Here is a 69971-nt window from a genome sequence, read left to right on the forward strand (position 1 = left end):
AGGATCATAGAATATCTCAAATTGGAAGGGAGCCAGAAGGATCATTGAGTCCAACTCCCTGCTCCATGCAGAACTACCTAAAATTAAATCGTATGACTAAGAGCATTGTCCAGCTGCTCAACAGCTGCACCTGGTTGCCCAGGGGCTGCATGAAGTTGCCCAGCGAGGGCAGTAGGTTGTCCAGGGCATGAACTAGGATGCCGTTTGAGGGTATTTTCTTGCCCAGGGGTGGCCCTGGGTTGCCCATTGAGCTGCTGCACCAGGTTGCCATAATGGCTGCAGGGAGTCACCTAGGCAGAATCCAGTCACTGAGCAACCTGCGCCCGTGGCAGCGTTCCCCTGGTCCTGTGCCTGACTGCACCGGGGATGCTGCAGTGCCTGACGGTGCTGCCACCGAGCCTGACAGCACAGCGGTGAGTATCAGTCCCCCGACTCCGGGCACCCCAGCCCCCTGGAACGTGCATCCCTCACCCAGGCAGCTAAGGGGGAGCATGTGCTCTAACTGGGAGGGGAGGACTGAAAAAGCCAGTATTTCTCCTAATCGCCCCCAGTATCTCTTATATCGTCCAGATGTACCCAAATGAGGTCGTCGGTAGCTCCAGGCATGTGTCTGTGTTCAGGGGTAGTAGAACATGTCACCCTGGGATGGTTTCTCCCCAGGGAGATGGGGCATTTATTTCAGCTGGAAATGCAGGGAAAAGTAACTCCAGTCCATTCCCAAGGGTTTTTCCTCCCTTTCTTAAATGTGTGTCTGCCAGTATCTGAAAGGGAGTAATTTATTGGCAAGGGTGGGAGCTGGGGAAGCCATCTCCCATTCTCTGAATGCTGTTTCTCAGGTATAAATAAGTGGTGTGGAGCAAAGGAAAGTGCACTCGTCTATCCCGAGCAGGGACAAAAGGGCTGAAACGACTGGTCTGTGGGAACCGGCACGCACAGTGGTTTTTGTTGGACCTGAGCACAGACATTTTGTCCTCAGTTCTGCCAAACTGGCTCGGAGGGTCGTGTTTGTGAGAGTTCTTTTGCTAAATGTGAGGGTGTGAGTTTCCCGCTGCCTATCCCACAGCCTCCTTGGCCAGGCTGGATCTGGGGCGAGATGCGGTGCCAGCACGGTGCCCAGGCAGGTACTGGGGCAGCCTGTGCCAGCACGGCCAGACTTGGGCAAGGCTTACAGCCTGAAAGTTCAAAGATTTCCCAGCTGCAGGCTGTGCACTTTTCCCCTCTGACTCATCCCTATTTTTCTGCAGTTTGCCCTAGCTAAAGGACCTGTTATTCTCCTGCGTTTGCTGTTTATTTAATAGCTGCGTTTTGAGACCCTGGCACTAGCTCGAGAGCAGAGCTGCCTGGCTCTGTGTCTCCCATCTACCACCCATTAAGCTTTCCAGCAGGAAAGCCTGAGTCCTTGGTCCTGCCCTTGTGCAGAAAGATGCATTCTTTGTTGCAGAGGTGACTAAAACGAAAGCAACTGTCTTTCCCAAGGATTTTTTGATTTTTAAAACAAGCCAGTCTCTGCCAGCTCACCTACACGTGCAAAGTGATCAGGGTAGCCCAGGAGGAACAATTACACCTCTAGTTACGTGATTGCTTCTGTGGATGCTTAGTTCCGGAGTGAAAGCAAGTTTATTTCATGCAAACATCCCATTTTTAAAGGAATAAAGTTGATTTCATGCTGTTACAAATAGGATTTAGTGCATGCTTCGTGTCAAGCCCCACTCCCATCCATGATCACAGGACGCCAGTGTCCTCATCTGTCACTGGGGCTCTGAGCCAGGCTGGGAGCAGTGGGGACGGGACGGTGCTAGGGGAAGGACACATCCCTGCAACGGCGCAGTGGGTGACAACAGCCATGGAGACTTATTCTGCCAGTGGGAGACACCTGTAACCGCACAAGAACTTCATGAGTACAACGTGCCCTCCTGAGCATTTGTCCTCGGGTTATGTGTGTTGGGTGCATTTGGTGGCCCTCTGCATTATATTTCTGGTAATAATTGATAGCCTCCGTCTGAAAAGGGCAATAGCACCCACAGTGCTGTCTGCAGTTATTGGTAGCAAAACTTCCCTGTGTGGCCATTCCTCCTAGGCTTACCGCAAGGCTGGTGTTTACGAGCCGCTCTGAAAAGACTTTGTGGGTGATCTCCTTTCCAAGTGCATTTATTTTACATCAGGTGAGCCAAAGACATTTTTCTTCCTTTGCAGGAAGACGTGGCTGTTCTTTTTAGGTTGAAATAGGAGGGTTTTTTCAAATTTGGATCTAGTCCTGTAAAACTCAGCTCACCTGCAGACTCCTCGCTTGAGCATTTAATGCAAGTGAAGGTAGAGATGATGAGGATGGAGTCCCTCACCCACAAATCGTGCTGGGTGGGTACCAGCTGTGTGTCCAGCGCTGTTGGGGCTGGTAATGGAACTTTTAAAGAGAAAATTGTATCTGGAGTACTCTAAGATCAGCAGTACACTAGCCGAAAGAAACAAATGAACAGCAGAGAATCAGCAACTCCAGTTTGACTGGACTGACAGATTTAAGGAAAATGGAGGCATAATATCTGTCGTCCTCCTTAGCAGCCGTGATTTGTTTCTCTCTGTATTTCAAGACCTGACGCTGGATACTAACAACAAAGACAAATCCTTATGTATACAAATGCTTGGGATGCTGACAGAAGGGATTTGTTTTCAAGAGTTTTAGGCCTGGACAGGCGCTGTGTGGGTGCTGTGCGCATCACTGCCTGTGTTATAAGTTGCGTGTGTTGCTGTAAGAAGTAACACAAGTGCAGGAGCTTTGTCAGTGAGGTTGTCTCCTCCTGTTGCCTCTGTGCAGGACACGTACCCAAATAGCAGCACTCAGGAATAGAGCTGGATGGCTCTCCCTTCCCAGCAACGTATGCCCATCGAAGAGCAAGCCCTGCCAAGTTCCCGCCTCCATCAGCACCATGGCTTCAAGCTATAAGAACTGTTTTCCTCAGCACCCCTTGCCCCAGAGCTTCAGCTTCCTCTGGATGCTCAATGCCTTCTATAAAGCAGGTGCCATCAACTCAGCTTTGGCTCCCTTTTCCAGAAGCTCCCAGGTGTTGGCTCCCAGCAAGACGCTTCCTTTGATTTCCAACAGAACAACCCCCTTTCACCCAGTACACTCCCGATGACTGGTACAGCTCCAACCTGACCAACTATGAACAGTCAGAGGCTTCCCGGCACGACGTGGAGCATCTGAGAGTTGAAACCTCCCGCGTGATACAGGGTAAATTTCAGCAAACAAAAAACCCCAAGAATAAAGCACCAAAACTCAGGGAGAACATGCCGCTGATACAGGATTTTGGAAGTCAGAACTGTGCCGTGAGCTGGAAGAGGTGGCTGGGGCAAGCAGTGCCCTCACAGACATGAAGAACTGACTGGAGAGAGCCCTGGCTGGGATGGAGACCCCTCTCCGGGTACGCCCTGTCCAGTGGGCTGCAGGCTGTAGCCTCCTGCTGGAGCATCTGCAGCCTTTCAAACGTCTGATGAAGTTTCATTACAGCTCTGTAACATCTAGAAAGTTTTTATTAAGAGGCCATTAATTAAGTTAGCGATAAACAAATCCCTTGCCATCTGCTGCATCCCCGATCAGCGCATGCTGAGCGCATCGGAACAGTATTTGCTTAACCAAATATTTTTATAAAGCGGTATATCCAAAATCACGGTTTGGGAGACAAAAGCCCATGCCTTACTACGAGGCTCTGGCAAGGTCAGCGTCAAGCCTGACACAGGTCCCTGCATTCAGCGGCGGTTGCACCACGGACACGTGTGCTCCCTCATGTTGATTTAATGCTGATGTTGCAGCTCAGCTGCTCGTTGTCAGCTAAACCAGCTGCCCTGGGCACTTTTCTCCTGCGCTGTCATCTCTGTGACCACCTATAATTTCTTTTCTTACATTACTTGGTAGAGGGAGCATCCCTGTAGGGAGCCCTGCCCCAGCAGCCAGCAGTGATGGCGTGTCCCCAACAGGTCACTCAGGAGTGCGTGTGTCACCAGGAGAAGAGGATGGGCATCGACCTAGTCCATGACGATGTGGAGAAACGGCTCTTCACAGTAAGTTTGGCAACACAGATTGTGTATGAAGTTATTTTTACCTAAACCTCCCTAAACAGGTTTTTCAGCCCTGTTCCCTCACTGGCTCCTTAGTGCTGCTGAGGTATAAACTCTTCCCACCCCCAAACCCTGTTGGGCCGGGGGGCGGCGTTCCCCCACACAGTGGGAGTAAGACTTACCCTTACAGAGGAAGGACTAGGTGACAACCAGCTCTCTGTGTCTGTAGTATATCGGGGTCCTCTGTCCCTCTTCAAGGAGTCTGTGATCCTTTCCTGCCTTCCGGAGCCCTGCAGAACAGGTCCTGTATGTATCTATGTCACAGACACGTATCTATATGTATTACACACATATGCACACACAGGTATGGAGAAAGCAGCGAGTGCCTGACAGCTTGTTTGGTTTTCCCAACTCTATGAGTTGGTCTGATAAAAGATATTACCTCTCCCCCCAGCTCTGCTTTGCTCAGAGCAGCATGGCTGCAGCAGGGCCGCCGCCGTGTGTGCTTAGAATCACAGAGTCGTTTAGGTTGGAAAAGACTTTTAAGATCATCAAGTCCAACCATTAACCAAGCACTGCCAAGTCCACCACGAAACCATTTCCCTAAGTGCCACGTCTACGCAGCTTTTAAGTACCTCCAGGGATGGTGACTCAACCACCTCCCTGGGCAGCCTGTTCCAGGGCTTGACCACCCTTTTGATGAAGACATTTTTCCTACTATCCAGTCTAAACCTCCCCTGGCACAACTTGAGGCTGTTTCCTCTTGTTCTGTTGCTTGTTACTTGGAGGAGAGACTGACCCCCCCTGCCTACACACCCCCTGCCAGGCAGCTGTAGGGAGCCATCAGGGCCCCCCAGAGGTGCCGCCTCTCCAGGCTGAACCCCCCCAGCTCCCCCCTGAGCTCCCCATCAGCCTGGTGCTCCATACCCTTCAGCAATGTATTTTAGAGAAATCATAAAATGTGCACTCCTGCCTGTCTTTATATAGTCTGCTTTGAATTATGAATAAAAAGCAAACACGATGAGAGCTGGCACAGAAGATGAGATGCGAACGCGGGGTACAGCGAAGTACAATCGTGCAAAGGCATCGCGGAACTGGGAAGGACATTGAAGCCCCTGGGACTGTGAAGCCACTGCTCCGTTAGAAGATTTTTTTATTTTCTTATGAGTCAGGCCCTGAAAAATTAAAGGATTAATTTAAAGGTCATGAGATTTTAGGAAAATAATCAAAGCTGATATCTCCGTAATGGCATTTTGGATTTTAAGTGTCTGGGACATGTTTGGGCTGTGCTTTTTCAGCTGGCACCTGCAGACAGGAGGGCTTAAAAATTCCTGGGTTTGGAGCAGGAATCACCTGGCTCCAGCAGCTGGGGCTTTACGAGCGCAATAGGTTCGTGCCGCAGTCCGTGAGCTGAGAGCAGCACATGCCTTCCTCTGGTGGAGCTGGGGGTTTCTCAGAAATAGCTGGGGATTTACACCAAAGTGAAGTGCATCTCCTCTTGTCCGATATGGATGGGATTTCTCATGGGGAGGAAAAAATTTTGGGAGCCAAAAGGGCAAGTAGTCATTGGGGATGGGGATGTGAAGCGCTGCTGGTCCGGGGAACCACTATGCCTGTTCGTATTAGGTCAGGATCTGTCCCTGTCTCGATGTAGTGGAACTAAACACTTGACATTGATGTCAAGATGAAAAAACACTTGCCAATCCACCCCGAAAGTAAATTCAGAGGCCGCGGCCACAGCAGCTTCCCGGCCCCTCCCGGTCACTGCGGGCGGGCTCAGCTGCACAAGCGAGTGTGCTGGGGCTGGGGGGCACTTTCTCCACTCCCTGCCTGTTTGCTTTGGGCAGAAAGACAGGCAGGCACGTTCTTGCTGTGTGCAAGGCTGGAGGGACCCGAGGGGATGAGTGTGACCAGGAGGATCGAGCACGGACGCTGATGGGGTCACGCTTTGCCTTCGCCCAGGAAGTCGGCGTCATCGGGTCCTGCCAGGAGAGGATGCAGAGGTGCCTGGATGAGGCAGCAGCCCAGCTCATGTAAGGGGGAACTCCTTATCTCCTGCTGCAGGGCAGGTGTGCATTGACAGCAGTAATTGAAACCCCCAGGTGACCCCCGACATCTACCCACATGCCACAGGTGTAAAACCTGTGCAGGCTCCCTGGGAAGTGGGCAGTGATGCTCATGGGAGCACGTAGCTGTGGGAGTTGCAGGGAAGCGGGATAGGGAGGGTAGAGTTCCCACCCAAACATCCCCACCCATGGCTGTTGTTTGTGTGTTGAAGGTCCAACTGGGTGGCCCAGCATGAGCTGGAGAGGGACCTGGCCAACAAGCGGATGGCCCACCGCATCGACAGCAAGTGCCACCACCTGAGGAACACCTCCGATGGCATCGGCTGCTGCCCAGGGCTGGAGCAGGCTGACGCCACGTGAGCGCATGCCAGGCAGCCCGCGAGTGCTGGGCTGTCCCCGGGATGTGTGGTGCCTCTCCCCGGCAGAGAACTGGTTTTCCTCAGCCCACTATAAGGGCATCACATCCATCCCACCCAGAGACACCCACCTCGGAGGGGCCGTTTTTCACCATAAAGGGAGAACACCACTCTGCTTTCAGCTGGATGCTGAACATCCAACGGGTAAAAACGAGTCCCACCTAATTAAACATTATATCAGGGTTCAGAGATCAGCCTGGAAATGAATTCAGTCCAGCACCTCTGCACAGCTCATTAAGTTTATGCATATTTTCAAAGATGTGTCAGTGCTTGCCTGAGCGCTCTTCATTGACGTAAGGTCGGGGGGGGTTCACCCCTGCATGGAGAGGGCCTGGCAGGGAGCCGACATGACATAGAAGATAAAGAAATAGAGAGCATGGTCCCGGGACAGAGTTCAGCTGCTTTTGGGTGCCAGGAATTCGGCTTTGGCTCTGCAGTAAATGAATGGGGACCTAAACCAGCACTCGCAGAGATATGCCCCAAGTGGCAAAGGGCTGAGGGAATAAATCTGCTGCTCGCACAGGCACGTGCGGTTTATGGAGGGGCATAGATTGATTCAATTTTTCTAATGTTTTGATAATTATTCACAGCAGAGCTCAGACATATTTAGACAGGCAAATAAATTGCAAAGGATTGACGCTAAAATTCAGAGGGGGGTAAAATGTGCCGAGGATCAGCATGTTTTAAATGGAGCTTATGTGGTATTTAAGTCTTTTGTTGACCTTGTTCTGGACTACTGCACAGGCGTGAACTTCATCCTGTATGCACAGACAGGGAATCGAGTATCATCTAATGCTCGTTCAGTTTAGTGTGAAACTGAGCAAGTTATGAGCAAAGTGAATCGACTGCAATCTGCGCGCTGTTGTGAAGCTGGGAAGCACTTAAATGCCTCAAACACGTAAACATGAGGTCTGATTAAAATACCTGTTTTTCTGGGATAATTGTTTTTTTGTCTGAGCTTTCATAAGTATCACAGTTGTCTTCATGGACGTGGAATTTTTTGATAAGTATTCTTAAACAAATGGTGTCCAGATATCTCACTTTCCATGTGGTCAAATTAAGAACACAGGTTTGATCTATGTTTAATCCACGCTGCTCCCTGGCAGGGTCCGTGCCTGCCCACAGCCAGCAGCAGCACGGGCTCACCAGGGGCCTGTCCCTTCCCTCACCAGGATCTCGGTGCCAGAGTCACGGACCATGTTCACGGACAACAACCTCCTCCCCTCCCAGTGTGAACAGGCGGCCTCTGCCAAGCTGCAGGACATCAGGAACCTGCTGATGGTGATGGCCAACGAGATGTGGCAGCATTTCAGTGGGGTGAGCGTCACCTTCACCAACCGCATCTCTGAGACTGCTGAAGCCAAGAGCAAGACCAGACCCACTGGCCAAGGTAGCCTGAGCCCCTCCTGTTTGGTGTGACACTGTCACTTCCCCGTGATGCCACCTTCCATGCAGACCTGGCCCGAGGATGGTCACCAGAAGAAGTTGGTTACAGTATCATTTTCTGTTTGAAACTCAAAAGTATTGGGGACTTTCTTCTTGGAGCAGGATGATTTGGCACTGTAACTTCATCTCCGTGGATACTGTGTTTTGCTTGTGCCTCCTGCGCTAGCTGCCCAGAGAGGCTGTGCAGTCTCCTCTGGAGATGTTCAAAACCCACCTGGACGTGACTCTTTGCAGCCTGCTGGAGGAGAACCTGCTGCAGTAGGGTTTGGACTAAGTGGTCTCCAGAGGTCCCTTCCAGCCCCCACCAGTCTGGGATTCTGTGATCCTAGCTGACAGCCTGGCAGCACAGGGATTTCCAGCAGGAAGTGCCAATTCTGGCTGCATCTCCTGGTAGTTACTCCAGAAATGCTGGCTGCCCTGCAGAAGGTCTCTGCTGGGGTGCCTGCCGGGGGGGTGGCAGGCTTGCTTCCCCTCCAAGGACGTGCTTTCAGCCTCAGCGCTCTGCTTGCTGCGTGGTTATGCCTGTGTTTCCTGCATTGCTCTGCCAAGCAGAGGGAGCGCAGACCAGTGATGGGCACCGGGCTCAGGTTGGTGGGGCTCACGGGAAGCTCCCTGAAAAGTGCTGGACACAGTATTGATTAACTGAGCAGAGTTGCAGCACTGTGGGCTGATACCACATCCTTAAATGAGGATCCATTAAAAACTTCCCTCTAGTCGTTGCTATTGATGGATGATCAGTTCCTGCAAGCAGTGCTATTGGGAAGCTGATAATTCAATGGATCCATCACTACTCCGAAACCTCTTCTGATGTGACAGCAACAGCAAAGAGAGGCCTTTCCCTGAAGAGAAATCCCTGCTGGATCTGTGCCTGGATATGTGGCAGAGGGGCAGTGGTCTGAGCTCAGGGTCTGCTTATTGAACTCGTTTGTTTCTGCAGACAGGCAGGAGAAAAGGGAAATTAAGTGGTCACTTGAGAATATATTTTTTAATTTATGCATATGTTTCCTTTTCACACCAGACACTGCAGGAAATCTTCCAGATCAAGGTGAACATAGGAGCCATCTGAAAAGCCATTAAGGACAAAAGGTGTCCCTTAAAAGTGGCTCAGACCCGGCTGGATGAGCGCACATGGAGACCAGATGTGGAGCTGTGCCAGGATGCTGCCCAGCTCTGGTAAGACATTAATTAATCATGTGTTTTTTTTCTAAATAGTCCTTCCACAAGTGCGCACTGATATAATCAAAAGCAATGAGCAGGCATCCCAGCTTTTGGGTGCTGGGAGAGCTCTGCACCCGTGGAGGAGGCTGCACACCACGGCCAGGTGCAGCCTGATGCCCCACTATGAGGGGCTGGATTTTTCCCACTTGGGTAAACCTCATCTTCTTCCGTGCCTGCTTCCCAGCGGTGGGATGTGCTCAGTTCTGAGGAATAACCCCTTTACTCTCCACCAGGCTCATGCTGAGAGCCCTCGGCTCCTTCCTCTTGGGGAGCTACAAGAGGGGGGTTACCGTATGGAGAAGCAGTAGGGGCTGTCCTGTCCTCCCCAGGGACCCCAGGAATCCTTTCAAGGACACAGTGAGCTCTTTGGGATTGCACCCCAAGGGGCCGTGGAGAAGCAGGCTGCCCTGAGCACCCAGCAGCACCCCCCTTGAGGCCCCCCAACCTCCCACCTCCTCCTGGGAGCCCTCTGGGCATGACTCCAGGTGAAGCCTTCATAAAGCAATTTCAGCACCGCCCCAGAGCCTGCTCAGCATCTCACACCCCGTCGTTTTTTCTGATCCTCCACTTGTTTCACTTCCAGCCTCTCCCATCTGTCTTATGTTGCTGTATGTGCATCCGTGGGTGTGGGCAGGACCCCTGCACAGGGAAATCAAAGGCGAGGGAACCAACAAACCCGCAAAACTAAACAGGAACGGGAAACTGCCGCTGCCTGTCCCTCTTCTGGGTGGCATGAGCTGCTCTGGGAGATGAGCTGCTCTGGGAGATGAGCTGCACTGGGAGATGCGGCTGTGCGTTGGCAGAGCCTTAGAGCAAACCGAACCGTGCCTCCCTCCCCTCCAGAGGGGCTCTGCCCTCGGCTTCCCCACACGTCTGCCAGAAATGGGGGGTCCGAGTCAGCCCGAGACCGCTGGAGGGGGAGATCCTGTGCCCACAGGGCCCGTCAGCAACACGGTGCTATAAACCAGCCCTGTGATGGGACTGTCAGATGGGGGGTTCTTGCTGTTCCCCAGCCTCATCAAGGAGGTCCATGAAATCAAGGAGATGATCCCAAGCCTTCAGCAGCAGCTGAGACGTGCTGAGGGTGTGCTGCAAGTGCTGCTTCGTGCCAAGTTGGTCTTGGAGCCTGGCCGTCACAGCCAGCTGGCTCTCCATCGACCAGGGGACCTGCATGGGGATGCGCGAGACCTCTCCCAGCACCACGCGACTCTTGGGTTATGTCTAGGCTGGGCTCTGCTGGGCCCACGCTATCTGTTGCAGGGGATATTCCCAGCTTTGCTAGGATGCGTTTCCAGCTCTGCTAAGATGCTTGGCTTTGAAAATACATGTTTAGACTTCCACTTCCTGTTGAAAGCCCTGAGTAGAAATTAAATGATTGCTTTGTGTGTTACATGGTATACCAGGATTTTTTTTTCCTTTGGTTTCTCTCCTTCCACCGCTCTTTCACAGTGTGCCAGAAAGTAGCTGAAAATATCCTGTATGCAACTAAGAGTAAATCCACCCACAGGGGTTTATTCCTACCCTTCCAGTCTGTGATTTTAGGAGCAAAACTATCGTTCTTCCTCCTTTTGAGTCTGCCCGAGTCTGTGGAAAAATCACAAGGGGAGGTAAAGCTAGTTGTCAGAGTAATTAGCTGTTGACATCCATGATGTAATTTTAATGGTGCAGCAGAAGAAACACAAACTATCCTGTAAATCGCTGCAGTATGTTCTGTTCCTAAATAGAAAGCCCTATATTTTAAGCTGATTTCTAATGATCATTTTCTTGCTTTTGAAAAATTTTAGATGTCATCTAAAATGTCAGTGCTGGGGTCCTAAAATGAGGAAGTACTTTCAACTAGGTAATTGAAGAAAATGCTGTGGTTTTAATTTTGGTGAGTATGGATTGGTTCCTAATTTAACCTCTTGCGTGTAGCTTGGTGGTGGGAGCACCAAAGCGCTTTGAAGACGGAGGAATGAATCAGCACCTGCTCTCCTGCTGTGACACAGACCTGTTTTGCAAGGATCGGAATTTTCAGAGGGCTAAGCCTTCAATCTATCCCAGGTTCAGTGTGAAAGTCACTTTGCAAATTGGCTCCATACTCACGTGTCACTTAGACACTCTTGAATCTTCTAACCCCAGCAGAGCTGAGCTCAGCCTAAAGCCAAGAATCCCCAAGAAGCAGAGGCTCAAGTCGCTTCTCCTCCCTGGGGAATGCAGGGCATGGACCTCCTGGTCCAGTGTGGGGGCTCTCAGGAGCTGAGAGCATCTTTTCTTGTCCCACATCCCTGGATGACTCCATCTCACAGCACAGGTCCTGACAGACCTGCCTGCCCTCCCTGCTGTCCCCGGGACAGCCCCTGAGAGCTGTGACCTGTGCCCAGGTCCTGCCCCAACCTCAGCACCCTGGCAGGGTCTCCCTCGGCAGCAGCAGCCCTACACAGGAAGCAATTGTCTTTTTAACATTTTTTTTTTTTTTACTAGCACTTTTGTCTTGTGGAAACTAAAAATAGATTTCCTCTGCTTTGTGTGTATCTTGGAGCCAGAGTCTGTCAGAGACAGAAGCCACCCTTTCTAAAGAGAAGATACAACCGTAAGCAGGAAAAGACCGTCCAGCTCATCACACCTTCCCTTTCTCCACTAAACTCCCTCCCCAGAACATGCCGAGGGCATGCCGAGTTCACCGGGATTGCCGGTTTTCGTTAGCATCCTCGCTAGCCTTGTGCTGCTTTGTGCGCCTGCTCTGCCCGTGTTCCTTTACTTTGACTTGCCCAAATCCTGGTGATTTTGGCTGCCCTGCTGTTTTGCAGCCCGGCTCCAGACAGCTGGTTTCTCAGGCAGAGCTGCCCGTTTTCTTTTTTGAGAAATGGGCCCCGTGAGTTCGTCCCCAGCCCTTTTCTGAAAGGCTCATGGTTTGAAGTAACTTGTGCGAGGTCCTGGCATCACTGACAGCTTCACATTCATTTTACTTCCACCTTCATTTCTGAGCCACATCAAAAAATATAGCTGAGCTCCGTTTTACTCTGAGGGCTCTCCGGTAACAGTCAGCACCCGGAGCCTCCGATTTTCTCCGATTTTGCTTTCAGCACCCCCCAAACACTCATCTTTCCCACCAGCCCAACTCCTCTAAGGCTTTCTCCTAACTGACAGCATTTATGTGGTGTCACAGTTCTCTCTCTCTAAATTTTATCTTGCCGTCCTGCCCTCGCAGTGCTTCTTCACACAATATTGGCAGTGCGTTTCTTTCCTCCATTTGAGCCGTGACCAGAGGAATTTCAGTTGCAGCTTCTCTAATTTCTTTCACAAATACTTTCCGCTTTCCTGCAGCAGATTTCCCAGACATTAGAGAATTCCCAGGTCCCTTTGGGGCTTCATTCTCCCCACGCCAGTTTTCCATAAGTTGACAATATTGATGTTACTTCTTCTGGCAGCTGATACTCTGAAATCCCGCCCAGTTGTAGGATTTGATTGTCTAATCCTACATGTGCTTCAGTTTGAGTCTTTTTTTTCTTTTTTTTTTTTTTCTTTTTTTTTTTTTCCCCCCACTCTGACAGTGCGTCCTGTGCACATCTCACGGTGGCAGCCAGCCCTGCCACAAAGCTCCTGTAAAAATGGGTCTCCAGGGAGAGGGCTCTGGGTGACATTCCCATAGACACGTGGCTTGTGGCAGGGTCTCCTGCACAGGGATGGGTTTGCCTCCCATGGCTGAGCTGCTGGTGGGTAAAGCCGCTGGGTTCAGTCACTGTGGGGCTGCCTGTGGGGCTGCAGCCGAGCAGCCTCTGTCTTTGATCTATACCAAGTGCATTAAACAGCTGCCCTGCCTTCCCGCTTCTGATGTGCGAGATGCCTTTGCTTTCGTACCGTTACATGATTTGCTTTCATAGATCACTTCTAAATAGTATCCCCGGCTGCCTCGGCTGCCTTTCTGCACTGATGTGATGTTTCCTTTCTTTAAATGCCTTCAGTCTGAAGAACGACGTGGCTGCTTTTATTGCTGGCTTTATCAGCCAAGTTGCTGAGAAAGTTGGTTTGTGGAAATTCCTTTGCATCCCACAGCCATATTCCCACCCTCCTGCATCATTCCAATAAACCCTGCAGAGTCGGGTTTGTAAACTGATTGTTTACTGACTGGAGGAAAGAAAATAAATTAGTAAAACTAGGACAGCGTTGCTTCATGCAAGCTAAGCTTCATGTCAGTCCAGGACCCAGCTGAACTGTCAAGGCCAGTCTATCAAGAAGCTATTCCGAAAGGAGGCTTGGATGATATTTTTGTCTAAGAAAAGAAAAATTATTAGATGTCCTGGAGGAGTCTGATATGAATTTGGGTGAAGTGAAAGCTTGCCAAACCCCATGTTAACAGTATATTGCATAATTAATGCAGATTATTATGCTCAAGGGAGACAGAATTCCCAAAACAGCATCAGCAGTCAGAAAAAAACCCAAACTCATTGCTATTACGAAAAAAGAAAGGGGAAGAGAGGGAAGAAAACTTTGGCAAAATGCTAAGGAAAACTCGGGCAGTGTAGGATCGTCGAAGTGGCTGTGCTGGCTCCAACCAAAGTCCAGCAAGCCCCAGATTCAGCCCCTGACAGAGCCAACAGAGGATGCGTAGATAAAAGCACCAGAGCAGGGCAAGCACCCTGTGATAGTTTCCCAGTCCACTTTCCCAGCTTCCAGCAATTAGTATCTCAAGGACTTCCTGAGCTGACAGGGCTGTCCTTGGATTTAATAGCCCCCGATGGATTTGTTTCACATGGTCTTGTTCTAGCTGTTCTTCGAGCCTGTGCAGACTCACAGCATCTGCTGTGTCCCTCAGCAGGGAGCTGCAGGAGATGGAGCATCGTCACGCTCAGAGCATCGGTGGCCACTCTTGGGACACTGGAGGTGACTGAAAAAGGGGCCAGACCTGGGACTGCTGAAGGCAGAAGTGTAAAACCCAGTAGCTTGGGCAGAAAGGTAGCTCCAGGCTGGCGTAGGTCTGTATCCTCTGTAGGTTCACCGCAGGAGCTCGCAGCGGGTTGGCTCTTTTTCTATGCTGTCAGTATGCAGGAGATGAGCACAAATCACAATTTCTGAAAGTATCTGAATACATCTGGCACAGAGCCGTGTCCCAGCTGGGAAGCCTGGTTGAGTGGGTTTATTTTTTTTTTTTGGTTTTGGAGTCAGTGGATAAATTTTGGTTTCATTGAAGCCAGTGGGATTTTCTCCAGTGATTTCAGCCTGCCCCTATCAGTGATGACAACTGGCTTGGAGCTCAAAGTACAAAGTTGGACAAAGCTGGGTTTTGGGCATGAATGCAGACAGGACTAAAATATTTTGCAAATTCTTCTTGGTTTGGTGGAGAACAAATGTCAGGAAAAGTAAGTAAATGTGTCCAAGATATATTAGACCTCTTGTTTTAGAAGTCTGCTGAATTTAAATGTCTTCTCTTTTTTTCTGCTAGAGATGGCTTTTCAGATAGCCATTCTACCAGTTCTATCCAAAAAGGTAAAAACCACTCAGTGCCTTTTGATCCAAAAAGCGTTTTACACTGGAGAAAAGGCCCGTTCCTCTCTCAGCCCGGCCGTGGGGCTCAGCAGCCCGCAGCGGTGCCCCTGCTCAGGGCACAGTGTCTGCCTGCCCCCGGGTGCCTGGCTGAGACCCAGCGCACTCAGCGCACATCCCTCCGTGTGCTGGGGAAAGGGCAAGGTCCTGGCAGCCTGCTGAGCCGGCTCTCGCTGCCAGCTGGGGACGTGCGCTCAAGGTGGAGAGCTGGAAAACTTAGTGAGACAGTTACTCCGCTCTGTGTAGGTGTATTTATATATACATACATATATATGTATGTGCGTTGCTTGGGGGAGCACTATACGTTCTCCATGCAATGCAAATTAAACCATAGATTGCTCTCCTCCTTTCCCTAGTTGCACAGCTGTTTGACAACAGGATTTTTCCCCCCATTGTCCTGTTCCCAGCCCCAGATGAGCTGTGGGCTTGCTGATGGCAGTGCAGATGTCTGCCCCTTCCCCTCTGTGTTTCAAACCCTCTGTTGCTAATGGTCTTAATCACGAGGGCAGGGAACAGAAAGCAAGTCCCTAAAAATTGTGATGACCAAGCAAAATCTTGGGGTTAAACAAGAAGACATACAGAGAAAATCTTGTCTTTCTGTGTAGTTTGAAAATGCTTGTTTTAAGAGTGTCATTCACCGGGCCTGCGGAAGGGGATGGTGCCAAGTGTATGCTGGACCAGTGGCAGCAGAGCCCATGATGTGCTGGTTCAGGTGATGCCACAGACACTTAAACAAAGCTTAGATCATTTTCAGCAAAGTCTTCAAAGTCCATCACTACCTTGTCAGATTAGCATCTGAGCCCCTCAAAGTGACATAAACCCCACTTTCCCTCCTGAATTCTCATTATTTTATTCTAAAAATTCAAGCTTGAGCATCATAAAGAGTTTGAAGCGATCCCATGGAATAGTTTCAAAGTGAGAAATCCACATTTTCTTGCCCAGTGTTTATACAATCCACCAATCTTACAGTATTCCCAGCACAGCCTGTGGCGAATCTTGTTTGTACACAAAACATTTTTTAAATTTATTGTGGCGCCTGCTTTTATTTAGGCGGTGATGGCCACTGCTACCCACACTCACATGGAGTCTGAGCTGGGGCAACTGTGAGCCCCTTGATGGGGAGCACTGCAGTGCTCCAGCCTGTGCCGGCTCTGCTGGCGATGCTGTCTCTGCAGCAAAACCTCAAGGGCTCTGCTGTGAGCATCCTCGCTTTCTTGCCTCCTCTTGTCCTGGCCCGGACAGTCGCCATCCAGCACCTCTGGTTGATGGAGGGCACATGGAGGAGCTTTGCCTCCAGCACTTTCACGGGAACTCGCCATGCTCCCTGGGGCAGCATGGTCCCATCACCAGAGCTGCTGTCATAGCACGTGCTCAGCAGATGTTTTTCCAAAGCCCTTCTCCTTTTGGATCGTGCACCTTTCCAAGAAGAGAAGTGTCTGAGGAGCACGGGAGTGATGTGCTCTTCTCTCTGGGCTGCCTCCACCATTCCTAATCTGCGACTCTCAGCCAAAACAGGCTTCATTACCCGCAGGCTACTCTTTCCCTGATTTGAGTTTCAGATATTTCTTTTGTGCTTAAAAAGCTGCTTTTGGCACCATTTTCAGAACTGGAGCAGAGGTGGGTTTGCTCTCCCGCATTCATGGAGGAGCTCGGGTGCAGTATGTGACTCCCACACCTCCCAGCTGCCTTTCACCACTGTGCATCTTCCCGCTCTGCTTTGGGGGAGCAGGTTAGATTATTTATCCAGAGAGACAGCAGCTGAGATCTCAGACCTACACACCCGAATCAGAAGATAGTCTCTAACGGCAGGCTGAGTGGCAGTCCCTGGGGACAAGACCCTTCTCGCTCTGTGTTTGTGCTGCCTGGAGCGTGGTGGCTTCTGCTCTGAAAGCAGCACGGGCGGCCGACCCACAGAGGCAAGACAGCCTGAAATAGCCTCATTAGTGAGGAATGTCCTGATGGTTGTCCAGATGTTGTAGTCCTGTGGGGCTTGCAGTCACAGATGGCACTGGCTTCTGACGGCGGCACATGCAGCAGGCTGCTGTGGCAGGCAGCAGCAGCGGGGGCGGGGGGGCGGTGGTGGTAGCAGGGGAATGGGCGGGCATTTTTCAGAAGAAAGGGCAAATCACATCCTTTGGAACCAGGCTGGGCAAACCTGCACCAGGCAGAGCTGGCACTGCTGGAGCACAGTTTGGCTTGGTGGCATTGCAGTGGGGCATGCAGGCAGGTACTGAAACAGGCTGGAGCATGGTGTGAGGCCAGGGGCCTCGTCTGAGCCGCTGGCCCATCTCCCCCTCACCCCCCGAGTGCTCTGAACTCCCAGTTGCTGGCTAACGTGTGTTATGGGACTACTTACACGAGTGCGGAGGAGCCAGAGCCTGTGCTGCAGGGAACACGCCTGTGCTTGCCAGGAGGAAGGAGCCAAGCACGCTTCTCTCCCTCTTTTCTCCCAAGATTTACAATTTTGGTGGCTGGATGCCGAATTCCCTCGTCTCTGCAACAAAGCAGGACTAGTTTGGAGCTGGTGCATGAAGAGGGGAGAGGTGATGGGAGGTTGGTGCTAGTGCTCAGGACTCCCCGGAGTGTGCAGGGGAGGAGTGTGCACGTCTCCTGTGGGGACTAGGGCTGTGTGGGTGTGGGTGGCTCTAGGGTGTTCATTTCAGCAGGTTAGCTGTGGTTGAGGAATGAGCACGGGCTGCCTACGGAGTGCAGCCACCCCTTCCTCTCCGAGCTATCGAGTCCTCCAGCATTTTGGAAAATCTCATACTCTATTTAGCAAAAAGTTGCTCGGTTCCGCAGAATTTGGCTTTCAAGTGCTAAGATACTCCAGCTCGAGAGTCAGAATCACATCGCCATCGTAGGAGCAAATGGCAAAGGTGTCGCTCTCCTGGAGGCAGCCCCGCTGTGTAAATCAGATGACGCTCCCCTCGGCTCAGCACCCTTCAGCTCAGCACAGCCAGATGCTCGCTCCCCAGGTCCTGTCCCTCGGGTCCCTGCTTCTGGCACCCACCTGATGCAGCAGAGCTCCCTGTGCCCCGTCCCCTGGCAGCCCTGGAAGGGGAAACCCCCTGCCAGCCCTCCCCTTATCTGCTTTAGGACCCCCCGCCCCAGCTGCCAGCTGCGGGACACTGGCCACATCCTGCGTGGGGCACAGCCCAGCTCCCTGACGGCCGCCCTGACACGCAGTGCCCCCCAAGACACGCGTGGCCAAGCCAGGGGTCCTCGCTGAGGGGGGAGCGTCGTGGGTAAGAAGTAGGGGGGCAGGCAGGCCATGGGGTGGGTGTCGCCCCACATGTCCCCGCTGCGCGGCTGGAGGGCGAAGGCGGGAACGGCGGTGTGTGGGGATGGGGATGGGGATGGGGATGGGGATGGGGATGGGGATGGGGATGGGGATGGGGATGGGGATGGGGATGGGGATGGGGATGGGGATGGGACGGTGAGTGACTCTCGCTCGGGGGAGGCGGGCCGGGGCTGGGGCGCTGCCACATTTATAGGAGGAGCGGCCGGGCGCCGCCGCAGAGCCCTCCCTGTCCCGCAGACGCAAGCGGGGCGGTGGCCCCGGTTAAAGGGGAAACTTGTCAGCGCCGCCGCCCGCTCCCGCCGCCCGTTCCGCTCCAGCTCCGCTCCGCTCGGCTCCGCCGCGACGTGAGTACGGCCCGGGCGGCCCGCTCCGCCAGCCAGGCTGCGGGGGCACCGCGGGGCGCTCCCCGGGGAGGGCAACAGGCACCCCGAAGGGCCGGAGAGACCCTCCGGGGGTCCGCAGGGGAGAGGGACTGAGGGAGGCCCCCAGCTCCGGGGGTCCTCTAGGGAGTGGGGTCAGGGCAGCCCCCCTCCCCTCTTCTCCGAGAGTGCCGAGGGGGGAATAGGCTGGGGAGACCCCCCCCCTTCTCCGGGGAGAGGGTCCAAAAGAGCCTCAGCGGGGGGTGCCGAGGGGAGATGGGCCGAGGGCACCCGCCGGAGAAGAGAGGCCGAGGTAAACGCCCCGACCCCACCGTCCCCCGGGGGTCTCCAGGGCAGATGGGCCGGGGAAAGCCTGCCCTGGGGAGACGAGCAGGCAGAGTCACCCCCAGTGGTCCTTTGGGTAGGTGGGCAGGGGACCCCCCTCCCAGCTGAGAGGGGCCGGGGTAGCCCCTCGGGTGACATGCGCCGCGATGGACCCCTCCCCCGCCCCGGAGGTGCCCTCGGGGAGAGGGATCGGAGCCCCCCCTCGGAGGAGAGGAGCTGGGGGGCCGCCCTCGGGTAAGACCCCAGGGGAGCGGGGCGGGAGGTAGCCCCCTCGGTAAGAGGGCTTGGGGGAGCAGGCTCGGGGGAAGGGCTCGGAGGGGCCCCCGGGGGTCTCCGGGGGGGGGGGGGCCGGGCAGGGGCCGGGGGGGGGGAAGCCGGGAGCCGGGCGCTGCCCGAGCATCCCCCGGCGCGGGCGGGTCCAGGCGCTGCCGTGCGCCTCCTGCCGCCCCGGACCGGCCCCGCGCCCAGCGGCATCCCTGTCCCCTCCAGCGCTGCCCGCCGCCGAGATGCTGCTTTTGCTGCTGGGGATCATCGTGCTCCATGTCACCGTGCTGGTGCTGCTCTTCGTCTCCACCATCGTCAGCGTAAGTGCGGGCTCCTCCGGCACCGGCAGGGCAGGGGTGGCTGTGGGGGGGGGCACGGCATGGCAAGAGCAGATGGTGTTATTTTTCTTTGTGGTTTATTTTACAGCCTGGCTTTTAGCGGGAAACTTGCCGATTGCTGGTCTTACTAGCAGTGGAATTTTGGAGCATCTCACACAGAGAGCTCCTTCTGGCTTTGTGCTGGCAGGTGGAACTGGTGGGGTGCTGGGCTGCGTGCGGCAGCGGGTGCTCAGGGCATCGGTGCTGATGAAGCCCATCTCCTCATCGTCCCCACGCTGGTTCGCATCAGGGAGCAGCCTCAGAGCACCCAAAATACCCTCCTTGGGGGTGACGCTGCGCTCCCCTTTCGCAAAGGAGGTCCGCCTGCTCATGGGCTTCAGCCCGCAGGACCAGTACAGCCAGTGTGGGTAAAACCCCTGGGAAGGGGGCTGGTTTGGGCACTGGTTGCTCAGCACCAGCGTTTTGCTCTCCAGCTCTGCTCCTTTAGGGCTGTGAGTTAGGCACAGCCTCTGTCTCCTAACCCAGATGGGCTCCTGCTGGCGATTTTCAAGGCTCAAGTTTTGCAAGCAGTGGGAAGGGCTGGATGTTGCAGTGAGGGTTCCCAGCACTGCGCTCAGTCTTAAGCCCAATTAATGTGTAATCTTCTTAGGAAGAGGTTTGACTTGGTTTTAAGGCAGCAGTTTTGTGGAGCTAGTGAATTCCAGGCTTGCTTCACCAGGTTCTTCTTTCCCATATTATTTTTTTTTCTTTTTTTTTTGAGGGGGGGAGTGGTAATGGTAGTAGAAGACGTTACAAAAATCTTCTGAGTCGTTAGAAATCACGTGGAAACATTCAAATAGCCCGGCTTGGCCACCAGGCGAGGACAGCAGAGGGGAGGGAAATGCACGTCCCCCGTGGGACTTGATCCATGTTAAAGAGAATAAAGAGGTTCTGTTTTTCTGCCGTTGAGGCGAAAGCAGCTAAAAGAAAATATCAGTATTTACTTTCCAAACCCCAAACGCCCCAAAGAAAAGCATGTGCCTGGGAGCGCCTGGCCAGGCACGCGCGTACCAGTACGCACTGGGGCTGGCCGGTGCCGAAGCCTTGTGGGGGGGCGTTCGGCTGCCTGCTGCCTCCTGCCAGGGTCCTGCTCACGGGGCTGCGTCTCTTTTGCAGCAATGGCTGGTGAATGGCGGGCACACGGCAGACCTCTGGCAGAACTGCACTTCTGGTAGCGTCTTCCACTGCCTGACGTCGTCCACGAACGGTGAGTGCTGCCCAGCAGTCAGGGCTGGTGCTGCCCATCACTTCTAGTGACTTCCCTGGACATGGGAAATCAGGGGGGATTTGCCTGTGCAGGTTATTTGTGATTCCCTCTTGCTTTTTCCTGCACCCCCAAAGCTGTTCCCTCCCAGCCCTTCCCCTTGCCTCCTCTGCCCTGTCCCCAGATGGAGGGGCAGGGCTCCACCACGTTGTTGATGTCTTGATGGGGGGATGTAGTGGAGAGATGGCTCCCTAACACCTTACCAGTCCCTGATGTTGTGATGGGGCTTAGCGTGGGTACCAGACCCAGTGCCCGTTGCTCTGCCCTTCTGCCCTCGAGCTGCGGGGCAGCTCCTGGTAGCACTGTGGTAGTGTGTTTGGCATGCTCAGCCGCACTGGAGGTGACTGGCTCAAGCCCTGTTGGGTGGTGTCCTGTTATCAGCCTGTTTTGATTTCACTCGGATGTACAAACACGAGGCAGTCCTTGGAGCAGGGCTTGCTGAGCACCCATCGCCCTGCTGGGCGTGGAGGGACTGATTCTGGCACACCTCCCTTTTGCTCCGGTTGTGAGGGTGTCGCAAAGATGCGCGTGGTACCCCACTGACAGCGTGTCCCTGCCTGGAAAGCTGCACTGCTTTTTGCTGCTATGACAGGCTGAGGTTTCAGGCACACGCCTCACCCTACAGCTGGCTGTTGAGCACTGTGTGTGGGATGTGCTGAGTGCTCAGGCTCTTCATCCTGCTGCTGAAATGGTGCCCGTGGCACCTGCACAGCTGGGGTGGCTGAGCAGCCGCCTCTGGACCAAGCTGGGTGAAGGCTGATGTCACGCTGGGTGACATCGCCCAGCGAAGTGCTTGCTGAGGTCAGCAGGGGAGGAGTAGTTGCTAAGATGCTGTGACAGAGTTTCCAGGGCATACAGAGGTACCAGGAATGAGAAATCTGTGCTCGGGGTGTCAGGCAAGCCTGTGCCTCAGTTTCCCCAGAAGACAGGGCTAATGCCAGTGTGTCCAGCATTCGTTTTCAGTTAGCTTGGCTTTTGCTTTCCCATGGAAACAGATTCCCCCAGTGAAACCACCTGTGAATCATGGCGATGTCACTGCACGCACAGTCATACTGTGCTGGAAACATGGTCCTGGCACAGGAGCAAACCAATGCCGCGTGGTGTCGGCAAGGAGGGAATGGTCGCACTGGGAGCACTAGGTCGACAAGGAGGGAACACTGAGATGCTTTCAAAGGGTTGCGGCGATGGGGGACTATCGGAGGTTTTTGGAGATGCGGGTCACCCTAATCCCCAGCCTGCTGGGAGCAAAACAGTCGTGGTTCCCCCACGCAGGGGGGTGGATGCTGATGCTCACCCTCCCTCTTACCTCCCCTGGGCTGAAAGCAGCGGCTGTTCCCGTGCACGGGCCCAGGCTCTGCTCTGGGTGGGAACGAAGCTGCCGTGCTGGTCTCTGCTGACGCCTGGTGGTGTCCAGGCTGGCCAGGAAGCGGCTGGATCCTATCCCAGCCGAGGAGCCTTCTGGAGCCATGTCCTTCATCAGCAGTTGGCTGGTGCTGGCTATCTGCAGCGTAGGCAGGCTGCTTCACGGCCATTCATCCGTGCTCCAAAACTGCTGACTTTGCGTTTTGAAATAAAAGGCAGCGATGGCCCCCAGGAGTCCCAGAGCCCAGGGCTGTAAAGCCTCCCCAAATCTTTTGCTTTTCAAACCTGCACTGCTTATTCTGGGTGTTTGCAGGATGCTGCGTGTCGAGGAGTTATCGGTGTTGAGAGGGGCTTGTCCAAAAAGCAGTTGGGATCGTTTCCTCCACATCTGACTGTCCCGCTGGGTGTTGTGCATCTATATTGCCCTGCTCCCAGAAACTGCTCAAAGAAGGGCTTCCCTCATTTTTTTTATCATTAATGGGACTATAGTCAAGATGACCCTGCTAAGAATGCAGTTGAGCAGCTGAGTTTGGTTGATAAGGTGCCCCAGCGGGCTGCTGTGAGTGAGGTGCAATGGTGCTCGAGCCTGAAAGAGCTTTCTGACAGCTCTTGTTCATATGAAGGCTCTGCTCCGGCATCAGAAGGGGATTTTGCTTGGGCAAGGGCTTGTGCCTCATCCACCCATGACAGGAGTGTGGGAGCAGTGCTACTCAGGACCAGTCTTCATCTGGTGGGACTCTGGATGCAGGATCCAGAGCTCACCGGTGCTGTAGGAACACAAAATTAAAAGATATTTCCTAGGCCTGCACAAGGCTTTTAAAATCTGTCTGTAAAACCAGAACAAAACTGCCATGTGGCTTCCTTTCCAGTAGATCCCTGCTCTCTCCCTCCCCGCTGCCCATCTCTGGGCCCCTTGCTCCCACCACCCCACGCTGCTGGGGGAATTGTGGTCGGTCACTATGTGAAGCGATAGTGGGAACACAGGGCAAGGATACTGTGGCCGAGACACCTCTGAGGCTTGTGCTTGTCCCTCCCTCAACCTTGTTATGCTCCTCATATGCTCTTTGCTAGGAATATGCTTACTTTAAAAGATAAGAAAGATCCCATACCAGATACTGCAAACCATTCCCATTTAAATCTCTTCCAACGGCTGTGCGTGCTACACTCAGTTGTAGAAAGCTGTAAGAACTTGTTTCTCTGTCTTGTGCCAAGGAGGGTACTTAATGGTTAACTGCAGAGTGCCAAGGTCTGCTCTGGGCTAAGAGCAAGAAATCCTCGCTTGGGAATTTTGGCAGAACTTAGTCCTGACGTAGAGACGGTGTTTCTTCTGGCCATTGCAGTGGCCGCTGTAGTGCAGTCACTTCTTCCTCTCTTTTTGGGAAGGGGTGGTGCTCAGTACTCGGAATATGTGGAATTAGGGAGGGTGGGGTCTTGTGCGTTCAGCACGGATGGGGGCTTTGGGGGGTGTTGTGCTGCGGTGCCCCTCTCGGTCTCAGCACGGTGAGGAGGGGGCAGCTGCACAGGGACCCTTTTGTTTCCATGACCATTATGCAGATACCCAACGAGAAACTCAACTTGCTAAAACCAGGTGCCAGCAAGATGCACTTGTGTTGAACACAGGGGCAGGTTGGGGACTGTGCTCCGGACTTCACAGATTATCCCACGGGATGGAATAAGCAGCAGAACAGCCCAAGAGTTGGCTGCAGGACTGCCAGACCGGGGCTTCCTGGGACATTAGCAGACCTGGGGTACAGGCTGGAGCTGGCCTTGGAGGGGGCTGAGCGCCCACCTCCCACATTCCTCTTGGCAGGGTTTGAACCCCGTGCATGTGTGAGGGCTGAGCAGCCCTGGTGGAAATGTGTGCAGGGAGGGAGGAGGAAACACCAGGCTGGGGGCAGATGCCCACTTCTTCACCTTTTACAACTGCCTGCTTGTTGCTTTGAGTTTTGCATTTGCTTGTTAGATAATGCCTTTTTTTTTTTTCAAGAGGCCGAGAACTATGGAAAAAATGTTGCAATCTTTGCTTCGTTTGCACTGTCAGACATTCCTGGAAAAGACTTATCTCAAGAATTCAGCTCTGAATCCCAGAACTGTGCGTCGGCACGGCTGCGCGCCAGCCCCCAGCTGTGCGATCCCGCTGCAAACATGGGGCACACGGCCGGACCTGCACCGCCCAACTGCTCTTAAGTAGATTCCACCCCAAATTTGCAGATGGTGGTATTTTTTCCTCCAAAAATGTCCTCTTCCTTCCACAACTGAATTTTCATGCAGGCAAGAAGATTTTTTTTTCTGCTACTTTCTACTATTCTTCTTCTGATTTCAGTGGGAGTGGGGAATGTGGGGAAGGAACGGGAACCTCCCTGGAGATCCCCGCATCCTCCTGTAACATCAGGAGACACTTTTCCTATTGTTTTCCCACAGTTTCTCCTGTCACTGCTCTGTGGCTTTCACATGACTGGCTTGTTCGCAGACAGGCTGGTGGTTTTTTGGCTTTTTTAAAGGGAAAAGAAAACCCTAAACCTTGGGAAATGTGCAGGCTGCCAGTCCACATGATTACTAAGTGCTATGGGCCGTGTGATGCACCTGCTAATTTGCTGATGTGATGGCCACAAGCAAAGCCCAGGTGGGTTGTCCAGCATGGAGATCTGCCCTGGACAGCCTGGGTGGGCAGGGATGGACCTCCCATCGATGGGGCAGGCACTGCCTCACACCGGGGCATTGCCCCGCTCTTCTGCACACTGACCGTCCCTCTTTGCTCTGGCAGGTGGTGCCCTAAGCAGCACTGCTGGTGCTTGAAATGCATTTTCTTTGGGCTGGAGAAGGCAGGACAGATCTTCATTCCTGGCATGAGTTAGGGGCATCGGTGCCCTGACCCATCAGCTGTTCCCAGGAGGAGCTGCGCTGCTGTTTCTCCACTTTAAAATGCATAACTGAAACATCTGAACCCCCATCGCTTTTGGTCTGTCAGCCCCCCCTCCCGAGTGGCTTTGCTGCCCTTCTTTCAGACCCTTTATTCCAGCAAGGCTGGATTCACATGGCATAGAAAAGGTATTGAGAGATGGAGGTGCCATTTAACCTGCTGTATCCTTTTTGTGACTGAAAACGACGCTGCTAGGCTTCAGTGAAGCCTTGCGCTGAGGAAAATTACTTCTCAATGCCTAATTCCAGTATTGCTAGTGAGTATAAAATACCTCAACAAAAAGAGATGGGAGCAGATTCCCCTCCAGCCCACTGGAAGGACTGAGACTGCACCAAGTGGATTGAGACTTGGAGGGTTTGTCACTGGCGAGGGGACACTTCCCAGTGCACGAGGGTGAGGTGGAAGCAATAGTCTAGTCACCCCTGCAAGTTAGAAGTGCAAGGATTTTAAAAAGTGGTTTCAGCTTTTTGTTGAATGCTGAAGTAACCTGCCACACTTAGGCTGCGCGTCTCGCTGAGCCTGCGGGCACAGCACCGTCGCAGCCTTTTGCTTTACTTCTGCTGGGCAGCTGCAAACTAGCGAGAAATTCCCCAGGTCTAAGATGCTGGATCTGTTATGACGAGCCCTGCAGTAAATACCGAGTAGCTTGTTTGTGTAGTAGCCTTTACGCTTGAGGTTCTAGCCATCAGCTGGCCCCGTTCAGCTCAGGGACTGCATGTACAGGTATCTTGATTTGGGGACGTATCTAATCCTTCAGGGTCTTTGCAGTCTGCAGCAGAGCCAGCTTTTACCCTCGGCAGTCTGTGGGTCCAGGACACCCGCTTCGCCATCGCTTGACCTCATTGCCCTGACTGGGGCAGGGCTGAACCCCTCTCTGCCAGCTGTGGGTGACTACAGCTTGCCCCTTAGTTGTCTCAAATAAATTGTGGGGTATTCCCGGAGAACATTTTGTATTTCAGATCAGTTTCTCCCATAACCACGTAGCCTATGATATTAAAGGGATTTCCTCTGGTTAAAGCCATTTTTTTACTGTTTCTTGTTCTTCTTACAAAGAGCATCTGATAAGGAGAGGGAGGGAACTCGTGCTTTTCCTTCTCAGCTGCTTCAGGGCTCTTTGGCTCCCATTTTTCTGTGGAAGGGGGTCAGTCAACCTTCCCTGCTGTGTGTGGGGCTTTGGCCCATAGAAGAGGAGAGAAAGGGAGGAAGAAGTTGACGTGTGGACTAACAATGACTGCAAAACCAGAAGAATGGGTCGGTGGGTCCACTGCAGAGCACCATGCTGGAGAACCCTTAAATCAACGTTTTTTTGGCCTTGATGAGACTCTTGGATGCTCCTGTGGCCACAGACCAGGTGTATACCTGCAACGTGCCTGTGGGTCAGGGCAGCATCGCTCCCCATCCCTGCTCCTGGTGCCTGGACTCGGAATCAGTGGGAGCTGGTACCTAAGTCCTTTGGAGGACCTGAGCCTGAAGTGACGTGTCGACCACCTCAGCTCACTCTCACACACAAACCAAAAGGAAGTCGGAGCCACCACACCGAGGGTCTTGGAGAGGAGCTGGCTTGGGCATTGTGGAGCTGTTGGAAGGTGTTTTTCATGGTGCCAGCAGCTTTCTGCTGCCTCCACAGCATCAGAGGTTGCCTCTGTGGGTTGTGAGCTTCAACAGTCTGACTGGATGACTGAACATGGCAGCTCTGGAGAGCTACAGATCTCCTGGCCTCGGGGACTTCTTGGGTGCAGCTTCAAGGAGAAGGCAAAAGGGAGGACAGCTGAGAGGAAAAGAGGACGAGAGGAGAACAGAGGGCTTTGGGGGTTTCATCTCCTTCTGAAGGAGCTACAGAAGAGGACCAAGAAGTCTCGGGCAGTACTGAGTTCATTCACTGCCTCCCCGCAGCCCCAGTGTTTCTCACCTGCTCCTCCCCTGGCCCTTACAAACACTTTGGGAGCCCTTTAAAATCGCCCTTTTCTGGTGGTTTTTCCAGGAATACCTCAACCAGCACTCTGTGGTCTCCTCCAGAGGATGGACCATAGGAGGATGGGAAAGGAGCAACTGCTGGGTGCAAAACCTGCTTTTCCTGGCTTGAACATTCAGCAGCCACAAATGCAGCTGGGGAAGGTTTGATTTCGTGCTGGTGGGGGGTCTGGGACCAAAGCAGAAGAAAATTGCAGTGTCACGGAGCTGGATTTTCGCTAGGAGATGTTAGCAGCTCTGCTGGATGCAGCTGATGAACTGTGATGCTGTTGTCCCCAACAGGAGATGTTCACTTTGGGTGACGGGGCTGTGGGAGGCAGCAGGGGGGTCTGTGCCACTCAGGAGTAGTGCTGCGGGTAGCTGAGCTTTTTTGACTTTCTGAGTTGCTACAGCGAGTTGCCAAGGGGCAGCGGTCTGAAGGTCAGGCCCAGAAGAACGATGCCATTGAGCTAATATTTCTGCATCTTTAGTTCACCCTTTTTCAACCCTCTTAAGGTGTGTTTGAGTATCAAGGTTTAACACCCTTGCAAGCCCCAGCGCTTGCGATGTGACCTATCTGCTTCACAGGTGAGGATGCAGGTTGGGTTCAGTTTCTTGGTCAGACCTTGAAGCCCGAGAGTCTGCTTTGAAAAAACCCTTCTCAGATACTACGGCTTTTGTGGACAGAGCTGGGCTGGTACCTTGTGCCAGTAGGTGCATGTGCTCCTGACCCTGCTGATACATGGTCAGCAGCACTGCAGGAGCAGGTTTTACCATGCAGATGTGGGCGTGAATTTCCCCTCCCTCTAGTTTTGTATATGTTATGTGCTGCAGTTACCTCCTTAGTGGGTGCTTTCTTCCTGAGAAGTGGCTGCTTTTGATGGATGCAGTGCATATGCAGTTTGCAAAGGGAAAGCTTTCCTCCGAATGTTACCATCAGCTCATGGCACACAGGTGGTTTTAGTGCCCAGCACTAATCTAGTGATGTCTTACAGCGAGTACATAAGCTGATTGCTCATATAAGTTTCTTTGCAGTTTGTACTTCATTCTTTCTTCTTGGCTAGCTCAAAAGAGGACAGGGTGTCTAAAACAGAGCAGTGAATTAAACCCTGGGGAGCCAGTGCCTGTCTTTTAAAGCCCTCTGCTCCTGCCCAAGGGCATGTTTCTGCCTGCCCCATCAATCCTGCTCAGCTGCACCCCTCATCTGGGTATAAAACCTCCTTGCAAGGGGGGCTGGGGCTTTGCTGGAAGGGGTTGGGTTAGCATCTGCTGCTCTAGTGGGGTCAGCTGCAATTTCTGCTCTGGGTTTCCATTTCTGCTCTGAGTTTCCATCTTTCACGTTAGACTTCAGGGCAGTGGAACGTGGTCTTCAGCATCCCCGGGGTGAAATCTTTTTCCCCGCTGTTACAAGCGGCGGCATGAGCACATCAGAGTTTGCAGGGCTTAGGGAAATTTTCAAATTTGTTTTGTAAAATTGTTTTGTAAAAACTTCTGACTTTGTTTCTGACTGCCTGAAAGGGCTCGAAAACTGCTCCCAACGGGTCCTCTCCGGAAGCGGCGTGCAGGGTGTTATCTGTCCTTTCCACTCTGTTTCCTTTTCTTCCTCCTCCTGAAGAACAAAGAGATAAACACAGAGCTGAAGAGATGCAGGAGAAAAATGGAATAATCGACTCACTGCCCAGGGGAAACCACAAATAACAGCCTGGGAGTAAACAGTGCTGACAGCCCCGTGGTACAACTGACAGGGCGCAGACCTCCCTGTGGCAAACTTGCTTTATTTTTAAAAGCCTATAGGTAGGAGAGAGCACTAATAGCAGCAGAGTTGAGAGCATATGGGGCTGAGGAAGCAGCAATCTTATCCGCCATTCTAGTGGTGTTTTCAAAGGAATTAAAGGCAATGAGCTGTGCTAATACAGCTGAAGTCTGGGGGCAGCTGGGCTTGGACTTAATGGGAGTATAACGGCTTGCACTGGTGGGTCTCCGAGTCATGAGCTGGGGATCCTGCCCCTTGTTTTTACAAAGGAGGCCAATAAAAGTCAGCAAAGGGCTGGATGTGAGCAGATCCAGAGCTCTGGTCTGTGGGATTATCTCCAATTTTCCTGCTCGCCAGCTTGTGCGATTGCTGCTCTCTGGCCGCTGAGAGCCCTGCGGTCACGGTGGGCTTTCCCCTCTCCCTCAGTGCCTGCCTTTGTATTCCTCTGTCACAGCTCTTTATTACAACGGGATTGTGCAAAGCCTGTATCAATCATTTGCATTCAGAACCAAAAAAGAGGCACGGGAAGGCGGATGCAATTAAAAGGGCAGCTCAGCTCAGCTTTCCATCTAGAGAGCCTTCTCCTTAAAATAACTGGCAGTTGGAGCATCCACCTCGGAGCAGAAAGGGCTCCTCTCTGGGCCAGATCCCGTGGCCTTTGAGATCACAAAAGACTTGGCTTCCTGGGTCCTGGACCTGACTGCAGGGCTTGGGGCTGGGCAGGCGTGGGCTGAGCCAGGACACGGAGTGGGGCAGGGCTGTGGGGCTCGGGAGATGGTGAGATGAAGGTTCAGCTTCTCACACCTGGGACGGGAGCCCTTTCTGTGCTGGAACGTGGATGGAGAAGGCAATTCAGCAGCTGGGCATCCTCTAACCATACTTTCTGATCCCATCTAAGGAATGATTTATGACTTGATTTTAGCAGCGTTTGAGCTGCCTCCTTCCCTCCGCTGCTCCCTGGCCGAGCATGGGCAGAGCGGAGGGGGCAGCTGTGGGTGAGGCAGTGGGTTTCCCTGCCTGGCCAGCTGAGAGTGATGAAATCTGTGGGACATTTCGTCTGCGCATCGGTGTGTAAGCTACGCTGGGATTTCCTGGGAGTGACAGCAGTGGTAGCTGCTCCTTCCTAAGGAACAGCAGCAACTGGTGCATGTGGATGTAAACCCAGCGGCGCTGACTCGGGTGAAGCGCAGCAGCTCTTCAGCAGGGCCGGGTAACGCTGCAGAGCAGTTTGGTGTGGGAATGGTGGAAAGGAGGGGAAGGAAAAAGCAGGCTGCAATGAGCAGGGGCCGCTCTGGGTGGGTTCAGTCTGCTTCGGTGAGCAGGACTTGAATTGCTCCATTGCGTGAACACGGGGAGGCAAAGGCGAGGGGCAGGATTGATGGTACAAAGCCAAACGCGCCAGACGTTACTCAATTGCACAGGATGTTCCCTGCAGGCACGGATTTGCTGGAAGGGTTCAGGCATGGATCATCACTGCTGTCCCAGCTGAAGGCTGTACCTCGCTCTCCAGCTCAAATTCCTCTCTCCCCTCCACGAGTGCAGCTTTGCGAGGATCTGGGGGAGAAGCGTGCTTGCTCCTCTGAGAGCAGACGCTGCTCAGGGCAGTCCCACACGAAGGTCGCTGAGCTGAAGCATAGCTTGATGTGGAAGTTTTGCTGCGTTTCAGGTACTTGCTGCAGAAAGCTGGCTCTCGCAGCGTGCGGCCGGGGGAGCGAAGCTGCAGGGAGTAAAACTGGCAGGAAGATGATACTGGGACTGAGACTTCAGTGCTGCCTCGCTGTCCCCTGTGCGAGGATCCAGCCCAAAGCATGGTTCTTCTGCCTTTCACTGGGTGGTTTGTGTCTCAGTTTACCTGTACCAAGTCCTGTCTGCCTTCCATGGTGAATTAATCAATATTGCATCCTTAAAGACCCTCTCAAGGAAGGCTGTGAATACCCATTTTGATCTCAGATTCTATAAGGAGAAGCAAAGGCAGAGGTGTTTGTGCGCAGGGCGCCGTCCTAGTACCGTCAGACACTGTCTCTTTCCACCAAGCTGCAGCAGCTCATGGGATGGAGCAGCATTTTGCTTGTTTATTTATTTTATTTTTTACGTGGGGAGTTACACACCCACGAAGCCTGGAAATAGCTGGGCAGTGACTCACTCAGGGGCTGGTTTAACTGGTCTGCTCTGGGAGGCAGTTGTGTTTGGCAGCTGGGGAAGGCTTTTTCCAAAAGGTTTGACTCCACAAGGGCAGAGGGTGTTCTCACTCACTGTGTATTTATTTTACCTCTGAGCTTGGCCAGCTCGGTGTCTCATGGCTTGTTGCACATGGATTTTGTGTTTCTATACAGCAGAACTCCCAGGGCCTGACGTGAAGGTGGGGCAGAGGCTTCGTCACGGTTTCTGCAGGCTTCAGACTGGAGCTCGTCTCTCTGCTCGTATTTTATTAGAAATGTTCCTTGTGAAAGTGTGTGGCCCCGCAATTCATGTTACCCCAGCATGCAGGTCTGTGCACGTGGCATCCTCCATCCCAGGCAGCACTCTGCCTGTGCTGAGGACCACACCAGCTGGTGCAGCACTGGATGTGGCTGCATCCCCCAGCTGTTAAACTTAATGGGAGCCAGGGATGGGATGGTGGCATGAGGAGGATGCTGAGGCCACGGGCTGTGGTGGGCGCTTGCTATCTGTGGTGCCCACACTGACGTTTCTGTCTGTCTGTCTTTCCCCAGAATGGCTGCAGTCAGTCCAAGCAATGATGATCCTCTCCATCATCTTCAGCGTCTTATCCCTGTTCCTGTTCTTTTGCCAGCTGTTCACACTCACCAAGGGCGGGCGGTTTTACGTTACTGGAATCTTCCAAATCCTTGCTGGTAAGTGGGGGCCAATCGATGGGGCTGTCAGCGGTGGGGAAAGGGCTTTCCAGCAGAAGAGAGGGTAACGGTGGGAATGATCGGGTAACGGTGGGAATGATCACACCCTGGGGTACAGGAAGCAGGACCCCTGAGCTGGCTCCTGCCTGGCTCAGGGCAGGGGGGAGGGGATGAATAATTCAGGTCTGGTGAGGTTTCGCACGCTGCGGGATGGGATCCATCTGTCAGGGCGTTATGCATCCAAACCTTTGGATCGTGGAAGGTGTAAGGGGGTCGCTGTGCTGGCCGGGGAGGTTTCAGAGGGGCCAGGTGCCTGCTGGAGGCAGAGCTGTGCCCACCGTGGGTGGTGGGGCAAGCAGGGCGCGGGGGCTGCCAGGCTGGGGGCTCTGCCTCCCCCTCCTCCCATGGCACCGGGTGGGATGCTGAGGGTCCAGGGCGGCCACGCTGGCTCTGGGACCCACCTCCGCTGGCCTGGGCGAGGTTTCCGCAACTGCTGGCGGGCTGGGGGAAGTAGTGGCAAACCTCTTTTGGCAAAAGAGGATGCAATGATTATTTATAAACTTGCCATAAGGGGGCCTGGTGCTTTCCACTTCAGCAAAGAGCGCTGGAGCGTGCAGGGTGAGCCAGCTGACTTTGAACTGTCAGCTACTATTTTTAACTCTTAAAGAACTCAGCACTGGAAATGAGCCACGGTTCATGTCCTACGTTGCAGTTCTCCAAATATAGATGCTGTAAAGCCACGGGCTCCGTTTACGTTTCCACATATGAAACCAGTGGGGAGGATTTTCAAGCATTCAAGACCAGAAAAATGAAATGGTGCAGCAAGGTTCTGGCTAAATTATGACAGACTGTCTGGGAAGGAGACTAGTTGTTTGCTAGAGCTTTAGATGTTACACTAAAAGCCACCCCAGGTCCTGCCCCTAAATCAGTGGAAAAACTCATCCACTGAATTTAAACAAAGTTTCTGAGCATCCTCTAAGCAACCGATCTTCACAAACCCTGGAAAAGTTCGGGGCTAACCTTTATTAGCAGGTGTGGCATGAAATCTGTTATAAGCGTATCTGCCTGGCCGTGACGCAGGTGATGAGTTCAGATCAGTTCACTGTCTCTGAAAAGATGGATGTGTAGAAACACATTACAGGCACGGACACAGGGAGGGGAAATGGGCATTAATAATGCAATTATCTGCCTGAGAGCTTGTCTAATAGATCTGGGAGCAGAAGGCTTCTCTCTCCTGAGTGATCGGTGGTGAATCCTCATTCCTGGAGGAAGAAAAAATGGGACTGCAATCCTTTTGTCCGTGCTGTGCTGGGTGTCCTAAGGGGATGCAGGGTCAGGCTATAGACCTGCTGTCTTTTTCCTTGTTGGGTTTGAGCCATGGGTCAAAATCCATCCCCAGCCAGTAAGAAGGACAGGAAAAGAGTGATCTTATTCCTATGGCCTGAGGAACCTGTAGGCAGAGGTCTGGATTGGAACGGACCATGCAGAGGTGGGCACTGGTGGCCATCCTTGCTGTTCTCCCCCATCAGGGCTGGAGAAGGGGGCTCAGGGCAGTTGTGGCCTTTGTGACCCTGAATTTCAGGAGATCCCACCTGGAGGAGGTATGGATGGTTCTGGTCAAAGGAGCTGAACCTCATGTGGTCTCCTTGCAGCTTGCTGTGGAAGGCCACTGCTGTCTAAAGCCAATGGAAGAAATTCCTGTGGCCTTCAGGCATTGCAGGTATTTATCCATGCCTTGCAAAGCCCTGGCACCACAAAGCCCTGCTGCAGGTCTGCCAGGGACAAGGTCTTACCCACCTGAGTGCTTTGCTTTCAGCTCCAGCAGAGATGGAGAGGACCTCCCTCCTTCTGGGAGGGGATGGGAAGGCTCTTGCTGAAGCCCTCCATCACCCTGCACCGCCTCGCGGCGTGATGCAGCCTGGCGATGCTGAGGGTCTCCAGTTTTGGAACCTGAAAGACAGCAGCGCTGGACCTGAACCAGCGGGTGCCGGGAGCAGGACTGCTGGGTGCTCTTGCGTGGCAGAGCCAGGCAGTGGTGTCCTGAGAGCCGGGGAGCAGGTCAGGGGCTGGTCTGCACTGTGGCTTAGGCGGTGGCTCAGGGGAGCTGGGGAGTGGAGGTCAGGGTGAGAAGAGATGCACAAGGTCATTCGGGTCTGTTGTGCGGCAGCAGGGCAGGATGCATCCCCCGCACCTTCTCCACACTGCTTGGGAACATGCCTTGAAGTCTAGCTAAATTTGCCCTGATGGGATTTTAGCCATCACAAAGGCATCAAAAGGCCCTTGACAGCTCCCCTCCATCCTTGGCGGGTCCATCACATTGACAGGTAACTTCCCATAGCTGCATAAGCCCAGCATGGGAGAGACATTGGTTTGGATCTCTCCAGGTCTGACCCAGCTTTTCCATCACTCTCTCCATCTTCAGCATCACTTTCATCCCTTTCCTGTCATGCCTCCCACCCTGGAGCTGCTGTCCTTGAGGGGTGGAGAGGGTAAGCTCAGCCTCGAGGGCTGCGCTTTCCACATATCCCACAGCTTTTTGCAGAAACCTGCATTGGAGAGCTGACCTCAAGCCTGCACCAGCACCCAGCCTGCTTCATCTGCGGGGCTAGGGCAGCACGTGCAAACCTGCAGGAGCACATTTGCGGTAGCATTTGCCCTCCTGGCCTGTCAAAACAAAACTAGAGGGTGTTCTTAAAACCAGGCTTTAAAGTGGTGATGCATTATTGCTTGCATTGGTGCAAGCAGCCAAATGCAGCTGTGCTTCACTTCCCGAGCGTGTTCTCCAGGCCGAAAGTAGTGCAGATGCTGCAGAAGTGCAGTCAGAACCATTGCCTCCATTTTGCCAATTTCCTCGCACGGACAATTGCTGCTGTATTTTCTGCTGTCTGTAGGTGACTGGCATGGCCACGCGCCTGCTTTCTGTCCCACCAGCCTCGGCAGACAATTGTTGTGCTCCCTGTGCATGGGCCGGGGCAGTGGGAGTTGGCTCTCGTGCTCAGAGAATGGAAACCGCACCAGCGGCGTGTTAATGAAACATATTCCCACTTCTGCACTTTCCCAGAACAAAGGAGCAGTGTCAAGTGGAATTACAGCTCAAATATCACGGTGGTTAAATGTAGGTGGTCCCGAGGTCCGTGCAGGGTATTTGGAACTCAGCTCCGACAACAGCCCCACGACTGTATAATAGAACTGCTGGGATGGACTGAAAGAGCTTCTTTTCGGGCAGAAATAGAGGTGGCTTTGTGTTCGCTCTGGGCAGTCCCCAACGTTGATGGGTTGTTTTTACAACAAAGCTTGAATGCTGCCTACCGGAGCTGGGCCTGGCCGGACAGCCCTCGGGGACCTGTGCTGGGCCCTGGCTGGCAAGGGTGGGTGCCAGGAGCTGGGAAGAGGGACAAGCCATGGGCGCAGGGGGGCTTGCAGCGAGCGGGGCTTGCAGCTGAGCTCCTCGCTCAGCCCTGGAAGGGGACAAGGCATCGCACGGCACAGACCCTGCCAGGCCAGGGCGTCCTTCACCCCAGCTGTCTGCCTGAGCAGGTGATAAAGAAGCTCTCATGCTTTAAAACAAGCCGGGTTTGTGTGTGCCCTCTTGCAGCAGCTCTGCTCAGGCTACACTCTGGGTTTTGAACAAGCTGCCCAAGGGAGCAGGGTTGGTCTGGAGCAGCAGCCTGGAGCAGGGGGCTGCCTGATGCTTGCCTGAAGGATGGGTTAGCCCGGGTGATGCTCCAGCTTTGCCTGCTCCAGGGGCTTCTGCTTCACTTCCACAGTCCAGCAGACACCCCCACTCACCTGCAGCCAGCGCAGAGCCCACAGCATCACTCCCCGCCCCGATCATCTGTAGCTGTCCAAGAGACACGATAACAAGGGGGCAATAATAAAAAGTTTCCCATATTGGTACTGGGTATTATCCACTCCGGCTCCAGGTTTCCAGCAGGGAACTGCTCCGTGCATGGCGTTGCTAACCCATGTGTGCTTCCCTGGCAGGGCTCTGCGTGATGACCGGTGCGGCCATCTTCACAGTGAGGCACACGGACTGGCACCAAGCCTCAGAAAACACCTCCTACGGCTTCGCCTATATCCTGGCGTGGCTGGCCTTCCCCCTGGCCCTCGCCAGCGGCATCGTCTACGTCATCCTACGGAAGCGCGAGTGATGCTGCAGGAGGTGGTGTGGTGTGACAAGGGCACTCATGATGTCCACGGAGGAGACGGAGGCGGGGGAAAATAGACGAGAAAACGGAAAAGAAAATTAACACACAAAAAAAAAAAAAAAAAGGAATAAACCCTCCCACCAAAACCAAAACCAAACCCAACCGACCCCAAAAGGAAACACTCAAAGGGTTACTTGTTAATTGAAGATGTATATAGTATCTATGGTTTAAAAAACCTATTTATAACACTTTTTACATATATGTACATAGTATTGTTTGCTTTTGTTGACCATATGCTATGTTTTAAAGCCTAAAGCAAGTGCCTAAGGAATTATTACTCCTAACAGTGTAACAAGAGCGCAGTGATTTTTCTCTCATGCAAAATCCTCTTTGACCTGAACTCTCCTTCCCCATCCCAGCCTGTATCGAACCATCAGAAAACCCCAGCTCTGACTGGTTTTAGGCTGGCATAAATCAGAGTTACGCCTGTTTACGCCAGCCGGAGGGTTAGTCCCCCCCACTCCTGCCACATGCTGTGATCCTGGTAACTGAAGTGCACATCCAGATCTGATGGGAGATGCTTCCTAAAGGTTTGAAGGATTTTGGAACAAAGGCTTTGATTGCCCCAAGTGCCTAAATGACTTATGTGCCTAAGTCCCATTGCCTTGCCACCACACCCGCTGGGAGTTTGGGCTTTTAAATCACTTAGGTTGGATTGCAATCCAGCACGGGCTGTCTGCCTTCGCCCGCGGGGGCTCTGGGGGTGCCCCCGGCACCTGTGCCAGTGGGGCCGGGGGGTGTGCTGTGCCGTGCTGTGCCGTGCCGAGCCGAGCTGCTGGGGCACTGATGCTCCCAACCGTGAAATGTGCTTTATCCTTGCCGTGGAGCTAAACCACCGATGAGAAAGAAGCAAACCCAGTATATCTATGAAATCAAATACCAGATATATGAAATGGTGCTATCTATTTACCATTCCTTATATTGCTAGCCATTTAACCTTATTCACTGGAAATTCAGTTAACAATCTGGAGGTAAACAACCAAGCTAGAAATGAAAAATAATTCTGTGTAATATAAATGAGCTATAACTGCTTTTGTACTTAGACTTGCTCTTACTATTATTTTTAATAAAGCATTTATAACTGACGTTCCGTTTTTCCCCCCGCTGTGGTCAAGAGGAACAGAAACAGCTCTGGGTTGCGCCCGTCGGTCTGTTTTCGGCCGGAGCGGGATGTCTGTCCTCTCTCTGTGTGGCAGTGACATGTCTGGCCATGAATTGAACGGGCACCTGCGCAGACCCCAGGCTGCCTTCTGAGGACACTGTGTTGCTGTTGTTGTTTTTGTTTCATTTTGGGGTTGTTTTTTCTTTTTGGTTCTTTTTTTTTTTTTTTTTTTGCTTTGCTTTTCTGATTTTATACCGACTGTGTGGACTAAGAAGCAATGAAATAAAAGTCAGAATAACTCAGTTGCTTTTGGCGTTTTTGCGGGTTAGAGCTGGGCTGTGCTCTACCAGTCTGCTTGCCCGGCCACGCCTCGGAGGTTCTTGACGATGCCATGTGCAGATCTGTGGGATAATTCATGGCGCTGAGAGAGGCTCCGAGTGATGCCATGTAGCGGATCTGTGGGATAATTCATGGTGCTGAGAGAGGCTCTGAGCTCGCTGGGCTGCCTGCGTGGCACATGTGTCTGTGCCGGAGGGGTAAGACTGCACCAGAGCTCGCACTGGGGCCAGGAGCTGAGCCCAGTGCCATAGTGCTGGTGCGTGCTTATCATTCCACCTCTGTCCTAGGATGCTCACGTGATGTGACCACCAGCTCCCCAGAGACAGCAGCCGGGCAGCAGCTGGCAGGACCACACTCACCCCTCCCAGTGTCCCAAGCCAGGACGGCTCAGGTCAGCAGCAGCTGCCCTGGGGGGATCCGGCTGGCTCTGCCACCCAGCACAAACAGCAGGAGCCTTTCAGTCCTGTGTGCCGAAACACCCAGAGCCGGGGGGTGCAGTTATGGCCGGGGGGATTAGCACCCTGTGGGCAGTACCTGCAGCCCCAGTGGTTGGCACAGACGCTCACACTTCCGTTGGCCCATTCATTTGGCTGTTAAATGTCTGTGCTGATGTAGCAACCGGTGCTGGCAGAAACACAATGGCTCTTGTAAGGCTGCCTGTTGAGGCCAGTTATTAACATCAGGCCAGATCCCAAAGCCCTCATCCCAGCCACATCCCAAAGGAAAGGAGCAGGAGCTGCCTTGCATCTTCTCAGCCACCCAATGCAGAGCGTGGGTAGCGCAGCGGGACCACCCCATCTGGGTGCTCCTGGTCATCACCTTCCAGCTGGGAGTATTTCCCCCATGTGCTAATTTTGCTGAGCTCCAACTAAGCCCAGGGCGGTATCTCACTTGCTGAAGCAGCATTTAAGCCCCCACGAGCTGTAGTGCTGGGACACACGGCCACCCTGGGTCCTGCTGGGCTTGGCACCACTCACCATGCAAAGGGGACAAACATTTCCCTTCTGAGGAGCAGGTAGGAACACATGTGCTTTTTCCTCCTCCTGTGGGAAAATTAAAGATGCTCTTTCTTAGTTTGAATCAGTTATCTCAGAAGGCACAAAAAGCTGACTGCTTAATTTTTGCCTCTCAGCGCGGTGCTCTCCATCCATTCAAGGTGTAAACAAGTGAGCAGCATCAGTGCCAACACCTCAGTGCTGCATCCTGGCTTTGTCCGGGGGATGCGTTTTTAAAAGCATGAGGAGCGAGGTGACTTTTGATGTGGAAAAGACACGAAGGTTTGAATCCCTTTTGGAAATGGGCCCAAGGGGAACTGCCACCTATTTGCACCAGGGCTGATGTGTATCCCCCCAGCCTGCCTCCTGGGGGCTGACTCGGCTGGGTGGGAACCTGCCCCCCCCCCCCCCCCCCCCCATTACCCTGGCTCACAGCCACTGCAAACGTGCTCCCACCTGGGTGGCCCTGTGGCGACAGGAGCTGGGCGACACCCGGCAGCTGCGTCCTGTCCCTCCACCACAGCCCCCGTGCTGGCCTGGAACGGGCTTTTTTTGATCTTTTTTCCTTTCCTTTCCCTTTCCCTTCTTCCCTTTCCCTTCCCTCTGCCCCAGGGCAGCGGTGCGGAGGGGGCCGGCCCTGCGCGGTGCGTGGGCGCCGCCCGCTGGCTGCAGGCGGCACGGCAGGGTGCGGGGCGCCGCAGGACACCCCGCTGCGGGGGCCGCGCTCTGAAGGCGCAGGGTCCGGGTGTCCCCCCAGATGACAGCAGGGACAGGGCTGAAGTGATGTGCCCCCGGGGTGGGAGCATCGCCGGTCCCTGGGGGCGGCTGGGGGCGGTAGGTGGGATGCAGCTCCCAGCCGCGGTGCTGGCGGTGTGGAGGGTTGTCCCCCCCTCTTGGCGTCACTTACTGCCCGCTGGGAATGGCTGGGTTAAAGTGCAGATAATTAAGAATTAAAAATGCAGGGAGCCCCAGAGGTCTCTAGTCCTGTCCCCTGCCTGGGGTGGGACCATGCCCCGGGCTGAGCTGGGCTTTGCTCAGCCAAGCCTTGGCACCCTCCAGGGCTGAGTCCCCGACACTCCCCCGCCTCCCCCCCGCCCCGTGAAAAAGCCTTTCCTAAACACCAGCCTGAGCATCCCAGGCCTCAGCCTACCCCTCATGCCATCCAACGGCCACAGGGACCATCCTCTAGACCCCAGCCCAGGAACCCATCTCTACAAGGGCTGTGGGGGACCACCAGCACCCAGGCTGGAGGTGCGTCACCCCCATCGGGTGCTGTGTTCCCCGCTCCCGGCTCTCCTGGCTCACAAGATGACAGGAGACATTAAGGCAGGACCCAGCACTTTTGCCCGATTAGCTGTAAGCACACCGAGCTAAATGAAACTCAAAAATTTCAGTGCATCCTGGGGCTACAGCCCAATTAAAATCAAAACAGCCCATAAACCAGCTAACTGAACAACACGGCAGCAGCGTGATGCAAAGTGGCAGAGGGGTGAAAAAAAATATTAGGGAAGTTTCTGTAATGTGTGTTGTATCATAAAAGCAATTGTTTAAATGGCTTTTTGAGCGTTCTCAGCAGTAAATACTTCTGAAAAATGCGCTGAGCAAATCTCGTCTTCCTCTTTCATTTACTGCCTTGTAAATTGAAAAATTATGGTAGGAATAAAAATCCTGGGTGTCTGGGAGCAGCCGTTCTGTTCGCAGCCCCCTTTCCCCATGCAGCCCCCTTTCCCCACACAGCCCGCCATGGCTCCCAGCTCCCACCGCGCTTCCTAGAGCCCTCCCGGGCTGTGGTGTGAGAGCAGCCCCCAGCCCCACTGTGCCACCAACCCTGCTCTGGGGGACACCTCGCAGGTGCAGGGGCATGGTCCCCGTGCAGGACCTGGCTGTAAAGCTGGCATGGGTAGGAGCAGCTAAGCCTTTCCCTGCAGCCCTGAGCGGACAGAAAGTGTTTGGGCTGAGCTTGGCCACGCTGCGGGCTCCGGTGAGCATGGCTGGGGTGCCAACCAACTGTCCTCGCCCGGGGTGACAACCAGATCTCTTGGGCCAGGGTATCAGCCGGGTCTCCTTGCAAAGCTCGCAGCAGCACTCCCACCCTGGGCATAGCCCTGGCTGGGATTCTGAAGCCCTCTCTTCTGGCACCGACCTGGTCTTTTCACGTGCCGATAAGGCAGGTGCTAGCACGCTGGCTACGCTGGGGAAATGCAGCTGCTGCTGCCCTAAGTGCCAGCTAGCTAATTAGTTCATTCTGGCTTGACTTCTTTGGTCAATGTCACATTAATTCGTGCAGGGAAGGTTTTCTTCAGCCCATGGTGGCTGACAGGTTGCAAGAGTCTTTTAGTCTGTCAAAATGAACAAGTCGGCTCACTCGAGTGTGACTCAGCCAGGGAGTGCTCAGTTGCAGACACACAAAGATGAACCAAGTGGGAGCAAGCATGGCTCTTTATAGAGAACCAGGCTTTTGGAGGCATCACACAAGTCACCTAAAGATGCTCCAGTCCCTCCCCACCCCCTTGCTGGAATCAGTTAATGAACATGGAAGACACCTGAAGCAAATCCAGGACCATGTCAAGGGCCAACACCTTGCAGAGAGGGTCAGATAGCCTCATGACAAACTCAAGTCAATTAGCAAATTGGCAGAGTTTGCTGGCAACATGCAATTAGTCATCCTATATAATCCGTGTGGAGGAAGCAGTACAGGTAAGTGACCCTGGCACTATAAGTTGAACAGCCCTGATGCAGGTTGCTGTTTTAATTTTTTTTTTTTTTTTGTCTACCTTGGTTACTTAGTCTGTTTTTATCAACTAAATAAGATGAACCACTTCCATGTTTGTTTTATTGTTGCAAGAACTGAGGTAGGTGGCAATTTTTTTCCTGTTGTTTTTATTTGACACAAATAATGTCAGATAACCTGTCCTGGATGGGAGGGCTCTGAGGCTGCCCACTTCAGCCCTGTTTGAGACTAGCAGAAGACTCAGATTGTATGTTGTCTGAACAGGCTTTATTGCTGTTTTGTAATCTGGTTAATTCAACTAAATGTGATAACACCACCACTACTAGGACTGGCCTTTAAATAAAAGCATCCATGGCAGATCTCCCCTGCTGGATTCTCCCTAGCACAGGGGTGCTGAGGGCTGCATTTTCCTCAAACAGGTTGAAGCTGGGATATGGTTAGTGAATATATAGATCCATTTGGGACTTGGCTGGAGCAGTCTCAGCCTGCTTTTGGAGTCTAGCAACACTTTTTCTTCTGCATCTATTACCCATCCCCTGAGCCCTCCCATCCCTTTGCTGCCCTCATCCTCCAGACTGCCCTCAAAACTCTCCCTCCCCTCTCTGCCCTCTGGTGCTGACCCCGTAGCCCTCCCATTCTCACTTGGTCAACTTTTTCCCTCGTAATTATTTAACATGATTATTGATGCTTCCTTGAACACAGCCTCTTTGTGGGGTGATTTATGGAGTGCTTCCTCTGCTGCAGCTCCTCTCTCCCCTCGCAGGGACAGGCTGACTGGGGGCTGCAGTCAGGGGATGACGCTTTGGCCTGGCTGCTGAGCAGTGAGTCACTGGTGCCAGTGCTGGAGTGCCCTGCCTGGAAGTCAGGAGGTGCCTGAGATGCTGCAGAGACCCCCAGGAGTGTTTAGTGGGTCTAACCCTGAATTCAGCCAAGGATGATCTGTGCTGTGGCTGAAAGGGCACCGGGGATGCTCCCACAGGGAAACCCCTTAGCTCTTGCTGTGTCTGGCATCCCCTCCCCCCAAGGAGGTGCTGCCCCTTCCCTGGGGTGGGATGGAGAAGGGCAGCTGTGATCACCCAAGGCTGCAGGAAGATGCTCAGAGCTGGGCTGGCAGCCGGAGCTCCCTGGCCCTGGCTCCACCTCGCCCACCGTGCAGGAGGGAGAAGGTGGGTGCTGCACCCAGGACCCAGTCCTCCTGCTTTCCTCCTGCCCACCGAGGGGCATCCTGCTCCGAGCTGCTGCCCTGTTTTGCTTGTGTTCCCATTCTCCCTAAGCCTCCCAGCATTAACAAGCCACTTCTTCCCAGACTGATGAAAGGATAAAAGCTCCAAGTCGTTCCCTGGTTTATTTGCTTCCTGGGAGATAATTCAACACCTTTAACTTTCCCGGGGTAATCTGTGGCTAGTACTTTGCAGGATGCTTTTATTGCCCCTCGGCAGGCACTGGGTGGGGAGAGGCTTTATTCTGAAGTGCTTTAACTGCTTCATTTCAGTCTTTGTTGGTTGTGTTTCCTTTCATATATACTTTTTTGGCTTTCATTTCCCAGGGCTCCCTCTTATCTGCCTTTAGAGACAGCTCTTGTAAGAAAAAAAAACACCAAACAACAACAACAAAAAAACCACAAACAAACAAACACAAAAAACACCAAACCCCAAAGCACTCTTTGGGATGCTTTCAAGAGAAAGGCCCCTGCCCTCTTTCAAACATCTTTTGAGAAAAATAGATCCCAGCCCTGCGTATGCCACAGCCTACAGGAGAGTCTTTGAAGTAAATTAAACCAAATTAGTGTCTATGATATAGATGAGCAGCAGAGCTCCCCGCTGTGTCACTGGCCTGGCCCTTTGCGTAATCTTTAACCCCTCTCCCTTGCTCCACACTCCCTCTAATTGACCGTGAAGCACCTGGGGGTGATTTGGAGGCGCTGCCATCTGCCCTGGTGCGGGGCAGGATTTCCTACCGCCCACGCCGAGGGGATGGGGAGTAGTTAATAGGCCTGGGTGTAAGCTGGGATAATGAATTACTTTCCACCTCCCTTTCCTTGTGTTCAGTATCTGATTTTTCTCCCCCCCTCTTCTCTTCTTATTCCTCCTTAATGAGAGACCCCCTGAGCCCAGGGGCACCCCAGTGCCCCCGGCTGCGCTGGTGGAGCTGCACCTGACCCCTCTGCAGCCAGGAGCAGGTGGAGCAGGAGGCTCCCGAGCCCCGGTGGCTGTCGGAGCTCTGGGGGTGCATGTTCCCCAAGCCCCGCACAGCCCTTCGTGTGCCCGGCCCAGGACCCGAGGAATCAGCTGAATTTGGCAATGAGCTAGGGTGAGGTGTGCTGGTGTTGAACTTGGTCGAAAACGGTGGTGTGGGGTTGGGTTTCATGTGCGTGAGGCAGGGAAATGAGCGCTGGGGGGATCTGAGCCTCCTTTGACCCCTGTGTTGCGCTGGAAAAGCAGCGTGTGTTCTCGCCGGCTGCAAGCTGGGCAGGCTCACAGCAAGGCAATTGAGATACCTGTGTCAAGGGATAATTGCGTATGCAAATTATATGCATGCATGTGCAAGAGAAGCATTGCATATGTCAATAACCCACCAGTGGCAGGAGGTAGCTGTGTATTTGATTTATCCTTCAGCAGCTGAAAAGGCCCGTGCTTTGGTGCTTGACCTGGGAGAGTTGTGCTGTAGGCTGGCTCCAGTCACTGTGGGGAGCCCTACCTGGCCTCCAGGTGCTGCTCCAAAAATGCACTGCCCTCCTGGAGACCTGAGCCGCATCCCCCGGCCCTGGCTGGATGTCTCGGGCACAAGGATGAGCCTTGGGTCTGCTCTGAGCCCTGGGTGTCTGCTGGGCATGGTCTGTTAGCTGCTCCTCCAGGGACGTTCGGTGCCCTCGGAAGGATGGCTGCAGGACTGGTCCCTCCCAGCAGGGAGCCAGCGCTGGGGCTGAGCCCTGCCTGGGCGCTCCTGGCAGGTTTAGCTCATGGTCCTTTGGGCAGGATCCATGCCAGAGAAGAGTTTGCATTAGATGCTTCCCATACCTGCCCCTAAAGCCTGTTTGGATGCCCCTGAGACAACGACAACATTTTGGGGTTCACTAGAGAACCTTGCAGCAGGGTCGCCCATTCCTCTTCCTGAGAGGTCTCGGAGCAAACCCTGGCGACCTTGTCGGGATGCTGTCCCTGTGCTGAGATGTCTTCATGCAGTGGCTCTGAGCTCAGATGGCAGCACCAGCTGTGCTTCTTCTGGCAGGGAGTGACCAGAAGTGCCTAGACGTGGCCAGGGAAGGGATGGGAACACAAGCATGAAATTTAGTGTTAATACAGTAAACGGCTGCATGGCTGAATGTTCTGGCCTGGGAAAGGATGCTCCACAGTCCCGCAGCAGCCTGAGATCATTACCTCTGGGGCTGGTCTTGCCCAGCAGTGTACGTGGCAATTATTTTGGTCCCTGCAAGCATTGATGTGGACAGAGGTTTCAGAAGGGGCCGCATATTTTATAAGCATAGCTATAAATAAATGACAGGCAAATTAAATCGGGAAGCAAAAATAAAATCCCGTGAAGCTGGCAGGCAAGCAAACAAAATCCCTGATCCCTAGAAACGTGCAGGAGGGGGCAGCAGGTTCCTGCAGCGCTTGCAGCAGGCTGCTGGATGCAGGGTCCTAGGGAGCTCCTGTGCTGACAGAGCTCAGCATCCACACGGCCTCGTGGATCGATTCGACCAAGCCAACCTAAAACCAACGCTGTGCAATGCTTTTCGGTGGGCAAGCCACTGCTGCCTCAGTTTTCTCCCTTGCAAAGCGCAGGTAGGAGCAGTGTGTACTTGCCAGCCTGCATTGCACAGTGGGAGCGGGTGGGTTTGTCCCCTGGGACCCCTGCACAGGGAGGGGGGCAAAGGGTGTCATGAGCTGACCCAAGCTCTGGTGCAATGCAGAGGCACCAAGGTACGAGCCAGCCATTGCACTGAGCCATCACTGCAGCAAACAAGCACCCACAGCCACCTCCTCCTCTGGGCTGCCTGAATAAAGCCAGACCCAAGCGTTTGGGTTTGTTTATTTTGTGTAAGGGTTCACAGGCAGGACCCATTTCACTTAAAGCATCAGCTTCCAGGCTCTAGGCTGGGGATTCATTTCAACGCAGACCAGCTCAGGCTGGTGCTTAGCAGTGGTCAGCACAGTGTGTGGGATGGCTTTTTTGGGATGAATTGGTCCATTTTCAGAGTGGATTCGCACCCTCCCAAAGCCTGGTGCTCAGCCCTTGCTGGGACTCTGCAGGGGGCTTACACAGATGATTTCCTCCAGTCCTGGGCTTCTCTGACTAACCCCTGGAAAAATCAAATGGTCCCATAATGGGGCTTAATTTAGGGCAAAAGGAAGAGCCAGTAAATTTCTGTGAATGTAAACTATGTCATATTTAAATGAGGCTCTGTAGTGGGTGAAGCTGTTACAGGGAGGGCAGGCGGCTTCATGCTGTAAGGTCAGACTGGGTTATCTGATGCCTTTGGGGGTTGGGGAGCAGTCTGAGCAAGTTCAGATCCTTTGCCCTTTCCCACCGACCTTGTAACATCAGGCATGGCACAAGACCTCCCTTGCATGGAAAACCTGAGTTTCTACCTAGGAAAATGCAAGGAGAGGCTTTTCGGCTCTTTGTTGAGATTCTCGTTGTTGAGGGTGGTAGGAGAAATTATTCACTGTTATGTTTTAAATGGTCTTAACGAATGCTTCAAGTGCCCAGAGAAAAAAGATGAGGGGAGAAAGCAAAGGACAACAATAAGACAGACTGGTACGTTCACGTGGCTTTGCAGGGTTTCCTGATGTGCCGGCGTGACCAGTTCCCTGTGCCATGTTTTCAGGTTCCACGTGAGGATGGGCAGTGCTGTCGGTGGCTGTTTTTCTGAAGTGCTCCCAGTGCTTCCCACACCTCCTCAATCTGTCCCTTATAGCCCAAACCAGTCTCAAGCCTACCTCTTACCACCAAGACAAACGGATTCAACTCTCTCAGTCCATCAATGAACGTGATGAGCAACCAGAGCTCACCTAGCACTGGCCCAGGCATCAGCCAGAGCTCCCTCCCAGCAGCACAGCAAGGCTGCTCCATCTGTTGCATCCCAAATGGAAGGTCTCATATATGCATTTACCTGAATCCACATAGTCATGGATGCTCTCTGAAAAGAGTAGCACAGATTCAATATTTCCTCCCCTTTTGAGACTCCAAAAATCTGGGATTATTCAGCAGCTTGAGGCTGTGCTAGCAGCATATGGAGGTAAACTGGCCTGAGGGAAGTCCTGCATGAATCTCTGCCCCACTCTCCCATGCAGTGTGGGTACGCTGAGATTTGGAGACTTGGGTGCTGTTGCAGGGATGTCAGAGTATTTCCTGCCCCTGGACTAGCGAAAGTTTAAGATATGGCTCTCATTGCAAAAAGAGGAGTGACAGCAATGGCTGCAGAGCTGGTCTTACCCAGGGCTGTCCATGTGTTTGGATCCTGGATGCTGCCCTCCCCTAACAGCCCCCAGGTGCGTTGCTTTTAGCCCTGAAGCTGTTGTACCACCCAGGTGAGCAGGGCAGGTGGGCACTGTGATTGCAGCTTTAGGAGGTCCAGGCTGGGATCTGAGCCTCCTGTCTGCTGTACCATGTGGTATCACCTTGGTTTCCCCAGCCCAGCACTGCCTGGGTTGGCAGGGCTCTCTCCAGCTGTGCGTGGTCCCACTGAAACGCTGCAGCTCCGGCCAGGCATCTGGTGGCAGGACAGAACATCTGGCAAGCAGGTACCATGGTGTGGCACTTCACACCCATGGAAATCAGGTGAGGAAGCATGGTGGTGGTGACAGCAAACTGCAGCAGAGCAAGGAATTCAATGGGATAGACCCTCTCCCTCATCTTTGTTTCATGGGCTAGTCTTATTATAAATAATATATGGGGTGCAGCACGAGGACAAGTGACTTGCTCCGGGTGGCACCAGTTCCCCGTTTAACAGCTGTTTGGAGCACCCCAGTGCCCTCAGTCAGCATCCCAGGGACCGGGGAGATGCATCCCCTGCTGCCTCCTGGGGCAGCCGGACCCCAGCAGTGCCCTCCAAAACCCGAAAAGGGAAGCTGAGGTGGTGGGGAGGGAGGCTGAGGAAGGGTGGGGAACCCCGAGTGCTTAAATATTCTAATCACTCTATCTTCTGGGAGATAATACTTTTAATTTTCGTCACACAAAGAATATGTCCTGAACCAGAAGGGGTTTGCCTAATTCATCATGCTTGCTTTCCACACAATACCAGGGCTGACAAGCATAACATTTTAAAATGAGAGAAGTGGACATAATTAATGCTCATGAATTGCAAACGCTTCTTTATTAAAGGGCTTTTGCTTGCCCCTGGACCATCTGCTTCATATCACTGGCCGGGGTCCTAAGGCTATAATAACTTGCAGCTTTAATAATTTTACCTCTTAATTAAAGCTCATCTCAAAGTGCAGGAGCACAGACATGTTCACAGCCCAGATCTGATTTTTTAACGGAGGAAACCTTGAGGGATGGGTAATAGAATTTGCATCCTTTCCTTCGAAGCATCCCTCCAATGAGGCTGAGTGAACCCGCTGCCTAGAGAGGACCAGGGGTCGGTGTCCTCCAGGATGTGGGCTTTCTAGGGACTGGAGGTCTGAGCTCTGGACCTCTGCTCCTCCCGTGATGGCCATGGACCCAATGCATGGGGTGCAGAGCAAAGGGGGTGCTGCTGCTCACCCAGCCCTCAAGGGATGTGAAGCCCTGGGTGGTGGGGCTGGCGTGGGGTGGGCGACCTCCGCAGAGCAGCCCATGCCTGGATCCCGCAAGGCTTTGCAGAGGCCAGACTAAGGCATTAGGCGAGCTTCTGCTTAAACAACAGGAGGGCTGATGGTGGCATTTTTACCCTGCAAGGGGATCCCAAGCCCATATGCTCTGGCGTTGAGTTAAATAAAGCCCAGGGCTGGGGAGGGGAGATGGTCTCGGGCTTTGCCTGGTGCCGCTGGAGCCTTGGGGCACCCCATGCAGTGCACCCCAAACCTTTCCAAGGGCTGCAGTAAAGCTGACACCATCCACATCTGCTCTCCCTGCAGATTTGGGTGACCTTTCGGGGGGCTGTGCTCCATTTAGATGGGATGAGTTGACAGTGCATGAAATACGGTGGATTAATTCACACTTCATTGTCACTAGACATGAGGCCGAAGGTCAAGGTCCATTAAGAAAACTAGGTATGAATTAATGCCTTGTAATTCACACATCACAGGCCTTCTTATGGACAAAACACTTTATTGTAAAATGTTGTTTTAATTATTTATGTGTTAATTGATTGCTATAGAACATGATACAGCGAAGGTGCATTAATGAGGAAGAGTTTGGTTTTTGAATGACGCTTTGTTTGTCCAAATTGAAAAATCAATAAAGAACATAAGATCCAGGGAGACATCTTGATTTATTTTTTTTCTCTCTCTCTCTCTTTTTTTTTTTTTTTTTTTTTCCTAGTGACTCAAATGCTGCGAGTAAGCCAGAGAGACAAGTCTGCCAGAGTGATCTGCTTAACTTCATCAGCCTTGGAAAGACAGAACTATGGTCAAGGTGGGGGAGATGGAAACACCAGTCCAGGTAACTAAGAAAGCACCAAGGGATTGCAAAGGGCTGTGGCACAGCACTTCCCAACGTGTCTCCATGAGCTGTGACCAACTGGAGCTGAGCTCAGGGCTCTGGGGGTCCTTTCTGCACCCGCAGCCATGCGAAAGCTCCCCATGCACGTGGTGCTGGGGGGCTGCCTGGAAGGGCTTCAGATCTAATACCAACAAGAGACAATTACTGTCCTGTTGTGGGTTTGGTCCTTGAAAGCCTGGGCACAGGAATATTTTTTTTATTATTTTTTTTTTTTTTTTTGCCAACGCATGGCTGTTATCCCGTCCTGCTGAGACTGCGGCACACCCGGAGCAGGAAGGGGCTGCAGAGGTCTGGGATGCTGCAGGCAGCAAATACTCATCATCTGCGGAGTGTCAAGTGATTCAAATACTGACTACAATCAATTGAATCGTGTCTTTTCTTTATATTCTTGGAAGTTCAGAGAGAAACGTTTGTTTTAATCATTGCAACAGTTTCCTTTTGTTTTTGCTTTATTGACCAAAGCAGCTGGTTTTCAAAAACTTTTTCAAGACCAATCTTCTGGTTTTGGTTAGAGAAAACAAAACAAACAGCTGCTTTTCTGTAACCAACATTTACTTTAAGGAAAATTCTTGCTTTTAATGAAAAATTGGAACAAATGATTAATAATAGTTCTTTTTTTTTTTTTCTTTCCCCTGCAAAAATTTTAATTTCCAGTGACACGTCTACAGCTAAATTTCCATTTTGATGGCGGGTGTGTAGCCAGCTCTGCTGCTGAGTTTCTGCCTGCCTGGGCTCACCCAGGAAATTAGGCAATGTCTGGGTTCAATCTGCGACCCTGCAGGTTGCTTGGCTCAGCGGGGTGCACGCAATGACACAAGGGACAGCCTGCGCCTGCTTGCTCCAATTAAAAATATCTGGCTGTACGGTGCAGCATGCTGGAGCCAGGCGTGCGGGAAAGGACACGTGGATGAGTAAGCATGGCATGGTGCTGAACCAGGCTGCAGGTCAGAAATCCAGTTATTCATGATAATTTTTTTTTTCCCCTTAATGGGAATCCCCCTTGAAAGGGGATGGATAAAAGACCTGTTTCCTTCTGTGCTTGGATCGCTTGCTTCCTTTGCCCGTGGCGCAGGAGCAGAGATTCACAGCAGCTGCCTTCTCCTGGGCTACTCATGGGCTTTTGAAGCCTCATCCATTATGGATGGAGCCGGGTGGGAAGGGCTGCCCCCCCCCCCCCCCCCCCCCCCCAAGCTGTTAATAAGCCCCGATGTGTGCCTGTATCCATGGCTATCTGAGAATCTTCCATCAGGGTTCAGGAGAAACCTTCCCGTTGCATATATCTGTGTTTATCTTCAGTGATTGTGTGGGACCTTTTGGTTGCTTTCAGGCAGGAGCCCTCATGAAATAGCGGGGTGACAGTCCCTCCCCCTGTCCTCGCAGGGGCACAAGGAGGGGTGTCAGTGGGGAAGGGTGGTGAGACAAGAGGAAAGTGCTTTGCAGGGAGTCAGGTGGGGGCTTTGGAGCTGATGTTTTGAGTCTTCCCTTGGCTCTTCCCCTGTGACCTTGGGCATGTCCTGCTGTCCCTGAGCTGGGGACACCACAGCAAGCCCAGGAGCTGAAGGGAGGGCTGGCTCCATCACCTCTGCTCATGCAAGCAGTAGTTATCTGAGCCATGTTTCGGAGCTGCCTTTTGGGTTGTGTTTTCCAATAACTAGGAGGCCTAAAAATTAGTTTTGTGTGTTTCTGGAAAGCTGATGTTCTTGAGGAGTTATCTGTTTCTGGAAGCTGAAGAAAGCTTTTTTTTTTGTTTTGAGGCTTATGATAAGCCCATGGTGTTGGATATAGGAGAAGGCTGGGAAAGGGCTGAAGGCTCTGTAGGGATAAATGACCACCCTGGGATTAGGAGGGAAGGGGCAGATGTGAATATGCACTGGAAATCTTCTTTCCAAAATAGAATCAAACCTTGAATTCTACAGAAATGAAGCACCCACAGTCCTTCAGGTAAGGTACACCCAGTTCAGCAACTCCTCCAAAAGATTCTGCAACCCAATCCAGCTGTTCCCAGCAGCTGCAGGAAGAGTTTCCTAATTTTGCAAAGGGTCTCGGGGCTGTGGGGAGGGTGGGTATGATGGATGCAGCGGGTCATTCCCACACTGGTGCCTTCCCTTGTTTGCACGTGTCGCACCAGGGAGACACGAAGCCTGCACAAAGCAGAGCCGGGGCCCTTTGAAGGGTGAACTGCTGCCGCGAGAGGGTGTGTGTGTCCCGACAGTGAGCTCAGGGCATGGGAAGAGGGTTGGAAAGGATTAATGCAAGGTCCTCCAAAACGCTGCGCAGTCAGCACCTGTGTGTCCTGGGGGGCTGGGAAGGAAATAAGACCCTGACCAGCTCAGTTGCCTCTTAGCAATCTGCAGCCAGTCAGTTAATAAAAATTAAAAATCTTTTTTTTAAAAAAAATCTCTGCCAAGCACTGGTTTCTGCCCATTTTAACCCACCAAACTGCAGTGAAACAAAGGAAAATTCCTTTGACCCCAGTGCCTGCGCTCAAGTGGTTTGTACCGAGCAGTTCGGGGGTGGGGGGTGGGGGGGGGTGGGGTGGTGTCTCAGCATGGCTGTTTTATTTCAGCCAAAAAGCATGTGTGAACGGCGTGAGTGGCACCCCTTGCTAGATGATGCAGACACTGAATGAACGGGCATGCTGGAGCAAAGTCCTGCCACAACCTGGAGGGGCTGCTCCCTCTGTCCCGCGTAGCCCTGCGGCGTGAGACAGCCCCAGCCCAGCAAACTCGCAGCCGGCGCTGGTGCTCACAGGAGCCGGGCTTCTCTGTGAGGACCTTGGGCATTGCTAAAGGACTTTGCAAACAGTCCAGTTCCCGCTTCTGCTGCAGCCCACCTCATCATCATGGCTCAAAAATTAGCCTTTGTTGGCTCTAGCAGTCCCATGCTGCGGAGGAGGCACCGGGTTGTGTGATTCCTGCTCGCTCGGGTGGCCCCTGGTCAAGCCCTGGGTGAGCTGCAGCGGTCCCAGCATGTGCTGACCCTGAGTTGTGTAGACTGGTAAAAGCTAGAGGATAATCCACGGTTCAGGTGAAATCTTAGTAATTCAAGGGAAAAGGAGGACTAATTGGCTTTTCATAACAGCCCTGCTTAAATGTAGAAAGGAGGGACCTTTCCTGCAACAGGGAGGCTGCCCTGAGTGCAGTCATGCATGGGCATGAGCTGCAAGTGCCCTTCTGAGCAGCAAACTTCCCTGATCACTTTTCCTTTAAAATAGAGCCTGGAAAGCAAGGGAAATTCAGAAAGAAGAAAGAAAAGAAGCATTTGGCTTTTAACAAAAATTCACAGTGTTTCCACTGAAAAGTGGTTTGCATTTTTTCCATTACACAGACTCCAAGGGCTCTTCCTGCACCACCTCGCCGGTTTGGGGACGCCTGCGAGCAGGCACAGCCACGCTGCCTTCCTGATCACAAGCTGATGAGAGATGCCTCCTGCAGGCTCGGTAGCCTAACCTCCCTGCCAGGTTGCCTCATTTGCTCTTATAGCAGCAGCAAACGGACTCTCGCTCCTCTGCGAAAGAAAAGGTAAAGAAGTGATGCTGGGAGGATGCGGGGGACTCCCTGTGAATGGACTGCAGCCCAAACAGTCTCACACATGAGATGATAATGTGCAGGAGGATGTGTCCCCTCAAGCTAAATACCCCTCTGGGCTTTCAGCTGCCCAATAAATGCAACCTGGTGTTCCAAGGGCTCGGACAGGTCTCACCTCCAGCTCTCGAATTAACGCAAATTAGTTAGCATTTTCAGGGTGAAGGCTGAGGGTTTTGTTGGGGTCCATATTGCCATTGTGGTGCCAGAGAGTATGAAACAAGGCTGAAAGGGGTCTATGTGGGACAGGCAGCACAGGCAGGGTGGACTTTATACAAAAGCGGGGCATGAGAGAGGGAAATGTTTTGCCACCAGACACTTTCTGGAGAAAGCTTCCAGAGTAAAACCAAAATCACATAATATTATCTAAACAAGGGGTATTGCTCATAGACGCGGATCTCATAAAGGATGGAAAAAGGCACCTATCAAAGGAGATTTTCAGTGAAAACCTTTTCCCAGCCCATGCTCACACCCCAAGGTTCCCCCACGGGAGGACACCTTGGCAAGCAGGTTTATTTATCCAGCTGGGACACAGATCCTAAAACTTTACATCCAGGCCAGGTTGTTTAGCCCAAGTGTTTTAGGGTGATGGGAGATTTATTCCATGCATGGTATAGATGTCCTCAAAGAAATTAAAAAAAACAAATGTTTTGGGCATGTCTCGAGTTTAATATGGACAATATTTTTTCTTCTATTTCATTGCATCAAAGAGACCCAGTTCAGGCGTTAAGAGATGGGAGCTGGAAGGACATCGAACAGAAGATGGGAAGCACAGAGGAATTACAGAAGGTAAATGAATCTACCCATTTCTCTCCAAATAAGCTATTAATCATCTCTCATTTACATATTCATTAGCCATAATATGCACCATATTTTTATTAATGTGGCAAAAAAACAATTACAGGTGAAAAATGGGTTGTCTGTTTATTTTATACATGGAACTTGTTCCTCATTTGCATGATTTAAAAAACGATGTTTCTTCTTGCCAAACAAAAGAGAAACTGGCTGCTCAGGACATGTTCCAGCCTGAGACTATGGAGAGGGCTGTTTGGATCAACAGCAGGGAAACAAGAGGTTGCACGCACCCACCAGCACTGGCATTGGGGGATTATTATTATTTTATTTTATTTTGGCCAGGAATGGGTTATGCCAAGTCAATCCTGGACTGAGACAAGGGAGAACAGATTGGCTCAGGTATTTTCATGCTGGTGGTCCGTGGCTACTCCTGGTCGCAGGGTTTCAGAAGGTGCTTTGTGAAGGGACTGCAAATCAACACAGAAGTCCTCTCTATGCATTTCCATTCGAGCAAGCAAAACGTGGGGAGCAGAAATACCAAATGAATATTCAAAGCCTAATTCTGAATTGATTATAAAGGGGAGCCATCAAATGGTCAATAGTTTCTTTTATTCTCGTGGAAGTGACATGAAGCTTTGGTTTTAAATGCTTGAGGAATGATGCCCCCAGGTTCCTTCCCACTTCCTTCCCTGCAGTTTTATGATGAATATTACCGGATTTGAATACATTTTTTGGTAAGCCAGGCATGAACTACTAGTTCAAAGGGGAAATTTAGCTTTTCCAGCTGCTATTTCTTTGGTCAAGTAGATTAAGCTAGACTTAAGCAAAAAGATGTTGCAGAGGGAAAAAAAATGTATATTGTCAATTAAAATCTCATAGCGTGAGTTACTGTGGGCGAGCAGTGTGGCTGGGAATGTTGTCTGGATGCTTGCTGAATGCAAATATCAGATCTGGTTTTGGAAGGGTCATTCTCATCCCTCAGCTGGTCACATTGGCAAGTGGGATGGGAGCTGTTTGCCTCTTTCTGTAGCAAGGGGAGCAACCCAGTTGCTTGGGTTCTTCCTCTGCAGGGACCAAGGCTCAGAGACTGTCTCCAGCTCAGCAGATTCCCATCCTGCTGCTCAGTGGGAGCTGAGGCCTCTCCAGGGATGGCAGGGCTGTGTTCTTGCCTTGCCCCCTATAATCCTTGCCTAGGTGTAGGTACTGGGCACTGCTGGATACTGCATACAGGGCAGGACTGGGTGCAGGTGAGGTCTCTTTTTCTGCCCCCCATGTTATATTCTCAGCATCTGGGAAAAATTAACATCTTTGAAAATGTCTCCACCCTGGGAAATGCTGTTTGCAGAGGAAAAACATTTTAGCACAAAGCAAGAAGATGTTGCTGACATTGGGATCTGAGGGAGCATCCAGGAGGGATGCTTGCGGCTGCCAGAGTTTTGTTTGTGAGACCACAGACCTTCCTGTGAGCATTTTTCCCTCTATCAGGAGGAAATATATTTTGAGTCCGCCTGGTAAAGGGCATCTGAGCATTTCAGCTGGTGGAGGGATGTGTATTTCTGTCTGGCCCTGTGCCCCTTCTCATGCTTGAACGCTCTGCCCGGTTTCAACTGAATTTGACAGGAAGGTAAAAACTAAATAACAAATTTGTGTATCTGTATGGGAAATTGGCTGCTGAGAGGTGGTGGTGGTGGTGGTGGAAGCCCAGATCCTGCTGAGGCTTGGACAGCCTCAAGTTCGCTGTAATGCTTTCCTGCAGCCGAGCATGGCAGCTGATGTGTCACAGCCAAATTGTCCTGTGAGGGAAGTTGTACAAGGAACAAGAGAGGGACTTATAGGAGTGGGCAGAGATGACAGAAATCGTAGCCAAAGCTGCAAAATCAGTTGAGGTGGAGACGCGCATCGGTAGGAAAACAGAGTACGTTGCTTTGCTCTTCACAGGCCCGCTTGTCTCCTGTCTATGAGTGGGAGCTCAAAACACCTTTTTGCTCTCAACAAGAATGTTGTATTCATTTCTTATTTGGATATATATATGTAACTTTTAATCCCCTGATTGGGAAGGGGCTGTTTCCTTCATAGTCCGTCTGTGAAGGGGGTGAAGTTTGCTCTATTCCCATGGAAGCCTGAATCTGCCAGTGCAGGGAGAAATGTGAAGTTTAACAATGAATGAGAAATTATAAACTTCTGTTGAAAGCACCTGGCTCTGGGCGTAAGTCCTCTTTCAGTGTACTCCACTGGTTTCACGCTGCCCTGCTCCCCTTGATGGCATGTAGCAATTCATGCCACCTTCCATTTATTGCAAGCAGGCAAAGTGCCCTGCAGTATCTGCGGTTTTCCATTTGAAAGAGTCTGTTCAGTGTATTTGTTCTCCTTTATTAATAATGTTTTTGATAGACTTCTGTTTCTCCATTTTTCTGGCTTGCATTTCTCTCCTTTTTATTTAAGCTATTACTACTTAGGAATACTTTCCTGCCTTTGGTGTTAATGTGTCCTGGAACTGCACTAGAAGTAAGCTGCACAGCCCAAATTTCTCTTTCCCAGTGTCACGCAATGTACAAAACCCAGACGATCAGAGGCTTTTAAAAAAAACTTCTATAATAAGTAAATCAAAAGAAATCACACCGAGGGTGCTCGGTTTAAAAATCTGGGGAGTGCTGGAGCTGGAAAGCATCACACAGCTGGCTCTAAGGTCCCTCACACGGTTGAAAGCCCCTGGGAGATGAGCAGGGCTGTATTACATGAACATCAATTCCTCTTTCAAGAGAGAAGGTCTGTATCTGATGGAGCTGCATCAAAGCTATACCTGATCACAAGGTTTTGCTGTAGTTAATTATAGCCTAGCTGTTTTCCTGCAGTTTGAACCAGCACATCCTAATATTGCCCTAATGGTAAAACCACGTGAATATGACACAGAGCTTTTTGGTGTGTGCTAAAAATTGGTGGGTATTGCTATGCCCATTTTCTAACCGGGAAACTGAGGCACAGACTTTGGGATGCCTCCAAGTTGCCTGGGAGGGTAAGCGTGCTCCTCTCCCACCTCCTTTCTCTCTTGATGACATAGATTAGCCAGGGCAGGATGGGTCCCGGTGTCTGCACAGGATCTAGCACAGCTGTGCCTTACCTTAGCTGAACCAAACTGGTCTTAATGTAAACAAGGTGGTTGGTGTGACTGTAACCTGGAGGGGGTTTCAAGACTTGCTTATTCTGCTTTTATTCCAGTCCATCCATCAATAATGACTTTATAAAGGTGGAGCAGCTGCTGCCATTGGTCTGTGTGCCACTGGGCTACCTGGGCTCCAAACCTGCCCCTGAGCCTCCCACCCCTCTCTTCTTTTCACTGCACCACACCACCTCTGGCTCTGCTCCAGAGAACCGACCTGCATCCCCCGTGGATGCTCGCAGCTCAGTACAGGGAGCTGTTTTGGCAGGATCAGGCCCCACCTTTGCAGACCCTTCAGAGCGTGCTCTGTAGAAGCAATGCCTTTAAAATAAAGCTATTGGGAACGTGCCTCTGTCAGATTTGCTGCTTAAGTCATTCATAGCGAAGCACAGAGATTTATCAGCAGTGAAGTCGGGGGAGCAGGTTTTCAGCAACTCCATTTCTGCATCATAATCAGCCCTGTTAAACCAAGTCACCTCCCTCAGACCGTTGCACTCAAGCATTTCTTCCCTCCTTCGTTTCCATCAGTGCTTTTCTTCTCTCTCAAGCCCTTAAACAACCTTGACTGCAACGAGTTGGCTATCAGCAGAAAACCCCATCCATTTGAAGTGAAAATATTGATGCTTCTGCATCATTTCATAGCACATCTGGGGTCCTTTGGATCTGCATACCATCGCTGCCCAGCACGCCAGGCCAAGAAAAGCATGAGGAAGAAAAATAAATGTGATGACAGTTGGGCCTTTGCAAATAAGTCTTGGTCTGAAACAAGCCAGGAAAGGATAAGCATCTTGCACTGACTCACATACAGAGCAGAGCTAGCGACAGGGAAAGAGGGAGCGTGCAATGTTCACACCGTCAGGGCAAAGGTCGGCAACATGAGCTTGCACTGCCAGCACAGGCAGATTTCCTGCCTCATAATGCTGAAGGAAATATCTGGGCACTGGCTGATCAGCTGCGTTACAATGCCTGCGTGTGAACAGAGAGGGGGGAGGCTGGGCTGCTGGGGGGCAGAGTGGGCTGCTGGGGGGGACATGGCTGGGCTGACATGGCTTGGCTGCTGGGGGACATGGCTTGGCTGCTGGGGGGGACACAGCTGGGCTGGGGGGTGGTGCATGGCTGGGCTGCTGCAGAAGCCTCTCCAGCGCTGCTTTTCTGGGCACAGCCCGTGCATGTGCCGAGCTCTGGCAGCTCTGCGGGGCTACCTCAGGTCTCCCTTGCGTTGTAGCCAACGTGCTTCAGCTTGAGCTGTCTTGACATCAAACCCGTTCTGGCCAGGTGCACAGATGCGTGCTTTGGGTCCGTGCTGGGTTTAGGGAGCTGCTTCTAGGGCAACTGAAATCGTCTGTTCGCAGAGGCTTAAATTCACTGTTCGGGGGCTCAGGGTTGAAGGACGGATGACTCTTGAAAGCAGGAGAAGTTTGACTCCATCTCCTTTGCAATGAAGAGTTAACTTGAATCTGAACGCATGTTTGGGGGTTTATTGTCCTCCAATGCCACCATGCAACTCCTTGGGCTGCTTTTTCCAGCCTTTTGAGCTATTCGCTTTCCTCGCCCTTCCTGCACACCACGGGGCTCTGGGTGGTTTGTGCACTCTTGGCTGAGGCTCAGCTCCCTGTGGTCCTCTTCATTCCTCAGCCCTGCGGCTCCAGCATATGCACTGGGTTCTGGTTAACTTCTGCGCCACCAGCAACCTGGAAAACTTCTCCAGTAATGTCGGAAACCTCCAGCAGTTGATCTTTATTAAGGCTTTTGCTGCCTGCAAGAAATGTGAAAGCCAGTCCAAGTGATTGATAGGCCTGATCTGCATTGCTCGGTTTTTCCTTAGCCAGGTTGGGATTTGGCTTGAATGAGTGAAATCTGGAATTCTCTTCTGAGTGGCAGCACAGCCAGCCACAGCTTCTGGCTGGGTTGATAGCAGAGATGAAATTAAGGCATAGCAGGACCAGGCCTGTGATAGCCAGGTAGACATCTGCCATCTAAGTCCCTGCCTGTCTCGCTTGTGCAGCACTGGCCTCCAGCAAGAGCTGGCCCTTCCCAATGTCAGTCAGCTAAAGCCATGGTCAGCAACAGCAACGGGTTATTTAGGGTTGAGTTCTGGCACCATCTGCATCTAGAGATACATCTGCCCCTGCTGGTTTGGGAACAAGCCATAACTCATGCCTTCAAAGCAAAACCAAATGGCCAAGTTTCAGTGCTCATGTCCAACCAAATGGCCAAGTTTCAGTGCAGTTCCTCATGTCCATTAAATCTGGAGAAGGTTCTGTGACTGCCTCTGTGCCCTGTCCAGATCCTTTTGATCACAGCTGCCCTTCTCACAAATCTGCCACAGCAAGCAAATGACCTCAGCTGAAACCTGCGCCCCACGTTAATCTGTAAAGGGCATTTTGTGAGATGTGTCGGGAAGCTCCCTGCAGCTCAGGACTTGCAGGGATGCATTGCCCAAGGGGGTACAAAAAAAAAAAAAAAGCTTGACCTGTTCCTACTGCATGCAAACAGCCTGGGGTGGTGTGCAATATGGGAGCAGATGGCAGCTTTGCACGACAGCAAAGAGAGGTGCTGAATCACAGGGCATCAGGGCATCCCCTCTCAGCCTGGGCAGGGGTGGGGGGCTGCAGGTTTGCTGGGTAGCTCCAAGCTGCTGGCACACCGTGATGTCTCGACCTGCTGGACTGTGGGCAGAAACCCTAGATGGAAAGCAAAGCTGCAGCACCACCGGTTTTGAAGAGACTCGGGAGTCATGTAATTGAGAAGAAAAAAAAAATCCAGCCATGTTTGCAGGACTAATATTACATAGCACAGTAATTTGAAAGTGTTCATTTGCTCAGCCAGCGTTTGGCCTGTTGTTCCCATGCTCTCTCCTTAGGTAAATGTATTTCCGTGCCTTTTTCTGCCTCAAATCAGATCTCCTGAAATATGATTCTCCTGCTTGTATGAGTTTATAAAAAGGATGTAAGCATTGACCCTGAGGTGACTCATTGATATTCCTCTGCTGCTCCAGGGCTGCAGGCTGGTGTTTGTGGGGCAGCAGGTCCCAGGTTTTAGATTGTGTGACTCAAGAGTGAGGTTCAGGTGACATCTCCGTGTCTCTGCAGAAGCAGCCTCGGAACAGGCAATGACAACCAGCCGTGTTTGTAAATAGCAGTACCGAGATGCTGTGCAGGGCAGGGCTGCAAAGCCTGTGTGGGGAAGCTTCTGCTGCAACCAGGTGGGAGAATTAGGGCTTGAGTTAGGAAGCTCTTTGGTATAAATCACAGCAAACCCAGGTGAAGGTCTTTGCCTCTGTTCACCAGACCATGCTGCTTCCTGGGTAGTCCTCAGGGGTGGTTTGGGCTCCTGGGGAAGACTGAGAACTGTGACTGAGGAGCAGAGGGAAGCGCTCACATTTTCCCACGTGCTGGAGCCAAGGAGCTGTTAAGCCGTGAGGTCATGCTCGAGGTGGGATGGTTGTCCCATGAGCTCACTCATGGTTGGGTTGGCGAGGCTCATGGTGGGTGAGCGGGAGCAGGTGGCTCCATTCGACAGCGGTGATGCGGATGGGCTGCAGGCTGTGCTCCTCCCAGCCCAGGCTGAGTCCTTCCCTTGCAAAAGCCACCAGAGACCCAAGGAGGAGAACATCCCAAGTAAAAGGTAGTTGGAAATTTTTCACTAAAGTAATTATTTTTTCTTAAATAAGAAATGAGTTTTCAGCTACATGGGAAGCTTATGGTTGAAAATGGTCTGGGTTTTTTTTTTTCCCCCCAAAAAAATTCAAAATGGAAAATGGGAGTGTTTAAACAAACACCTAAAGCAAGACCTAACTTGGAAGCAGTGTTTAGATGGGATTAAACAAGCATAATCATCCTGGTCCATTACTTTTTGACAAGAGAGATAAATAGTTCTCTCATGAATATCTCAGTTGCAATGTGCCTGTCGAGCGGAGGCTGAACTCTCTATAACAACTTGCTCAAAACAATGAGATCAGGGATCTGTCAGCACAGCCTCCGCATCCAGCTGCCGCACGCCCGGGTGTGCTGACAGCACGGTCCTGTACCTGGAGCCCTTTGGAGACACGTCTCCTGAGATGCCGCGCAGAATTCACATCACAGGTAGATTTTGCTCTCAGACTACACCAGCAGCCATTGCTCGCGTGGTTGGAGCCTGTACGTACAGATCTGGGAACAGGGTTTGGACTGTTTTCAGGGTTTTCTATTGCTGAGTCCGAAATCTCAGGTTTTATGCTTGCCTTGCAAGGTTTGCTCAGGAATATTGACAATAGTTTGTTCCCACCAAAACAGAGACATCCAGCAGCATCTATTGCATGTTGGGGTTTTTTTATTTATTTTTATATATATGTACCTATATATGTATGTACCTATAATCACATATAATTCTAGGTACAGGGAAAACTGTAGATTGTGCTGTCCTGTGGCATGCACCTGAATGCCAGTGGTGGAAACAAGAGAAATAAAAGCCAATCCATCCTAACAATACACCAGTTTTTACCGGGGCTTGGTATCGCATTGTGTAATTTCGGCAAAAGGACCTTCCTTTCTTGCTTCAGCAGCTGAACAGAACACAATAATCTGATGTTCTTCTTTGGGGTCATGAGCAGAGAATAATCCACAACACAAAGGTGCATCCAGTTGCACTGGCAGGTTTTTTGACCCGATGGGTGCTGTGATGCCCTGGGATTATTTCCGCAGGCTCCACATGATCAAGTGGAGATGTGTCAGATTGCTTTCCTCAGCCTGCCCTGAGGATGTGGCTCAGGCCAGCTTCAGGCTTTCATCAAACCTTTGGTTAAATCACTTTTCTCTGGGCTGGAACCTGGCTGGGAGCCGGGCTGCCATGCAGGGTGTGGGCTTGACCCCCCTCAGCCGGCTGCTGGCCACCCCCACAGGCAGCAGTGTGCTGCAGTGTTTTCTGGTAGGCAAGTGTAGCATCTTGGGATCTGTTGAACAGAAGAATTTTAATTTGCATTATTAAAATGTTTTGCGTGACATCTAATGCTGGGGATGTAATTTGGTAAACAGCCTTATAATTTATGCCCAAATATTACTTGGCACATTGAATCCTCCGTGACAAACGGAACTGATAGGGATACAATGCAATACCTTCTTCTTGCTCCTCCCACCATCTGCTTGCAATATTCATGCCTGAGCACATAAAAAACATTAACGTCCATAAGAACTAGCCCATCTCATCAAGCTCAATATGAACAATGTCAGAATGATAACAGGAGAACCGGGCAAAAATTGCTTACACATATAGCACTCATCATTAATAGCTCATTATTGGCACAACTGATGTGTATTACTATCACATACTACACTGATCCAGTACATAAATGTTTTCTTTAGCATATTTTTAATGTTGCTAATTTATCTGTTACTGTCACACTGGGGCTGTTAGCTTTGAACAAATGGCTGTTATTAATCACTGGAGAGCTATTAGACACCACAGCCACAGTGTTAAATCAGCTCAGGAGTGGCACTTGTAGGAATATTCAACAGAAATTTGAAATCGCCTGGGTACCGGTCGTGTGGTTAACGCCTCTGGGATCAGAGGCATCGAGTGCCTGCAAATACTGCTCCTGTGTGTCGAGCTCGCCCAGTGGAAAAGCCTTTCTCTAAAGAGCAATTTCAGTTTAAGGTCTTATTTATTACAAAGTTGTTTGGGGGAAAAAAAATAATGAATCTGCAACTGTTGGAGTCGAGCAGCGTGGTGTTTATACCCGGGGCATGCTTTCCCCTTGGTCGGTCTGGGGCTCTGAGCAGCAAGGGGCTCACTTTCCCTGCGTTACCCACTGCTCTGCTGATGCTGAGGGGAGGTCAAGATCCATAAGATCACTTTGTGATGATGGAGATGAGGGGATGAGGAGAGGGTTCATTCTTTGTGCTAAGCACCACTTTCTGGGGAGGTTGAGCCAGTATCCACATCCCTCTAGGGCACAGATGATACTTCAGATGTTTGTGGGACCTGAAGAGCAAAGACCTTCAGCGCAGTTTAGGCTGCAGGAGAGTCTGGCTGAAGTTTTTCCTTTTTTCAACTATTTTCATCAGGGAAAACTGAGCTACAGGGAGATCCACATTTTTAAACGGCACTTAGCTAGTATCAAACCCAAATGTGTCCCTTTTAGTCCCCTGTTCTTACCAGTGTCCCACGTGAGCGGGACACCCCTCTTTGCCCAGCTTCTTGCATGACAGATTCTCCTTCGGACGATGGCAAGAAATAAGAACAATGTAGGTTAGACCTGCCCACTCCATGGCATGGGAAGCGTCACTCCGCTTCGGGCACTGCCCAGGGCTGAATGGAGACGAGAGAAAGATGGAGCTGAATGGAAAGAAAGAAACCTCAATGAGAGGTCTTTCAAAGGGGAGATGTTTTAGATAGAACGTTTGGAGGCTTAATGAGCTTGTGTTTTCCAGCAAGAGACTGATTCATGAGAAACCTTTGATTCATGAGACCTACTGGACTTACAGATTCATTAAACGTAACAACTTGCTGGCTGCTGTAATGGAGCTGCCAAAAAGCAGCTGTGAGTGGGAGATCTCTGGTGGACACCTACGATGCTCCACAAATGTTTCTTCAAATGAAAACAAACGTAATTTGGAACTATTTTATTGCTCTTCTGGAAGAGCTGATGTAATTTGTGTTTTCTTTATCATTTCTGTAAGCTAAGTCACCTCACATTTGGAAGTACGAGTTTCAGTGGCAGAGTGGTCTCTTCATTAGGAAAATTTGGGAAGGATTTTTGGATCACGTGAAGATGTATTAACTCAGGTCTTGCAAACTGTTGGGACAAATCCACCGTCACTTTACAGCTTTCTGTGGCTTCCTCTAACGATGAGTATTTTCGTGTGCCTTCTCAGAGCACTGCCAGGGTGTTACCCAGAGAATTACCATGAAGGGCGCGTGGTTCATGGCAGTTCCAGCTTTATAACTGCACCGCAGCACGCCAATCACAAGGGGCTGCTGCTGAACTGCCTGTGAAAAAGGGACTTTTCAGTCCTTTTTGCACTTCCCACAGGCTTTTTCTATACCTTCACCAGCCTGGGCAAACGTGAGTTTGGGAAGGCGTGCGGCCCTCCCTGCCGGAGCAGTCAGGTATCCTTACTGGCATAGCGTCAGTGCCCAGCAGTCAGCTGGACAGAGCTTCAGGCCCTGGTTTTATATTGCCACCGGCGTCTATGTGTTTGCCCCGTGTTTTTGGCACTGATTGCAGACCTTACAGCTGGGTTCTCGCATTTGGAATAGACCCCACCAGGTGCCTTTTGCAAAAACCCACTTTGCAAAAACCTTTTGCAAGGCCAGAAGGGACCCCAGGGATGATCCAGTCTGACCTTCTGCATAATTCAGGTCCGAGATTCCCACAAATTACTTCTCTGTTAAGGTGCTCATGTGGGACTGAACGCATGTGTAAAGACAGCCAAGTTTTCTGAATCTGCACTCATTTCCAGACAGTTTTGTTTAACTTCTGGTTGACAGCCACTAACCCTTGCTGCATCCTTGCCTCTTGGTTTCAGAGCCTTCTCTGCAGGTTTTGTGATCGAGTCGCTTCTCCGGTCTTTTCTTGAATAAGCTCTGTAAACAGAGCATCCTAAACCTCTCGCTGTTGGTCCTTTGCTGTCATCTGTTTCACATCACAAAGCTTCCCACACCAGACAGCTGCCTACCAAATCCTCATCTGGCCATGCAATTAGGGGAAGGTGGCAGAGGGTGTTATTTTTTTCCTTAATACACAGCACTGATTTCTCCCCTTGAGAAATTAATTCTGTGTTGGTTCCAAATGGGTGGCCCCAAAGATTGCAACCCTTCACTAAACAAGGTCCCCCGGGGTTCCCCAGCCATCAAACCCTTTTCCAGGCTGCTAGACTGGCATGCCACAGGCTCGGGCTTCCAGCAGCAAGGGCACAGGGACAGTCCCCCTCTGTTGCCAGGCTTTGCCCACTAGTAACCTTGACTGGGTATAGAGCAGAGGGTGATGTACCATTTCTTTTTTAAATCTCACTGAATTCACACTGAGATGCTCCCCCAAAAAAGAAAAAAAAATGTCAGTTGAGCTCATCGTCTCTGTGGATTCCCCTGGGACCAGCTGCTCCCCAGCACCTTCGTGTTTGGGACCAGCATCGATGTAAGTGAGCTTTGTGGGGGGGATGGGGGGGGGGGGGGGGGATGGTGGTGGTGGTGTCTGTTCTTTCTCTCTTGAGAACCACATTTCTGGCAACTTGCACTGAAGATCCCCAAGTGACCTTTTCTGGCTGATGAGATGTGAAGTTGCAGGCAGGTAGAACACAGACCTAACAGATTAACTGCCTCGTTCCTTTACGCCCAAGCTCTTTTTCTGGCTAGTAATGGAAACCTAAAGCCTGCCTTTCTTTTAACTCAGATCTAAACAGTAGCTGCTATAAAGTATTAGGTTGGAATATGAAGTCTTTTTGAAAGATGAAGGGGGAATGATGTATTTTAAAAAGGGTCTTAGTGGGTCCTAACTTAAAAGCATCAGTATAAATTCATTGCAAGTAATACACTCTTAATTATTCATTTTCCTTGGCACCGGTTAAAGAGCCAAGTAACGGCTTCTGTCTCTTTATATTTAGTCTATTATTGTTTGAAAAAGGCCAGGGGGAGGCCAGCACTGTGCAGAAATGATATCCCCCCTTATATATACACATACATATTACCAGCAGCCATAGTAAAGGGGAATATAATCACCAGCAGCTGAGAGACAATGACATTTTTATAGACCTCCTGGCAAATCTGCAGCAGGAGAGCCTGACAACTCTTTGGCTTTCAACCACATTCCTCCGCCAGCCCTGCGTGGGGAGCGGGGAGCTCGGCCGGGCTGTGGGGTGCTCCCTCCCCGGGAAGCAGCTCCCATCAGCAGCTCCTGCTTGGGCTGGCCATTCCCCATCTCCTGCTGGGAGAGTGGGGGGAGTGGGAGAGCAGGGCATCGGTGGCAGGAGAGGGTCTCGCGGATAGGACAAGATGCTCACGTGGCTGGATTTTGGAAAGCTGGTTCAGCCAAAATAAAAGCAGCAGGGCTGGCTGGCCACTGCAGAGCTTGTTTGGAGGAGGCAAGAGATTCTCATCTGCCTTTTTACAGGAGACCACCCCAAGAGCCTCCATGGTGGCGGTCTGGCCCTGATGGTCTCCATCAGCCCAGTGTGGTCCTGTCCTTAGGCAGGTGAAAGCTCCTGCTGACTCCATATGATCCAGGGGTGAGACCACAAGCCTGCTTCGCTGCAGAGGGCCAGGGTGGAGATGGCAAGCTTGCTTTTTCACCAAAGCAGAAACTGTCATGGGAATTTAGCTGGCCTTGAAAAAACTTTTCAATTTTTTTAATTTTGCTGGAATAGCAGAAGAGACCTCATGGGGGCTGAACACATGGGGCACCTTCTGGGATCTGAGGGGGTCGTTTCAGCTCTCTCCTCTGGCTGGTTCGGTCTGTGGGCTTGATCCAGGGTCTCTCAGTACTGAGTCAGTGCTGCAAATGCTTACCCTTGTTTCCTACTTTCTGGTGACGTTTCATGTGACGTTGATTATTTGATTTTATTTAGGCCAGACAGCAGCAGGGTCAGTAGTTTCATCTCTGTGCTGAAAATCAGCAAACCATCCTCATGTGTCCAGCCATCCTACCCAGGTTTCCAAGCACTGGCAGCGAGGGGGTCTTTGTTCCCGATCTCCTGCATACAGCCCCCCTAAGCCTGTGTCGATGGCTTCTGTCCTGTCAATGCCATCCACCCAAAAGAGCCACTTCTGTCCTGCTTTTTGCTATGAACAAAGCCATGTTGCACATACATTTCTGCCTACTTGAATGTCCCAGGGTGTGTAGGAAGGATCTGCTCCATCCTAGCTGCTGTCCTCTGCAAATAATAAATATTAAAGCCATTGGAGTCTCAAGCAGGTCACCCCAGCTCAATTCAGAATAGATGAGATGAAGGCAGTTTCGAGGTGGGGGAAGGGTTGGGGCGGGAAGTTAATAAATTGTAAATAAAATTAGTTGGCTTTTGTCTAAATGCTAGAAAACAAGTATTTCTGGGTATTGACAACTGACAGGTTAACACTTCAAGCAGTTCTTTGGCAATTCAAATAGAAGAGAATTAGCTACATGGTCAAAATAAAAGGGTTTTACTGATTTTTTCTTTTGATTGGTAGGCATATTTCATTTTTCAACTGTTGAAGTCCTGAAAGATTTGTGCTGTGATAAAAAACCCTCAGAACATCATCAGGATGAGCATTTCCACTGGATCAAATGGTTTTTGATTTAAAAGTGCTTTCAATTGAAGGTTTTGACTAGGTCCAGCTGACAGACTGGGCACCGAGTTTCTTATCACTTGCTTCAAATCCTGACTTCTCTCAGGTTTACTCAGTCCCATGCCTTTTTCCTGAGAACTGCTTGTGTACCTGAGGTTGTCTTTAAATCTCCCCTGAAAACCCACAAGTTTTGCCAGTTTCTGGGCTGGGTGTTGTTGTTTTTTGTTGGTTTTTTTTGCTGGAGTCTGAAACGAAGCCTACAGAGGTGATGCCAAACAAGTTCACACTGGCACTATTTTTCCCAGCCAGCACGTGGGAAGTCTGGGGCACAGACTTAATATTTAGTGTGAATAGAGTCCTGGTGCCTGACAGCTGTTTGCCCACTGCAGAATCCAAGGGAAGGCGTGAGAGCAACATGTTTTGCCACTGCGCTTCAACGTTTTACAGAGACACCCAGGTACGGACGAGGCTGAGGAGCTCCCAGCCTTGCAGAGGTGCCAATGTGAAAAGGCTGGTCTCAGTTTCCTGCTGAATACTCTAATAAAGAAATTAATTTTCCCAAGACGCTGATCCCAAAGGCTTGCTCGCACATCATGCTCTCCCCATCTACCTCCATGCATGCCAGCCTCTGACCCCCCCAGCATCCTCCCATCCCTTCCTCCATGCTGGTGCCTTACCTTCCTTCTGTCCTCAGAATTTTGTCCTCTCCACACCAGAGGCTTTTGGCATCCTCCATCATCCCATTATTTCTTGCTTCACCCCATCGTGTTTAGGGCCATGCTCCATCCTAGGGTTCCCCGACACACACGCTCCCTTCCCACAGCTTGGCAGCATGTCTGGTGAGCTGAAGAAAGGGGAGGGGGTGTCTGTATGGGCCTCTTTCCCCTTCCCTAGGTGTAGGATCCCCCAGTTATCTCCCACCAACTCCATGCAGTCCTTCCCTTTGGTCACCTCTCATTCTGAACTACCCCTTTCTTCCTCCTATTTTGAATTTTCTTCAGTGTCCTTTCTTTTCTATTTATATCTGCCCTGAAGTGGTCAGGCAGTTGGACTAGATGATCATTATAGGTCCCTTACAACTGAAATATCCCATCCTATCCCATCCTACCCCATCCATCAGGCTGCCTGCAAGGAGACTTGCCTGTGGCAGAGGAACAGAATGTCCTCAGCATGTGATGGTTACAGCTTTACCGAGCAGAGGTCCAGGAATGCCTCTGGCCTCTTGTTTCCTTACATTTTCACCCCAGTTTTTGTTAAAAGCAGTGAGCACCTGTCCATGGAGGCCTAGATGATTCTTGGAAACATCATAATTTTGAGAATATTTTTTCCCCTCCTTTGGATAGAAACATTTGGTAAGTGCAAGAAGAGTTTTTAATTCACCAAAGACACTATTCTGCTGGAATTAGCTCTTTTTCAAAGCAGTTTTCTTTTTCTCTTATATTATTTCCAGCTTTGACAACTTCATGCTGGTTGGAATGAGAATTCTTTGGCACAGTGAAATGCAAAGCAAAAGTAACGGAGCCCTTCCCTCTGGGAACAGCTTTCCCTCTGCTCTGCCAACCAGCGCTCAAGAAGCTGTAGCTTCACTGCAATGAATAAGAGGACTTCTTCTTAAAGTTCTGCTTATGAGCTAAGTTGTATTTATAATTTGTTTTATTTCTTCTCTAACCATGGGCCAAACTGGGGGAATCACTATTTAATTCTCCAGTTTGTGCACAATTAATTTAGGGATGTGACTTTTGCTGACACGTTTTGATTTGCTGCTAGGGAACTCAGACTTTAAGTGTTCCAGTGTGAATCGTGCTGACGTGAAGTCTCACCTAGCTGTGTGGCGTGGTCGGTCATGCTGCACGGGGAGTTCGTGCAGCCGCAGAGCACAGGGCTTGAGCATTGCCTGGCTGGCACACAAACCCTGGAACAGCTTGCTCTTACTCCAACAAGGCCAAACAATGCATTAAAAGAAGTATAAGAGGGCAATATGGTGTGGAAAATGGCATTTTCAAGGCTGGCATTCTTCTCCCTAGGCATCACCATTCGGGCTGCTGAGTTTCCTATCCCGCTTCACTGAGCTTTGATCTGGCTGTTAGGAAATGACTGTAAGAGAGATGGGGAAAGACAGACCAAAAAACTGGGGATCTTTTTTACTTCCTTACTTGCCATGTCATCCCCCAAATCCTCCTAAGTTTTTCCCCAGGAAAAGGTGGGTGAGAGTCACCTTGAGGAGAAAAGTGATGATGATGGCTATGAAACGTAAGGTTGGATGAAATCAAGTAAATTACTCTGATGCAAAACAGCTTTCACCAAGCCGGTCCTCAGCCGGTGCGTGTTGGTGGAGTTAAGCTGAAGGCAGAGGGAGTCCGAACAAAAAGTGTGTAACAGGAAAACTGCTCAGATCCAGGGGTAACGACAGGGGCTGCCTGAGCGGGGAAAACTCGGTACTTCCAGAGATGTGTTTTATGTTGCAAAAGTGGGATGGATTCCCAAAGGTAACAGTGCAATAAAACCAGACCGGGATGAAAGGAGTAGAGGCCAGCTGAAATGAGCATAATATGGATCTGTAGAAATGAGCCTACATATATATAATTTATAGGGAATAAATTCCTTTCTGTATCTGCATGGTTTCTGAACACTATTTTATAGATTTCTCTAGCAGGGATGTAATTCCTTTTTTTTTTTTTTTCCCATTCTTTAGGGTGTCCTAATCCTTGGGCTGGTGATCATTCCCTACAAGTTATTTTTCAAAGAAGTTAGAAGATTTCTTTGGGGCCTTTTTAATAAAGTGCCATTGGCATTTCATAACTCACAGTGTTTCATAAGGTAAGAAATGAAAACACTTAAAAAATTCACAATTAGTAAGGCCAGTAGGAAAGTGAAATTTTATTTTAAATCCATTTGTAAATCCTCCTTATTTATCATTTATTTCTGGGTTTTGGCACGGACTACAGCCAGTGTCCTGCTTTTCCCCATCCACAGTGCCCCTTTTATGCAGGAGTGACAGGGCTCTGGTCTGCCTGGCTGGGTGGATAATGGCCATATTCACCGGTGCATTTTTCCAGCAGATCTGACAGCTAATCTAAAGAATGACGTTGCAGTAAGACACTTCAGATAAATGGAAAGAAAGAAAAAGAGAACGGGAAATCTCATCAAGCCCAGGGGAGCCTCCGCTGCCTGGTTTTCTTCAGGAGGCACAGGGCAGATCGTGGTATTAGTCATGAGCACCGGCATGTTAGGAAGGAGCAAACAAAGCCTTAATTTTATACGGTGCATGACGCCTGGTTACATCAGGTTATTTTCTTTTTAATCGTTGTAGCTGCAAGGCTTGGGGATCTTGGTCTCAGTCACCGAGAGCTCAGCAGTTTGGAGGCAACCTATCTAGGAGATGCTGGTGCACGTGGGGTTGGGAGGAGCATCACCAGGATGTAGGCTTAGCCCCCAGGGACCCCTCTGTAGTCGGGGTGCTGCCTGGTGGGAGATCCGTGGCACCCACTTCCCACCACAGTGCTCAGTGCAAGGCTGCCTGCCCAGACACGACCTGTGTGGACACTTAATAAGACAAAACAGAGCCTTCCCCGACACAGAAGCTCTGGGAAGAGGGTGGGTGAGGAAGCTGCATGGGGCAGTGAGTCACTCTGCTGCGCTGGTGGCTGGGAGGTGCTCAGCATCCTCAGCACTGCAGGTGATAACTGATGTAACGTGTAGGCATGATACAACACT

At 51.5% G+C, this 69971-nt stretch overlaps 2 protein-coding genes across 2 annotated transcripts; both read left to right on the plus strand.

The window, feature by feature from the left end:
- Positions 1 to 272: 272 nt before the first annotated feature.
- On the plus strand, positions 273 to 10586 carry TEKT3 (tektin 3). Its single transcript, XM_056352181.1, is given in 13 exon segments — positions 273 to 413; positions 2827 to 2908; positions 2911 to 3104; positions 3106 to 3247; positions 3250 to 3416; positions 3970 to 4053; positions 6013 to 6083; positions 6329 to 6472; positions 7705 to 7911; positions 7913 to 7922; positions 8997 to 9151; positions 10210 to 10320; positions 10322 to 10586. Coding segments are annotated over 13 exon segments (1608 nt in total). The 3' UTR covers positions 10422 to 10586.
- Positions 10587 to 18213: 7627 nt separating this feature from the next.
- On the plus strand, positions 18214 to 36759 carry PMP22 (peripheral myelin protein 22). The gene is made up of 5 exons (XM_056356946.1): positions 18214 to 18364; positions 19214 to 19308; positions 20482 to 20572; positions 31326 to 31466; positions 35451 to 36759. The coding sequence occupies exons 2-5, from the start codon at positions 19231 to 19233 to the stop codon at positions 35615 to 35617; spliced, it is 477 nt and encodes a 158-aa protein (XP_056212921.1). The 5' UTR covers positions 18214 to 18364; positions 19214 to 19230; the 3' UTR covers positions 35618 to 36759.
- Positions 36760 to 69971: the final 33212 nt, after the last annotated feature.

The sequence above is a fragment of the Falco biarmicus genome, chromosome 1 (assembly GCF_023638135.1).
Source record: "Falco biarmicus isolate bFalBia1 chromosome 1, bFalBia1.pri, whole genome shotgun sequence".
Lineage (NCBI taxonomy): Eukaryota > Metazoa > Chordata > Aves > Falconiformes > Falconidae > Falco > Falco biarmicus.

Excerpts from the sequence above, each read along its gene's own strand:
- PMP22 (XM_056356946.1), top strand. The coding sequence starts at position 19,231 with ATGCTGCTTTTGCTGCTGGGGATCATCGTGCTCCATGTCACCGTGCTG. Across the intron at positions 19,309-20,481 it reads TCGTCTCCACCATCGTCAGC|CAATGGCTGGTGAATGGCGG; the intron begins GTAAGTGCGGGC and ends TCTCTTTTGCAG. Across the intron at positions 20,573-31,325 it reads CCTGACGTCGTCCACGAACG|AATGGCTGCAGTCAGTCCAA; the intron begins GTGAGTGCTGCC and ends GTCTTTCCCCAG.